This window comes from Eucyclogobius newberryi, unplaced genomic scaffold (genome assembly GCF_026437365.1).
Source record: "Eucyclogobius newberryi isolate DKJ021-1_F unplaced genomic scaffold, fEucNew1.0.hap1 SCAF_2, whole genome shotgun sequence".
In the NCBI taxonomy this organism is placed as follows: Eukaryota; Metazoa; Chordata; class Actinopteri; order Gobiiformes; family Gobiidae; genus Eucyclogobius; species Eucyclogobius newberryi.
In genome coordinates, this window is record NW_027315834.1 from 20,431,132 (window position 1) to 20,485,023 (window position 53,892).

The 53,892-nt window shown below is 39.9% G+C and overlaps 7 protein-coding genes across 14 annotated transcripts in view; 2 read left to right on the top strand and 5 right to left on the bottom strand.

Annotated features, from left to right (window-relative positions):
• Positions 1 to 1,013: 1,013 nt before the first annotated feature.
• aebp1a (AE binding protein 1a) lies at positions 1,014 to 9,640 on the top strand. Its single transcript, XM_072454243.1, has 20 exons — positions 1,014 to 1,566; positions 2,905 to 3,132; positions 3,225 to 3,284; positions 4,011 to 4,067; positions 4,137 to 4,196; positions 4,275 to 4,334; positions 4,909 to 4,986; positions 5,255 to 5,364; positions 5,436 to 5,575; positions 5,687 to 5,771; positions 5,855 to 5,999; positions 6,085 to 6,164; positions 6,224 to 6,347; positions 6,421 to 6,617; positions 7,093 to 7,266; positions 7,342 to 7,467; positions 7,541 to 7,787; positions 8,479 to 8,618; positions 8,800 to 8,899; positions 8,981 to 9,640. The coding sequence occupies exons 1-20, from the start codon at positions 1,353 to 1,355 to the stop codon at positions 9,514 to 9,516; spliced, it is 2,961 nt and encodes a 986-aa protein (XP_072310344.1). The 5' UTR covers positions 1,014 to 1,352; the 3' UTR covers positions 9,517 to 9,640.
• Positions 9,641 to 9,934: 294 nt separating this feature from the next.
• On the bottom strand, positions 9,935 to 13,922 carry ddx56 (DEAD (Asp-Glu-Ala-Asp) box helicase 56). The gene is made up of 14 exons (XM_072454245.1): positions 13,829 to 13,922; positions 13,462 to 13,623; positions 13,236 to 13,390; positions 13,004 to 13,174; positions 12,833 to 12,923; positions 12,502 to 12,743; positions 12,279 to 12,419; positions 12,038 to 12,151; positions 11,870 to 11,964; positions 11,686 to 11,759; positions 11,504 to 11,593; positions 11,318 to 11,423; positions 11,134 to 11,231; positions 9,935 to 10,023 (listed from the first exon to the last, which is right to left on the bottom strand). Exons 1-14 carry the CDS (start codon positions 13,883 to 13,885, stop codon positions 9,958 to 9,960), a joined length of 1,662 nt encoding a protein of 553 aa, XP_072310346.1. The 5' UTR covers positions 13,886 to 13,922; the 3' UTR covers positions 9,935 to 9,957.
• A 428-nt stretch (positions 13,923 to 14,350) lies between these two features.
• Positions 14,351 to 15,810, top strand: dusp26 (dual specificity phosphatase 26). 2 transcript variants are annotated; one of them, XM_072454246.1, is made up of 4 exons: positions 14,351 to 14,607; positions 14,841 to 15,050; positions 15,129 to 15,340; positions 15,524 to 15,810. In XM_072454246.1, the coding sequence occupies exons 2-4, from the start codon at positions 14,872 to 14,874 to the stop codon at positions 15,733 to 15,735; spliced, it is 603 nt and encodes a 200-aa protein (XP_072310347.1). In that variant the 5' UTR covers positions 14,351 to 14,607; positions 14,841 to 14,871; the 3' UTR covers positions 15,736 to 15,810. The 2 variants fall into 2 exon arrangements, with proteins under 2 accessions (XP_072310347.1, XP_072310348.1); XM_072454247.1 differs by lacking the exon at positions 14,351 to 14,607 and having other exon boundaries at positions 14,786 to 15,050.
• A 1,543-nt stretch (positions 15,811 to 17,353) lies between these two features.
• Positions 17,354 to 19,050, bottom strand: ppiab (peptidylprolyl isomerase Ab (cyclophilin A)). The gene is made up of 5 exons (XM_072454251.1): positions 18,847 to 19,050; positions 18,524 to 18,554; positions 18,036 to 18,124; positions 17,789 to 17,961; positions 17,354 to 17,700 (listed from the first exon to the last, which is right to left on the bottom strand). Exons 1-5 carry the CDS (start codon positions 18,913 to 18,915, stop codon positions 17,565 to 17,567), a joined length of 498 nt encoding a protein of 165 aa, XP_072310352.1. The 5' UTR covers positions 18,916 to 19,050; the 3' UTR covers positions 17,354 to 17,564.
• Positions 19,051 to 20,291: 1,241 nt separating this feature from the next.
• Positions 20,292 to 29,039, bottom strand: zmiz2 (zinc finger, MIZ-type containing 2). Of its 3 annotated transcripts, none has more exons than XM_072454250.1 (19): positions 28,766 to 29,039; positions 27,589 to 27,706; positions 27,242 to 27,447; positions 26,985 to 27,153; positions 26,408 to 26,617; positions 26,086 to 26,295; positions 25,923 to 26,006; positions 25,654 to 25,831; positions 25,442 to 25,583; positions 25,227 to 25,305; positions 25,004 to 25,135; positions 24,796 to 24,901; positions 23,429 to 23,586; positions 23,271 to 23,338; positions 23,118 to 23,186; positions 22,523 to 22,764; positions 22,078 to 22,199; positions 21,328 to 21,531; positions 20,292 to 21,227 (listed from the first exon to the last, which is right to left on the bottom strand). In XM_072454250.1, the coding sequence occupies exons 1-19, from the start codon at positions 28,813 to 28,815 to the stop codon at positions 21,222 to 21,224; spliced, it is 2,553 nt and encodes an 850-aa protein (XP_072310351.1). In that variant the 5' UTR covers positions 28,816 to 29,039; the 3' UTR covers positions 20,292 to 21,221. The 3 variants fall into 3 exon arrangements, with proteins under 3 accessions (XP_072310351.1, XP_072310349.1, XP_072310350.1); XM_072454248.1 differs by having other exon boundaries at positions 20,292 to 21,237; positions 28,766 to 29,037; XM_072454249.1 differs by having other exon boundaries at positions 20,292 to 21,237; positions 22,078 to 22,163; positions 28,766 to 29,036.
• Positions 29,040 to 34,042: 5,003 nt separating this feature from the next.
• ogdhb (oxoglutarate dehydrogenase b) lies at positions 34,043 to 41,021 on the bottom strand. Its single transcript, XM_072454317.1, has 22 exons — positions 40,793 to 41,021; positions 40,235 to 40,423; positions 40,074 to 40,167; positions 38,751 to 38,866; positions 38,514 to 38,668; positions 38,254 to 38,400; positions 38,093 to 38,183; positions 37,813 to 37,992; positions 37,601 to 37,729; positions 37,339 to 37,518; positions 37,027 to 37,179; positions 36,810 to 36,912; positions 36,595 to 36,723; positions 36,374 to 36,524; positions 36,171 to 36,298; positions 35,394 to 35,572; positions 35,249 to 35,320; positions 35,017 to 35,142; positions 34,874 to 34,946; positions 34,604 to 34,767; positions 34,375 to 34,529; positions 34,043 to 34,285 (listed from the first exon to the last, which is right to left on the bottom strand). The coding sequence occupies exons 1-22, from the start codon at positions 41,018 to 41,020 to the stop codon at positions 34,186 to 34,188; spliced, it is 3,042 nt and encodes a 1,013-aa protein (XP_072310418.1). The 5' UTR covers position 41,021; the 3' UTR covers positions 34,043 to 34,185.
• Positions 41,022 to 45,340: 4,319 nt separating this feature from the next.
• The window catches only part of camk2b2 (calcium/calmodulin-dependent protein kinase (CaM kinase) II beta 2), an 18,734-nt gene continuing 10,182 nt past the window's right edge, over positions 45,341 to 53,892 (bottom strand). For 3 of the 5 annotated variants that reach the window (XM_072454253.1, XM_072454252.1, XM_072454255.1), the window contains 12 exons: positions 53,855 to 53,892; positions 53,679 to 53,773; positions 53,390 to 53,512; positions 53,030 to 53,113; positions 52,906 to 52,948; positions 52,601 to 52,672; positions 51,629 to 51,666; positions 48,708 to 48,756; positions 47,354 to 47,429; positions 46,771 to 46,865; positions 46,462 to 46,698; positions 45,341 to 46,153 (listed from right to left, as the gene is read on the bottom strand). The exon at positions 53,855 to 53,892 is cut by the window's right edge and continues 46 nt beyond it. In XM_072454253.1, the coding sequence (XP_072310354.1) occupies positions 46,463 to 46,698; positions 46,771 to 46,865; positions 47,354 to 47,429; positions 48,708 to 48,756; positions 51,629 to 51,666; positions 52,601 to 52,672; positions 52,906 to 52,948; positions 53,030 to 53,113; positions 53,390 to 53,512; positions 53,679 to 53,773; positions 53,855 to 53,892 (949 nt within the window). In that variant the 3' untranslated portion in view covers positions 45,341 to 46,153; position 46,462. Of the gene's footprint in view, positions 46,154 to 46,461; positions 46,699 to 46,770; positions 46,866 to 47,353; positions 47,430 to 48,707; positions 48,757 to 49,246; positions 49,292 to 50,228; positions 50,292 to 51,628; positions 51,667 to 52,600; positions 52,673 to 52,905; positions 52,949 to 53,029; positions 53,114 to 53,389; positions 53,513 to 53,678; positions 53,774 to 53,854 lie in introns of all 5 variants that reach the window. The other 2 variants (XM_072454256.1, XM_072454254.1) reach the window with 2 other exon arrangements.

Genomic DNA, 53,892 nt, shown 5'->3' on the forward strand with positions numbered 1-53,892 from the left:
TAATCAGACACATAGACTCTTGGACCACTGCTGGTGTGTCCTTAGGCAAGACATTTAACCCAACATGTTAATGAATGTGATGTTAGTGTGTGGTTTGTGGTGGCAGGGAACGACTGAGCTGATTGACAGTCTTCCATTAGTGTGCCCCAGGGCAGCTGTGGCTGTGTAGTTTCTCACCACCACCAGGTGTGGAGTGAATGAATAGTGTAACGCTTTAAGGAGTGTTGTAAAGGGAAATACAAGTCATTATCATTACTTTTTATTATTGGAAACACAATTTCGTTTTTTGATGAAAGAGAAAATTAAACACACAACAGTAAAACATTTTAAAACCTTTGTACTCACAAATGCAAATATTCATAAACTTTTAATATTCAAACTATTGCCCCCAGTTAAAAAGATACAGCAAAATGTACAGATAGGGATGAAGCACAGATGGATCACGTATGTCTAAAACAAAGAATTGAAGATACTGAAAATAGAATTAAGAATAGAAGGTTGAAGGGGATGAGTGTTTTTAAAATCACATCTGAAACACATCTTTAACCACCTCCACACACAGTATTGGAAACAGATGGAAAGAAAGAAAACAGTACTGACTGAACCGCCTCCACACAGTCATCAGGCTCAGCTTCACTCCAAAGTGAGTGCTCGTAAATACACAAATACCCCAAGGTTAATTACAATAAATTAATAAATACAATCCATTTTGATGCAAATGCGAAACTGACACACATCGAAGTAATGATCACAGCATTATCAAGGTCATTACAAAAAAGGCCAGTAAATGGTCAGAAGCCTGAACATTTGAAAAAAGCTGTGTCCATGGACAAAATGTGCTATTAAAAAATGAATAATAGTAGACAATAATTGTATATTGTAAATAAATCCCACTTTTCTTGTCTGAGCAGACCGTCTATGGTAGCAGTCCATTGGGGTGAGTGTTTCCCCCTCCTCCTCTTTCCATGGAATGTTTCTGTTAGATGCTCCACCCCTCGGTGCAAACCAGGGAGAGGGGAAGGGGGTGCAGGGCCATGAGGGGGAGATGCAAGCCCAGACTGGGACGAGGCTGGGAGTTGTGAGCGGTACTCATGCATTTCCCTCCCTTCAACAGTGCCAAAAGTGTATTGAAGACTCCAGCTCTCAGCCTTATGTTCCCTCGTCCATGCATCAGTGAGGAAGGAGCTCTGTGGTGCCCATCTTTTCTTCTTTGAGGATTTTGAAGACTTCCTCTGCAGCTTGGTGACCGGAGCGTTCATCTGCAGGTCAGATGTTGTAACACTAGACAGCTGGTGCCACTTTAAGGGTCCGTTTCCAGTCTCGTCTTCAAGTTCAGCTTTACGACTGGGGAAATGAGGGCGCATGTACTGGTTCTTCTGGTGCTGGCACTAGCCCTGATCTGTGCCACTGAAGAAGATACACAATCTACCAACATCAGAGATCAGCTTCAGGTGAGAGAAGCCCGGAGTCTGACCGAGGAGCACACGTCTGATGAACCAACTGAAGCGAACAAGTCGGAGAGCACGAAACCAAAGAGGAAGAAAACCCCTGAGGAGATAGAGGCAGGTAAGTGTCAGCTTGATCCCATAACGTGGCCTGTCAGTGCAGTCACAAGTTATTTTTGGAATGGGTATTATTGACAACAAGTGTTATTATTATTCATTCATTTTCTATCACTTGTTCCCTTTCGGGGTCGTGGGTGACTGGAGCCTATCCCAGTGACTTTGGGCCTTAGGCGGGGTACACCCTGGACAGTGGCCAACTCGAGCCAGTTATTATTCTTATTGTTAATATTATTTAAATTACTTGACTACAACTAAACATTCACTTGGAAGTAATTGCCATTTCTCATAAACAACTAAAACATGTCCTTTTGGTCTGTCCAAATGTGGAGCATTGGGTTTACAAGGAGCCCTTGTTTTTTTGTTTCTGGTAGTGGTTAATGGTACTGATGTTCTTACTCCAGACTTTCCACTGTACAAAGCAAAACCACAAAGACAGTCCAGCCACTTATAGGCAATTTAAGCTGCTCAAAAACCCATGATTAACACAACTCTCTGAGGACCACACACTTTAAAGAGTTGTTTACATCTCAGATTTTGCTAAACAAGTTAACTTATTATACTTGCCCAATTACTGGTTGTAATATATAATGTTGAGTAATGAATTGCTTTATGCAGTAGTCTGAGCTCCTTGTAGGTGTTGCTCATCTAGTTTATTATGCTGATATTTAATTGTGATGGTACAATACACTGCTAAATTATTATTACTTTTGTGTGTTAGATTGTACATGTTAGCACGGAGCACTTTAATTAGAGTGAACGTTCATGAAAGGGGCTGTACCTGGACGGCGTGTGGCGTTAAAAGTAGGTCAGCCACGCCTATTCATTGGTGTTGAGTGTGGCCCAGGTGTGTTGTGGGTGTTGTACCCTGCGTGCCTCAAATGTGTTATTCTGAACCGTGGACTTAATAAAAGTTGCAAAACGGAATGTATCGGCGTATCATTCAAGGGTGCAACATAGGCAACTAGGATAGAATATATTTAAAGAATAATAGCAATACAGTATTATACATGTATTTTCTCCTGAAACTGTAATTAAAGCCGTAATCAAAATGTGTTATTTACCAACAACCTAACAAGACCGCTAAGAATTAACTAATAAATAGAAGTGAAGCTTTACCACTGCAGTACATTGTGAAAACACATTTAAACTCATGGAAAGTTTGTACAATGCATTACTTTTATGGGTCTTGGCTTATGTTCTTGTACTGCTTCCTTTGGTCCAGATCCAAAGTGACAAATGATGTGGCTGAGTCAGAAAATCCCGACAACTTCTCTGTCTAGTTCAGCTTTACATAACAAGGTGACTGAGCTGTATAACATTCCACTACTTTTTCCTACAGCCAGGGCACAAAAGGCAGCAGAGAAGGAGGCCAAGGCCAAGAAGCAGAGAGGTCCAAAGCCCACCAAAAAGCCAAAAGCTCCCAAACCAACCAAGAAACCCAAAGCTCCCAAACCCACAAGAAAACCCAAGAAACTGAGCCCCACGACAGTGCCCACGACAGCACACACGGAGGCTCATCTGAAAACAGACGGGCTACAGCAGCTCACCACCGGCCACAGCCAAACATGTATGACCATCATTCAATTACTAATGAAGTGATTAAGTGTTGATGGCAATTAAGATAGAAAGCACAACTGAAACACAACTTGTATTTTACAGTTATTACTACTGTGACCACAAAGGCACCAATATGGGAAGAGCCAGAAGAGCCAGATCTTGGTAAAACTTCTTTAATATTCACATTACATATCTGTGATATTTATAACATGAAACACATTCTATGCCATGGCTATAATAAAGCCAGAACATCATAGCCTACGTAATAATGTTTGTGGATCGAGCGAAACTTTACCATAAGTATATTTCTGTTCATATCATATTTTTTTTCTTGAAATGTGTCTCTGTGTGTTTGGAGTCAGGTTTTGGAACTTGATCAATTATGATGCCAAATGTTACGTGTTTTTAAAAAAATGAAAACATGTACAAGGCCTTAATGATGGTCTGTGTAAAATATAAGTAATGAGTCAGTGAAATATAAACAATAAGATAAGCGATTGTTCAGCTCTCAATCAACCAAAGCTCAGAGGAGTCAAGGGGAGGAAACCATGGAGGAAACATGACCAAGTGTTCAAACAGATAAAAACTAGATAAACAATAATAGTAATAATTGTCTCATAGCGAGGAGTTTGTATTCTTGCAACATCAAGAACAGGATCAGGGAGGGTGAACAAGTTGCGTAATCTTAGTTGAATGTGACTTTAGTCCAAGAGTATAAATAATTCACTAGGGTAATTTTGGTTGAGGAAAGGCCAAAAGAAAAACATGAGAATGCAACGAAAGGTTGTTGTTTTTGTGCAATAGAATCATATCAATGAAAAGTTGAAAATGTTTTCCACTTTCACTTTGTCAGTTTGATTATCAAAATAATTTCCTTTACATAATTAGTGCTTCGTAAAGACAAGAAGCAGACCACCACAGCAGAGACCATCATGTACATACCAGGTACTATTATGTAATCCAGAAATCTACCAAATCTGTTCAAGACGCTCACTAACCCCCGGCTTGTTTTAGACGAAACGACTGCTGGTCCATTTTTAGGCCCGTGGTATGAAGAATATGACTATGCTGACTGTAAGTTGTATCTCTATATTTTGTGCATTGGTTCAACGTCCTCTCGTGAAGAATACAAATACCTTAATATTTTTACAGTGGCTGCCAAAAAGCAAGAAGAGGAGGAAGAGAGAGCTCGAAAGGAAAAGGCCAAAAAAGGTACGACAAAACCATCTTTACTTGAGATGGTTCATTTACGCGACCGGTTCAGTCAAATCTGACACTGATGGGGCACAGTAGTGGTGCACTGGGTAAGCAGTCACCCACAAACGGGAAGGTAGTCAGTTCAATGCTGTGGCGAACCCTAGTGCAAAAGGGGAAGCAGAATGAGAGACAGAGGTGCACGCACTGAGGAGGAATGTTATACTGAAAGGGATCTGGAATTTAAGCCCCCAAAATATTGTGTTTATGTTGGCACATCACTGTAAATCTTGGACAGCACTTTTTCAGAAATGTAAGGGCTTTTACACAGCATTCATTATTCAGTGTTAAGTATTTGATTATATTCCATAAGAGATTCTACATTATATTGTTCTAATCTAGATCATATTTTATCAGGAGCAAATTTGACTTTTATTTGACTATATGGACCGGTTTATAAGCAGGTATGGTTTAGGTTCACTCTCTCTGGGTTGGCCCAAATTGTCTTTTTGAAACAAGGTCAATATCTGCTTTTGCAGGGCAACATTCAGGTTTTCTTAACACTTATTAATTTTCCATATGTGTCTTTCAGCTGAGCAACAACGGAAGCAGTGGGAGGAGGAAGAGGAGGAGAGACTCCGGCAGGCTGCAGTCCCAGTGGAACCCAAAAGTGAGTTGCATTTCATAAACTAATACAATAACATTGTAAGACTGACTCAGTTTAGAAAAAGCTTTTCGTTTCGACTCTCATCCAAGAGTCATTGTCAATAAGCTTATTGACAAGAGTTATTGACAATGGCTCTTGGATGAGAGTCAAAACGTCTAGCTTTTTCTAAACTGAGTCCAGATGACTATAACTGAACCTTTTTCTACAATGGAACACTCCTGGATGAATAAGGGATTACACCGACAGCTGTGGTTGTGTGTTTTCCTGGCAGAGTGCCCCCCTTTGGGTCTGGAGTCTCACCGTGTGGATGACGATCAGTTACTGGCTTCATCACAGTCGCATCACGGCTTTGCTGCACAGAGGGGACGCCTCAACATACAGGTATCCAAGTCTTCGTTCACTTGGCAACATTAACCTCCTGACACAATGGATTAACAGGCAGCTTTGAGTAGGGATCTGAAAGTGAAGATGACATGTATGGAGGTGCGTGGTGTGCTGAAGCTGAAGAGAAAAATCACTGGTTTGAGGTCGATGCTCGAAAAGAAGTGGAGTTCACTGGTATGATCACACAGGGCAGGAACTCAGAGCTAAAGTGAGTAGGCTATGTCAGATAATAATACTTATTAACCAAGGCCTTGCAATTAAATGCCAAACCCATTTCTGGTGATAATAACTGTATTTTGTTTGCTTCTTCAATTTCCAGTGAGGACTTTGTGTCTTCTTACTTTGTGGCTTTCAGTAATGATAGTCGTGACTGGACTGTGCTCGATGATGGTTATGCCGAATGGGTGAGAAACATGCACAATGTTGTTAAGTCACCTGCGGATCTGACCTGTTCTTATGTATGTATGTCTGTGCTCATTCCCTTTAGTTGTTTTATGGAAATGTGGATAAGGACACCCCTGTGATGAGTCAGTTTACGACACCTGTCGTGGCTCGATACATTCGCATCCTTCCTCAGAGCTGGAATGGCAGTCTGTGTCTTCGAGCGGAGATACTGGCCTGTCAGCTTCCAAGTCAGTGCCACGAACAATTATATTACTAATATATATGTGAGGCAAAAGAGAGTGACAGAAGATGCTATGTGCCATATGGATTTAGGCAGCTACCAAAGTGAGAATGAAGTCAATTCATCGGATGACCTGGACTTCAGACATCACAACTACAAAGAGATGAGACAGGTAAGTGTTTAAAGCCCTTTAACAATGTGCCGAATCAAAAACACTGCTTTATCTTCCAGATGATGAAAGTTGTAAATGAAGAGTGTCCAAATATCACAAGAATCTACAACATTGGTAAAAGCTCGCAGGGACTTAAGATATATGCCATGGAAATTTCAGACAATCCAGGAGAGCATGAGACGGGTAACATGATTTAATTCACATTACTTGGCCAAAGGAGACGGCTTTTAACTGGACTTAACACTGTCCTTCTTAGGGGAACCAGAGTTTCGGTACACCGCTGGTCTCCATGGCAACGAGGCCCTTGGAAGAGAATTAGTTCTTTTGCTGATGCAGTTTTTGTGCAAAGAGTACAAGGATGACAACCCCAGAGTGCGCCGCCTGGTGGATGGAGTGAGAATGCACCTTGTGCCTTCACTGAATCCAGATGCATACGAACTTGCTTTTGAAATGGTACGACTAATGCAGCACATGAGGGAACACGTGTAGAGTTTTAACCTCAAAACACATTCAAAGTGGTATTTTGGTTCATTCATGCATGTTTGAGTAATCCTGGATTGTCCGGAAACTGAGGCTGGAGTGCTCAGAACAGTCCTGTTTTCATCTACCCCCTATCCCCGCCCACATTCCTGTACTTGATTGTATTTATTTGAAAAAATGAAGACTCCAAGTGACACACATGGAAGTTTAAAATGTGACACAGATACTTTTCAAAATTACAAACAAAAGTCTGCTGCTTGTTCCTGTGAAATTTCACCATGAAGAGGTTTTTGAACAGGAAGTCAACGGATCGGTTTCTATTTTTAAGCCGCTTTTAGATCAATATTGTGGTTTACAAAGAAGAAAATGTAAAATGATGATCTACTTTTATTAATTTTTTTATTATTGTTCAATACTATGTGAATTAAAGGCTACATTTTTGCTCTAGGGATCGGAGATGGGCAACTGGGCTCTTGGTCATTGGACTGAAGAAGGCTATGACCTCTTCCAGAACTTTCCAGATCTTAACAGCGTCCTTTGGGGGGCAGAGGACAGAGGATGGGTCCCTCGTATTGTCCCCTATAACCACATTCCAATCCCTGAAAACTTCCTCAATGGCTCTGTAGGAATAATGACAATATTGTGGATAGTAATATGTAATACAATACAAATACAGTCCTTTTAACCCATCTTTTAGGTTGCTGTAGAGACAAAGGCTATTATTTCCTGGATGGAGCGTAATCCATTTGTGTTAGGAGCAAATTTACAAGGAGGAGAAAAAATGGTTGTGTATCCATTTGATATGCAAAGGCCACCCATTTCTGTGAGTTGTGTGTACATATATTTCCTTGGATAGTTTTGCCTATTGATGACTTTTCATGTCAACACCGTTGCAGTTGACAGACAATCGTCGCTGGAGAATCAATGCCGAGATGAACGAGGAGACTTGGGCTCGTATCCAGCGTCAGAATCAGGGCGGCCTGCGAGAAACACCAGATGATGCAATGTTTCGCTGGTTGGCCATGTCTTATGCCCACAGCCATCTGACCATGACAGAGACCTACAGAGGCTCATGTCATGGAGACGACATCACAGCCGGACAAGGCATCAGCAACAGGGCCAGCTGGAAACCAGTAGTGGGCAGTAAGCATGCACACACACACACACACACACACAGGCACGCACACACGCACGCACACACACACACACACACACACACACACACAGGCACACACAGGCACGCACACACGCACGCACACACACACACACACAGGCACGCACACACGCACGCACACACACACACACAGGCACACACAGGCACGCACACACGCACGCACACACACACACACACATACGCACGCACACACGCAGACAGAGACAGACAGAGACAGACACTTTATATGGAAATAATATATTTGATGAACGTCGTATTAAACCCCTTATTTGCCTTCCAAAACATAAACTATTTGAAGAATTGACATATTCAAGTTAAAAATGAAATCTTATTTAGTATTACACAAATTATGCATTTATGGTTAGAACTTTCAAATCAAATTAAAAAGGTCTCTAGGACATGTAAACATAGAAATCTGTTGACAAAAATTAATGAGACTTGAAACTTGATTTAACATCAGGACTACAATGGCCTTCTACGTTTCCAGGATTACAGGCCAATGGCTTTATGCCCCAAAAGCAAACTTAAAAATATATATCATTCATAGATTTTATATGTACATTTCTCTCAAAGGGACAACTATATTACAATATATAATAATGATACAGGTGTTGTGCATAGATAAGACACTTTTTTTTTCCCCTGTCCTTTTATTTACAGGCATGAATGACTTCAGCTACCTTCATACAAACTGCTTTGAGCTGTCCATCTTCCTTGGTTGTGACAAGTTTCCTCACGAGAGTGAACTTCCTCTGGAGTGGGAGAACAACCGGGAAAGTCTGCTCTCGTTTATAGAACAGGTATGACTGCTTTTTATCCCTTCATCAACAAAATCTTTTATGGTTTAAATGGTAAAATAATTTAGGATAGAGTAAATATCATAGCCCATTCTATTGAAATTAAAAACAATATAAATATACTTCATGATATCAAATGGAAAGAATCAATTAATTTGCATTTTACATTTATCTTTTGTTCCAGGTTCACAGAGGTATAAAAGGTATGGTGAAAGATACAGAAGGCAACCCTCTGCCCAACGCTACGATCACAGTGGAGGGCATTAGGCATGATGTCAGAACAGGTATTATTCAGAATTGAATGTATAATGTAATAAAAAAGCACTTCCATTCATCATTTTGTTTGATTTGAACTTTTATTTTAGCGGCAGGTGGTGATTACTGGCGCCTGTTAAACCCTGGTGAGTACAAGGTAACGGCAAAAGCAGATGGCTACACTCCTCAGACCAGACTCTGCATGGTTGGCTACGATTCTGGGGCGACCCATTGCAGCTTCACTTTACCAAAATCTAACTGGGATCGGATCAAGAAAATAATGGCACTTAACGGCAACAGACCAATTAGGCTGGTCACAAAAAAAGTGACCACCACAGCAGCTCCGATTATGCCCACCACAGACGCCCATATTGACCCTGAGAGAGCAACGAGATTGAGACGCCTTCGTCAGCTGCGCTCACGGCGACTGCACTTGCAAAGACTAAGAGGCAAACTGAGCACTACTCCTGCCACCACCACCACCACCACAGCAGCTCCTACAACCACACCAGACGGTGAAAGCACTACATCCTGGTATGACCCCTGGTTTTCAGTCGACAACTGGTTAACCGAGAACCCTTTTGATGGCTTTAATTTAGAGTCTGCACCAACACAGGACTACCCCTTTGAATTTTCCATTGATTAAGAACTATATAACACAACAGCAGCAATTTCTCTATTAAACAATCACAACAGTTAAGTCAAAGTTGAGAGGCACAATTCAAAGAGATACATATTTTTGTAAGTTTGAGAGAATATTTCTGTAAAAAGCTATCTGCTGAGCAGACTGTATTTGATTTTTTTAAAAATATGTACAAAATAAACACATTTGCAAATAACATTTTACATGTGTATGAAATCAAATTGTGTGATATTTATGTAGTTCTTCTGTTTGACGATCCAATAAAAAAATACAACATTTAATATAAATGCATTGTTTATTTCTTTTGAACATGGTCCAACATTGAAAAAGGCAGAGGAGACTCCTGAGTGAGTTAACAAAGTTTTGAGAGAGAAATGTAGCGTACATCCTTTTCGAAGCCAGGTATATGTTTTAACAGCAGCAGCTGCAGAAGCATCAACTGGTTCACTTTTTGTCTCTTCTTCCAACAGTGCGGAAACTCTTCAGTGGGTTTTTCCCTCGAATGTTTTTCTAAATTAAAAAAAAAAGTTATGACTTTAATTCAGTTTACCAACCCTTAAAAAAGTTAGTCAATTACATCTACATTCTTTCTACTTAAAAAAGTGACAATTTGTTAAGGTACTATTATGCAAAATCAACTTTTATGAGCTTTTAACAAATTGCTTTCCCCCCCATCAGTGTATTATCAGTGATTCATGCAAGTTTGAGTAATCCTGTATAGTGCTGCACTTGAGCATCGAGTGCCCCAAAAACAACAACATTATTTCACCTATCTACTCCCCACCCACTGCTATGGACTTGCATGCAATGATTTATATAATTTTGATTCTGGCTGATACACTTAAAACAACAAGCAACAGGAGGTCAATCTCTTACATTTAGCTGGTTTAGATCAATATTGCAGTTACAATGAACATTTAAAATAAAGATGTAGGCATGTCATTACGGTAAGTTCCATTAAAAAAAGCATAATATGCCTTCATTACATTTCTATTTGTCTGACGTGCTGATTCCACTACATGCAGCTGTTCTGCTGCGCCACAAGCTCCGCAGCCTTGTGCAGCCTTTAAAGTGAGTGAAGGCAGATCGAGGTCAGCGCTGCTGCTCTGACGACTGGCTTAAGCTCCCCAGACCAGAGTGCAGCAAACAGGAAAGAGCGTGAACGTCTGGATTTTAAAAGTAAATACATTCCAGACTGACTTTACTGACTTTTAGTCTAGTTCATGGTTTTACACATTGTTGCTTTGGTATTTGGACACAGTAGACTATTAACTTTCCCTGTCACTGACACAGCAACAGGAGAAAACTTTGTTCACGTAAACGTTTAATACTAAATAACCTTTGTGATAGCAAAACATGTAAAATCCTGTGTGAGCTAAAGAGCGATCTAATGAAGCACATGAGTTATCTGCACTTCTGCTGTAGAATAAAAAGCTACGGTATTTGGTTTGAAATGAGGGCTTATATTTCACAAACTTATATTCTCCGCAGCGGACAGACAAAACCCAAACCCAGAGAGGTTTCCAGCATCTTTCGGAGGAGTTTCAGTGCAGCTGCATGTAGTGGAAGAAGTGCATGACAAACAAATTAAAGTATATTAATTATATACATTTTACTCACTTTAAAACTTGCTTGCAGAAGACCAATGGTCCTAGGTTTGTTCCTCCTCTTTCTCCTTCCAGACAAAGGATTGACGATTCCTTTCAATGTTTCAGGAACTGGCAAAGAGCATTTCAAAATGATTAGAACCACAAGTATTTGATCCCAATGTCATTTTTATTAATTGAGCTGGCTGTGTTCTTACCGAGATAATCTGGTACATTTTTCATGTGTGGTTGGATGACAGCAGGATGGAGATCCTTGTCATGTCGTAGTAGCTGCAAGTCTCTTGGGTTATCTTCAAAGTAAGTCTGAGGTAACGATAACACGGTTCAGTAAGAGATTATGAAATGTTTGTACCCCTACAATCCACAAAAAGAACATAAACTACCTTTAGTTTTTCAGAATTTAGAAGTTCTTGTTTGATTTCTTTAAGTCTTGCCTCCTTTACTGCTTGCTTTGTCACCGAGCGCATGGCATCCTAACACAAGACATAGTTTTAGAGACAACTGTGAATCTACTATTTAGCATTGGAGTAAATGCATGAGAAATAAATAAAACAAATTCTCTCACCCGACATCTGTAGCGAAAACTTTCTATTTCCTCCATCTTGAATTCATACGGTTTTAAAACACAATCTGCATTGTCTAAACAAACAAAAAACCACTCTTATTAGTGTCTATGTAAAAAAAAAAAATGTGTTTCAAATAATGTATTAGTTTCTTTGTAAATACATTTAGTTCTTCAAAAATGTTACCTCCTTTTAGAACCTCTTCTACTTCTGCAAGTAGATGCATCTCGGTGCAGGAAATAAAGGAGAGAGCAGTTCCAGGATTGTCTGCTCGGGCCGTCCTAGATAAAACCAGACAGTTTCAATACAAACAAGGCAGTGATTAAGAGGATTGCGAATTCAAAACATACATACCTTCCTACTCTGTGAATGTAAGACTCTACTGTTGTTGGAAAGTCAAAGTTGATGACGTTGGCAATGTTTTGGAAGTCAACACCTCTGGACACTCCATATTCCTTGTCTTTAGTTCTTTAAAAGTAAAAAAAAAAGAAAAAAACATTGCATACAGTTTGAAAGGTGGTGGTTTATGTGTGATATGCCAGAAATAATGAAAGACTCAATAAAAAGTCAAAATTGAAATCAAGTTTCTACTCACTTTGACCCTTTCTCTGTGGACGACTTCTTTCCTTTGCCCGTCGTCAGTTGTGATGCATTGAAGGGTTCAGACAAACTCTCTTCATCCGTGGCAATTATGTAATCATAAAAACCCTGGTTGAATTGTGAAATAATGTGGCACCTGGACAAAAAAATAAAATAAAAAGTAGTTAGGCTGCTGCATGTCAGGAATTACCATGCGTTTTCAGTTTTTTTGTTCAGACCTGGACTGCACAGGAAGCTCAGAGTTTAACACACATGCAGGAATACCAAATTGTTCAAGAAACAGTTTGACTCTGTAGCATCTGTCCACTTCTCCCACAAACAGAAGGGTCTTGCCCTGAACGAGGCGGAGCTTCAACAGTGTGTAGATTAGAAGAAATTTGTCCTCTTCTTCACATCTGACACTGTACTGCTGAAGTTGGCTGCTATCTGGGAGTTGAGAGCCTTGCAGCTTCAGGATCACCTGCAAGTTCACCCAAAAGGTATATTTTAAACAGACACATAAATGGCTCAAAGACTGAAAATAATGACAACACGTGAAACTGGCAGTACCGGGTTGTGCAACAGCAGCTCCTTCAAGGCTTGCACATCTTCAGTGAATGTGGCCGACATCAGAAATGACTGGTAGATCTTTGGCAAATGGCTGGTGTACCAAATAATAGTAAGCGTTTAGCCTGGTATGTGATATAATCGGACAAAGGAAAGAAAAGACGAGATACTCACCAAAGTAAATGTTTCAGGTCTGTTTCAAAACCAAATGAAAAAAGCAGGTCAGCCTCATCTACAACCACCATCTCAAGGGATGAATGCAGGACAAGGTTTTGCGCGTTCAAATGTGCAAGAACACGTGATGGAGTGCTCACAACCACATCAGGTTTCTCCATCAGAATCGGCCTGGAAAAGCAAAGATAGTCAGGTCAATGCATTCATTTTATATGAAAGTGGATGCTCAGACCTCTGAGTGGACAGGTCTGTTGTGCCAGAGATGTCAGCCACTCTCACGTCTCTGGAGCAGAAGGCCGTTAACTGTCGGATCATGGTCTGGACCTGTTGACCCAGCTCCTTGGTTGGCACAAGAATCAGGGCTCTTACATCCTGCTCCCGGACACTCTAAAACAGAAGACACGAGTGACCCAAACAATACTACACCTAAACATTACATGCAGCTACTTTTTTCATACTTGTTTGGAGTCTAGGAGGCGTTGTATGACAGGTATAGCATAAGCAGCTGTTTTTCCAGAGCCAGTTCGAGCACGAGCCAAAAGGTCCTTTCCTTCCAGTGCCAGAGGAATAGCCTTCTCCTGGATTAAAGTGGGCTGCGACCAACCAAGGTCTGCGACCGCCTGCATCAGATGATAACAGAGGTTCAGTTACCATCATTATTCATAATTGAATTAGAATACAGGATAAAAACAAGTAATAGTATACAGTAAAGATCGACTTGACCGGGACTTGACAGAATTAGTTTCACAAGACAAGTGGCTCCCAACATATCAATGCTCCCAATGCACATGTGTTTTAATAATATAACGCGTGTACAATCGTTACCTTCAAGAGGCGGTCATCTAATCCCATTTCATGAAACTGTAACTTCTCTTCTGCCATGTCTGTATCAGAGCCGTAAACACGTGCGTCGCATATTATTGACGTCAGTTGTGAGCCTGTAGGCCGCATCCAAGTTCCATACAATGTGTGTTTTCTTTCTCTTCAAAACCTCAACACGTAGATTTATCGGCTGTAAATCCCACACTTTGTAAATAACTTATAAGAAATCATCAGCTTCTACTCTCTTTGTTTGTATCTCATCTGTGGGCTGGACAACAAAGGAACCGAGGAAACGAGGAGGAAGCGAAGAGAAATTTGACGCGCCAAGTGGCGTTTTATTCTTTGTTTTCTTCTAACAGCCAGTAGATGGCGACAAATCCAATGTTATGTGCGTAAAGTATTTTCGTTAAATGATGTAATGTTCTACAGACACGACGCTAGGCCTAAAGTTAACCCAACATTATTCATATCCGTTTGTCTTCCGTTGTCTTTGTCGGAATTAGACTTGTACTTACAGTCTCCAAATATCAATTTGTTGGGTGCACTTTAAGGTATTTACACGTGTTTCCTTCTACAAACTATCAGGCTGTTTGTATTATTTAAAACCATTTTTGTTCCCCACTTGTAGAGAAGATGGCGGGCCGCTGGAGGCAGATGTCTGGTTGCTAGGCGTCTGCCTCTTCATCCTCCTCATCCTCCCACAACGAGTTGGCATCATGGCTGCGACGCAACTCAGCTTTTAACTAGTGTCAAAACAAAGACAGGACATTGAAATACACAAGGTAAGTGGAATTTTGAATATCTAGTTTGACATATTTAGCTCAGCCACTGATTTGCATTAGCATTTCCAGACCTACAGGTGCAAAGATCGATATTCAATCGAGCGAGTAGGCTGCATCTTTAGTAAGATAAATTACGTGTTTGTGTTTGCTTGTGTTTGTTTGTTTGTTTGTTTGTTTGTGTGCGTTTAGTTTTCTTTTTTTTACAACCTTCCAATCTGTTGTGCTTTTTACAGTAACGTGGGTGGCAGTATTTATTCAGTATAAATGGCGTTCATGTCCCGGTTTTCCCGGTCAAGGAGCAGCTCCAGATCCCCCAACAGGAAAGACCCAGAGCGCGCGTCCCCGGTACTGTCCGTGTCTGAGCTGGAGAGACTGTTGTACACAGGCAAAACCGCGTGTAACCACGCGGATGAAGTGTGGCCACGACTCTTCATTGGAGACCAGTAGGCGCTCTTGTCATTTGAATTATTATTCTGTCTCCTACACTTTTAGAATGCTTATGGTTCACTGTGGCTCTCCAGAGACATCGCCTCAGACCGCAGAGAGCTGGCCAAACTTGGTATTACACATATTCTCAACTGTGCTCAGAGCAAATGGCGCGGAGGGGCAGAGTATTATGCCGGGATGTACATCACCTACCACGGGATTGAGGCTCACGACTCCCCCACTTTTGACATGAGTGTCAACTTCTATCCAGCTGCAGAATTTATTCACAAAGCCCTCATCAGTGGAGGTGAGTTTTCTGCACTGGGACACATAGGCAAAGCCTGGGCCTGTTATAAAGTCATATAAAGATGTGGAATTAGGTGGGACACCGCTGATGGCAAAGGGAACACACACACACACACCACACTTAAATATAAAACATGATTTAATCTTTTTACATGTATGTGGCCTTTATTGTGTGTTCATTTAGGCAAGGTGCTGGTGCACTGCACTGTGGGAGTCAGCCGCTCTGCCACGCTGGTGTTAGCCTACTTGATGATCAGACAGAACCTGACTCTGGTGGAGGCCATAAAAACTGTAAAGGACCACAGAGGTGTCATCCCAAACAGAGGGTTCCTCCGTCAGCTCAATGGGCTGGACAGCATCTTGAGAGAGAGCAGAAAGACATCCACACAGAGCTGAGAGTCAACTACTAGTTAGCAGCCAAAATCTCTTCAAGTTATCAGAAAAGTTAGATTCATACCATATCATCTTCTCTTGATTTACTGCGCCAGGACTTCTGAGAAAACTAGATTACGGTAACAAGATCTCTTTCAGAACTATAGTCCATTAAGCTAAGTAACTAAAACACATAAACCCCTTGTTCTGAAACAGGATTGATTTGTTCATAGAACTGCATACATTATTCTCAACTTGGTGGTTTGGAATTTTCAAATCTATTTAAAATCCTCAACGTGGCAATAGTGCACCAATGAGCTGCAGAGATGTTTTAACAACAATCTCACTATTTTGATATTTCAATTCCATTATTGTCACCACACTTAAACCCACGACCAGCACTGTTTTGTAGCCTTTTTGAAAAGCGTGTTAACATTATTATAATTATGATGAAACAGGGACTCAGATGTGCTGTGATGTGTACGCTACATTATACACGCAATTTTGTATTTTCATGTGTGTATTTTAAGGTGTTTTTTTTTTACTTTGTATCAGATTATTTATCAACTCACTTCAGAGTCAAACATTCTGGTGAACCTTAAATCACTGCAATTATTAATATTCAGTACTAACAATCGAAAATCAATTTTATTTTGACTGTGCAAGAGAAATCTCCAAGTAAGTGTTGAGCAGCTTATATCACAAAGGTGCCATGCCAATAGCTACTAACTGCCTTTATGTATTCTGCAGACTTTGTGCAAATGAGACTTTCACTACACTATTAGACCAATTTGTACAAGCCTTTAAATCAAAATGTGTGTTGAATCTTATTTAAGGTAAGATAAGATAATATATTCCTTTATTGTCCACACATGGGGAAATTTCGTTGTCGCAACGCAGGTAGATACAGAGGAAAAGGACAGATAACTTAGGAAGTTATATGTTACAGGTGTTGCAATGGAATACAATGGCAATTCTCTACACACATCGACACAAATGGTCTTGTGTTCCTATTTCCCAGTGTTGTTACTTATTATATTGTGCACCATTTACATCAGGAACTCCATAGTCCTGGACTTTGTTATGGCCTCTCACATACTGTATGTTATTCCCTGTACAAACTGCATCATATGTAGCCCCTTGTACTGGTGAGTCATCTGCTGTAGGCCAGGTGTTTGTTTTATATTGTACCTTCAATTTGTTATGAATATTTATATCTTTCAGACATTTCTATGGTAAGGATTATATGCATTCTTTTATTTTTCTAATCTCTTTCATTGTGAAATAAACTGGCAAGAGATTTCAATGCCTTAAACTACTGTATGTAATTAAAGATTACATTACAAAAAAATTGTATGTCATTAAATATTTAATTTCTAATGCCTTGAATGTTTTAATAAAAATGTCAGTTTTTATTCAAACGTTTTCTTTCTTGAGGGACTGCCTTGATTGTTAGCTCACACTCTCACTGGATATTTTTAGCACACGCTGGAAGATATTTTAAAAATGGGGATTTTCATCTTGGTGCAAACCTCACCACTAGAGGGCAGGAAACCTTACGTAATCTTTGCAGGAAAAAAACACTAAATACACAGTTCCATCTAATTTTTATTAACAGGATACTCAGTTATTAATAGGATACTCAGTTAACAAATATAACATTTGTTGGACAAATAAAAATACAATATGTTACACAATTAACATCGACACTAACATAATTTAAGGAAGGACAAAGTTGGAAGTTGATTGGGTGTTTCTACTGCAAATACCGGTACTCCTGAACCTCACAGGTTTATTTCACTTTTGATCAGAGTACTTCAGAAGATACAGTAAAGTGATGTAGCTTTGTCAACCTATTTAAGTTCACCAGAGTCAGCAATAGCAACTTTAGCTTTAGGAGTGCCACTTTTTGTCCCATGCTTCTCCATTGCCTTGACAACATCAATTCCCTCTACAACACTGCCAAAAACCACATGCTTTCCATTCAGCCTGCAAAACAGATCCAGACTTTAGTACGGTACAGGGTAAAGCAAAGCTTTTGAATGACAAGTTGTCAAAATTAAATAAATGAGCGTACCAGTCAGTGGAGGCAGTGCAGATGAAGAATTGTGATCCATTGGTGTTGGGCCCTGCGTTGGCCATGGACAAGCAGCCCATGCCTGTGTGCTTTAGCTGGAAATTCTCATCAGCAAACTTCTCTCCATAAATGGACTTGCCTCCAGTACCGTTATGGTTGGTGAAGTCTCCACCCTGAAAACAACTTGGTGTAAGAAGCAGGGAAATATGTGTTGAATAAGTGATATGCATAGAAACAGCTGACATACCTGGCACATAAATTTAGGGATGATGCGGTGGAATGAGGAGCCCTTAAAGCCAAATCCTTTTTCACCAGTGCAAAGCGCACGGAAATTTTCTGTAAAGTAAATAATTAATAGTCAAAACCCAGACGAGAATTTATTTTGGTCAACAAGTAAACTATACTGAAGAGAGCAAGAGGAAGAGCTTGTGTTGAATGCTGTGCAGAGACATGTAGGCCATAATGCACTCTGAATAAATGAGGTCAGAGCTAACAAAGGCAATGTAGGACAAAACCACTCTCATCAGAGCAATGCTGGACCCTGTCTTTTTCACCTTAATTTAATGTAAGCCTAAAGTGAATATTGGCTTGATCACTGTCCAGCACTGTCAATAAGGGATACACGTACAATACTTGCAGGGTGGGTATGGTTTTGCAGTTGGGGAGTTTCTTTTTGGATTTTTCATGTAAAAATCGACATTTTATTTGATTATAAATGTTCTTTTTGTGTCTTACCTGCAGTCTTAGGAACTACATCAGCTCGCAGCTGAAATACAAAACATTCATGAGAATAGTCCAGTAGCCTGGTTGATCATACCACATTCAGCATCAACACAAACATAATTTCTGCTCATCAAAAGCCTCTCCCTGATGAACGCATGGCAGAGGCCCTACTTCAGCTGCCATGGGCGTTCCCGGTAAAGCAATAACACACCTACTGAATCTTTTAGATTAAGATATTTAATCCTACCCCACTCAAATAGCTCCTTTAACCTCAGTAAAACAAACCATAGGGATTCATATCGTTTTAGCTATGAAGGTGAGCATATTTCTCTTACCTCCATTACAATCCTGCCCGCGTTGGAGCCATCAATTGTAATGTCAAAATAAACTCGAGGAGTTCCCATTTTTACAGATATGTTTGAGATTAAAAGAGATTGTTATATCTCCGACAACGCGAGGAGTCCGCTCCAGCCAAGTCTTTATAAATGTGTCCCTTTGGGCCCGTGAAGCCAGTGATTCAAACCACCAATGAACGTGTGCGCAGCCTCACAACCTCCTGTCTGGACCACAGTTTGGACCAATAGGAAACAAACCGGGGCGGGTCTTAACCAGCTCCGCTTGACAAGATGCTTAGAGCTGTGAGAGGCTTGAATCCAGACCATAGACTCTGTACCATCCAGACCATAGATTCTGTACCATCCAGACCATAGATTTTGTACCATCCAGACCATAGACTCTGTACCATCCAGACCATAGACTCTGTACCATCCAGACCATAGACTCTGTACCATCCAGACCATAGATTCTGTACCATCCAGACCATAGATTTTGTACCATCCAGACCATAGACTCTGTACCATCCAGACCATAGACTCTGTACCATCCAGACCATAGACTCTGTACCATCCAGACCATAGACTCTGTACCATCCAGACCATAGACTCTGTACCATCCAGACCATAGATTCTGTACCATCCAGACCATAGATTTTGTACCATCCAGACCATAGACTCTGTACCATCCAGACCATAGACTCTGTACCATCCAGACCATAGACTCTGTACCATCCAGACCATAGACTCTGTATCATCCAGACCATAGACTCTGTATCATCCAGACCATAGACTCTGTATCATCCAGACCATAGACTCTGTACCATCCAGACCATAGACTCTGTACCATCCAGACCATAGACTCTGTATCATCCACACCATAGACTCTGTATCATCCAGACCATAGACTCTGTACCATCCACACCATAGACTCTGTACCATCCAGACCATCGACTCTGTATCATCCAGACCATAGACTCTGTATCATCCAGACCATCGACTCTGTATCATCCAGACCATAGACTCTGTACCATCCAGACCATAGACTCTGTACCATCCAGACCATAGACTCTGTACCATCCAGACCATAGACTCTGTACCATCCAGACCATAGACTCTGTACCATCCAGACCATAGACTCTGTATCATCCAGACCAAAGACTGTGTGTGATCCAGACCATAGAGTAAGTCTAATTATAAATCAATCTAGAGAAATGAGAAATCAAACACATTGTTTTATTTTAAATATTATGAGATAAAGGTAAGAAAAGAATATGAGGGTGGAGGAAATATTATTTAACATTCAAATAAATTGGTTTATTTTATTTTTTTTAGGAAAGATAAATAAAAGTACAATGACAAATATTATTTTAGAATATTAAAATTATGTAAATAAAAAAAATCATATTAAAAGATATTTCAGAAAATTTGTAATCAAATATGACCAATTCCCAACACAACCAATTCTTGCTTTATTGTCAAAAGACATTTATTGCTGCCTTCTCAAGGCAATCTTGGACCCCATGGGGTTCAGTCCAAATGTTGTTTGTAGAAAAAATCAAATGCATTAAATATTGTCAGATGATCATTTGCATGACATACAATTTGTATGAAGTCAGATGTCTACCAATACTTTACAGTGCAAATAATAATTCATTATCAAATGAATTGAGATTTTCAATGAATATAATCTTTTGTTGCACACGTTCTCTAATGAAAACATTTGATATACATAACATAAACCCGTGCCATGAGGGGTTATACATGTGAAATCTAATAACAAATAGAACACAGCTTCCAATGGCAGAAAATGCCACAACACAACAGCTGTACCAAATGTTACATTAAGCTTGAAGCTTGAAACAGAAAGTCTTTTACAGTGCAGATGGATGCTGTAAACTACCTCCGTGAGGTTAGAAAAATATGGTCATACAAACACATTTAAGCACTTATGTTCTCAGATGGCATTCAACCATATTCAACACATTTGGGAATTTTGTGTAGGTTTTCTTATTAATAATATTCTAAGGTTTCACACTCAAATAAAAGGTAAAAACACAATTCCTCCTGCATGTGCTATAGTTTATTCTGCTGGTTTGAATTGTCAGTGCTTACTGCATCATTGACTGTAAAAATGACACAAGATTCTCAATGAAAATGAACGAAACAGTCAATGGATATAAAACACCAAACATATGTACAAACAGTGCATGCTCATAAATCTACACTGCACACACAGAGTCTCAGGTAGTGTGTGTGCTCTGGGGCCAGCTGTGGGTTGTGCAGTCAGTTGTTCTCAAACAGAGACAGAAGGTCATCACTGCTGTTGTTTGGAAGGTCCGGAGGGCCCAAGTAGGACAGCAGTTCATCTGGGTTAGTCAGTTCTGGAAGAAACTTTATTTGAGAGACATAAAACTGTTTACTATTGTCTCGAAGTCAAAGTTGAGTTAATTTGTTATACATACAAATTATTTATGCACTCACATCAAGAGTATGGTCTGCTGCATCTCCAGCAGGTGTGACTGGGCCTCCCAGCCCGAAAGAGCCCTCATTCTGTAGTCGCGTGTTCTGGGTATTAGTGGTCCGCTGGGGCAGAGGGCTGCCTGTGTCAGCATGGCCCTGGTTACCATGGGGACCAGAGCTGTGCAGGATGTTGTGAGAGAGTTCAATACGACCAGCATGAGGACCCTGACAAGGTGAAAGGATAAGTCCTTATAAAAAGAGAACTCATACAAATATATATTTTTTTTAAATCTTGGGTTGTAAAATGTAATAACTTAGTTGTATGTGTTTTATTTTGTTAAGAGGCCACACACCAGACGTGCATGACATAAGATAGACACTTTGAAGCATCTGCATGTGACGGGAGCTTTTAACTGCGCATGACTGTCAAATAATACATTTCAGTCAATTCTGTCTCCTTCAGCTTCAGTTAAAGACTCTCCAGAGGCCTTTTGAAGCAGAAGGACTCGACAGTGAGCGCTATACACAGTTCTACAAACTGTTCATAAATGTACCTGAACACAAGCTCTGGTAAAATATAAGACATTATTTGATGTCTGTCTTCTATATTTAGGCAACAGCCTCATAAAACAGGAATGTTTAATAAGTTGCATATTAGGGTACCTCTAGTTGCTTTGCTGTCGTGACCATTGGTTTATGCTTATTGCATGAACAATATAAATTAGAAGCGTGCATGGTGTGTCTCAGTGTGGTGGACAAAACTCTTCTTACTGGTTCAGATTGATAAGAGAGCGATGATGGTGGTCCTGAACTTGAATATTCTCCTAGAGTTGGGGTTCCAGGTGTGTTGGGGAAGTCTGTGAATCCAAATTGGTTGGTAAATCCATGGCTCGCTGAAGCATCAAAACAATACAAATAACTCCAAGCTAACAGAAACAACATTATTATGTAACAGTTTTCAGTGCACTTTGAAGTAAATGTGAATCCAGCTGTGTGATAATGTCAAGCATTAATAGAGCTTACACTTTATACAGAAATACTTAATCTGAAAAAGAGGGCCAATATGGAAACTAAATATTTGAATTGCGTGTATTATTTAAATCAAGTTCATGTATATAAATATGCAGATTATACACAATGGAAAATACATTACAAAACACCTACACCACAGGCTGTGCATTTATGCAGAATCATCTAATACATTTGCAGTTCTTACCTGGCCTGCTGAAGTCAGGAGTGGTCCTGCCCCCTGCTGTGAGTATCTGGTATGGAGAGGAAGCAGGTCCTAGAGCAGCGATCATTTCCATCACATTAGGCAGAACCATGTGGCTGGGGCTGACTGTGCGGCAGCGCTTCAGCACAGGCCCATCAGGCTCCTCTTTTATGTGGAGGTCTGGTTTTACAGGAACAGGTCTCCAACCACACACCGGGTCTATGGTGATCTCCTCATAGTCCGAACTGAGCAAAAAGTAAGAGCAAGAGAAACAATTATTGCATTATATAGTAGTTTAAAGATGCAACATAGGATTTAAACAGCTTACAAAAGTTTACAGTTTGTTATAATTAAACTGCACATGCACTCACCACTAGAGCTGCATTTTCTAATTTTCTCACTAATTCCATGCAGTTTGAAGCTTTAAGTGTCATCTAGAGCCACAGTGTAAATTATTTGATTTTCCTAAAGTAACTGTATTCTCAAAACCACCAAATGCTCAAAATGAGTATTCTGTATACATATTTTTGGTAAATGGATTTAGTTACTTTCCAACACTGAAGATATCAAATAAGAAAATGTTTCTCTCAACACTCACTTTTGGATGTACACAAGTATTCCAAGCATGTATTGGTCCACCTCAAGTCCTTCCAGCAACGCTGTTTTACTGTCATCACAAAGCAAAATTGGATGTATGTACAATAAACAGCAAATGTAATGTAAATTGCTATATATTTGTTCATGTACATACTTGCATACAGGACATCTCCAAGTCCCTCTTTCACAATTTAATTGCAAATATGATTCTAAGTCAAAACACTAGATTAAAAAAAATAAAAATAATAATAAATAAATTGTTTAAGAAAAAATAATAAGAACACATAGATGTTTTTATAAATTGCAGGTTACCTGTATGTGCCTGCAGTCATGGCCTCTTGCTGGAAGCTGGATTCTTCTGAATGTAATTGGACATTTCAAAGACACTTTAATAGCTGTTTGCTCAACTCCATCTTCCCCATTCAGACCGGGAGTACCAGGAATAGTCCCAGAAGTGAAATTTCTTTTGACTGGAAAAACAAATTACCAGTAAATAGAACTTAGAAATCATAGTCAAAGAAGTAAATAGTTTGGCTTCACATGGTGCCATTTATACTGCTAATTGTTTAAGTTGAGGGAAAGTGAGAACTTTATGATCATATTGTCATATTATTTCTGTAATAATAATAATAATAATAATAATAATAATAATAATAATAATGTAACACTCGGCCTATCCACTTGAAAGTTAAGGTATGCTTTTTTGTTCCTGTAAAGTTTGTCAAGTCAAAATGTAGTGGTTTTGTTCAATCATAAAATTATCATTTGAAAGGACTTTTGGCCACAATATTGATATGGCAAGTTTGTCAAGTTTCAAAGAATAACCTGGTTCAACATTTGTGGATTTTTTTTTTTTTTTTGGGGGGGGGGGATAATTTATTCACCTTATTGCTTCAGTAGAATCTACAGATTGTGTTCATGACCTTGTAGAATGTCATAATTTCAGTAGGTCAGACACAAGCTTATATAACCCAGTGCTTCTCAAGCTATGACAACAGTCATTAGCATGGCAATTATCAATTATCTATTTTATTCTTTTATCGGGGAAACGCTCTCAAAGGACCTGCAATTAAGGAAGTAGTGAGGCAACTGAAACCCATGAACATGAAGCATTTCCTATTCCTGAAAGAAATAACAAATATTGAACCACAGTATCGTTATTTCAGGAGAATTGGGTCCACAAACTGTAATCTTGTAAGTAATGTTCTTTCAACTGACAACAGTCAATTGCTTTTGAATGAATGAGGCTGCAATCACATCCTAGAATTTAATGTTGTCATAATCACAGATGGAAGGCTACGAATATAACTCAAATTCCACTGTTTTTGAAAGAAATATAAAAATGTATCATCATTATTTCCATTTTGACTTAAAGTCCTCTCAACTGACAACAAACGTGTCTTTGGGGTGGAATAATGGCACCACTTTGTTTATTTATACTGACATAGGTGTTGAAATGTGTGTTTTTGTTAGGATACGCCCAGTAAATATCAGTTAGTTAATTAGATACAAACCAAGACAGAAAATCTGTATTTCATTATCAATATTATTGTTATTATTTGTTTAACGGCAAATCTCTAATTCTAACCTGACAAAAAGCTCAGTTTGAAACTATAGGCATTAGTTATTATGTCACGTGAACCCAACCTATTAAAGATTCAGAGAAACCATGAGCTTACTTTTAGCAATGCAGTGCTCAGCTGGCAAAAGCCTCTTTTTCATCAGACCTTGTAGGACAGATCTGACGGACGGCCGGTGGACAAGTTGTAGCACAAACAAATGGGACTAAAATTCAAAAGAAGAATATAATAACATTAACAAAAATAATAATAATAATATGCATTAATATGAATGCCAAATATTGCATAGTGGTTGAGAGATACTTACACAGCAACAGGCTGTAACAGTGATCTGTACGGTGTTGCGTCCAGGCTGGCACACCTGTTTAAGGTACAAGGGCTTGTGGGAGGTTTTATTGTCCCCTCTTTCAATGGATAAAGGTGTGGCATTCACACTGACCTTAAGTAAGGGCAAAACAATAATATTGTATTCAAAACATGAGATGCAAAACGCATTTCTGTAAGATTTAAGACGAGGCTTCAATACATACTTGAACAGATGCTGGCCAATTAGTGTTCATTTGTCTGTCCTCATGATGATAGCATTTAAACTGTAACTCCAAGTCTGGTCTGAGGGGGGCAATAGAACACAACTTCGTGAAACCAAGAGTGGTTAGGAAACCTTACAATTTATACTGTTTACATTTACATCATACATTACATTATTATGTCGCAAATATGTTCTGAAAACACATGCACTCATTACCTCAGCATGAGTGTTTTGTAGACAGAGTCTCGAAGCTGAAAAGCATGATTACTGACAGCAAGGTTGTGCTCCAGTCTGAAAGGATCCAACACTATACCATCTCGAACAGGAAAGGTCAAACGGAGGTCATCACTGGGGTTACCTAAAAATAATCTTTTGTCATGGGATCCTTCTTGATAGTCACATTGGTTCAATACAACAGTATTCTTTACCTGTAGAGAGCTGTTGTGGTGTGATGTTGGGTTTAGTGTCTTGGGGTAGGTAAGGGGGTTTTGTATCCTGGCCTGGAGAAAGATATGATGGCATTGTGGTCCCTGGTGTCATTGGTGGAGTAGGATTCCCACCCATAGGTGAATTGGGATACCCTGGCATCACTCCACCCCGACTTGGCTATGATATGTCAATGGACTGTTTTAACGTTCAACTTTTATAAATTCAAATGCTTTAGACATATAGTAGTTAAATAAAACAAATGATTTACCCCGTTTACTGCAGCCTGTGTGAAAGCATTATATGCTCCTGTTCCTCCCTGTGGATGGCTTCCTTGGCCATTGAGAGGCTCAGGCTGCAAAATGCCAACAAATCAATAAGCTCAATTTTAAGCCTGAAAGGATAATAACTCATATTTGAATAAATGTGTAAACCTTGTAATACTGCTGAGGATTTGGTTGGACAGCTCCTGGGGGAAACTGTCCTGGGTTTAGCGATGCAGGGTTATACTGTCCTAGATGGGGTAAGCGACTGGATGGATAAGACGGGGAGGGGGCACGTCGCTGCTGAGGCCCAGACGGATACTGTAAAGGCTGGTTAGGGTACGACATTCCCCCAGAACCATACTGCTGCACTGTAAAACCCTGAAAAAGAAGGGCTTGAGATTGATTTGTGTCACAGGTAAAATTCCATACAGAAATAGGAAATGGAGTAGTTGCTTGAAAAGAACAATACTTAGAAGTGAAGGATACAGACCTCTGAAAAAGGCCTTTTGAGCCCTTGCTGTGAATAGTTTCCATGTGGGGGCATTTTCTGCATCTGTGCATGATGGGAGGGGTATAAACCCCCAATGGATGGAGAGTGACCATGTCTGTTTGGACCCATCCCACCAGGATTCATCCCAGGAGGACCACGGGGCCCGGAATGAGATAGGAACTGGGTGCTGTAAGAGGATGCTCCACCCATCTGAAAAGAAAAAAATATGAGCGTAGGGGCAACAGCAAAATTCTACAAGGTATTTTATTCAACAGCAGAGCGCCGAGTTTAAATAATTAGATATGTTTTGTCTTATAAATTTTTTTTTTTTTTTTTAAATCCTAAATCATTTAAAAAACAAAAAAATATATAAACTCTGCTCCCCTGGTACTTTCACAACAAGCTCATAATCCAAATTCTTTGCAGTTAATTGGAAGCGTGTGTCATGAAGCTGTGTCAACAACAGAAAAGCAGCATTCCGCACCTCCCACAATGGTTGTTACATGTTCCAAGGGAGATATAAAATGAAGCCAATGGGGACATCTCTTGATATAATTTGACTTTAACCAGACTGTACCTGGCCATAGCTCAGCTCTTGATTCTGTTTTTCTTGAATGGCTGCAACAGTGGCTGTAGCAGTGGCAGTTGCAGTGGCAGCAGCAGCCGCTACTGCTGCTGCAGCCGCCTGCGTGAAGTCTGAAGGAGGACGTGCTCCTAATCCAGGTCCTCCGCCGTTTCCAGAATAACTGTGTGGATGGCAAGATTGAAAATGAGCAGAAGATGAGCCTGATGAGGCTTTTTGTATGAAAGCTTTACTCACAAACTAAAGCATACCTTCCGGCGTAGGCTGGAGGGTTGTATGTTGAACTTGGGCGCCCGTACATAATCGGTTGGCCGTAGCCTTTAGAGATGGCATCGTTGTAGGACGGCTGACCCATAAACTGTGAGCTCATGCCACCACCCATACCCGGGCTACCACCAGGCATCATGTGACCGTGACCACTGGAGTTTTCACCTGGACCCATATGTGCACCAAGTACCTAAAGAATGAAACCATGACAGTTTTCAGCGCACGTGTCGAGCCTAATTAATTTATGGAAAAACATTACCAGTAATTATTTTAGGATTGTCAACTAACACATTTGCAACAAAAAAATCCCAAGCTACGGGTCATGTGTTACCTGGCCGCGTGTGGGATTGGTCACGCCCCACACTGTAGTTACTACAGAGAGAGATCCTGGGTGCTGATTGGTGCTTGGTTGCCAGGACACTGGGTCATGCAGGAATTGGCTGTCACTGCTGCAAATTATGATAAAGCCAAGTTATTGTAATGTTTCAGGAGCTGTATGAGAAGATGCTAGCACATTCTATCCTCAGACCATTGTTAACAGTAGGAACGTGATGTTTAGTCCTATTTCTTGATGCTTTAAGCTAATATTTAATCTTATGACAAGTGGAATTGTTGTTGAGAGTCACAAGAAATCACAGAATTTATATTTTCGATATTTTTCATTGCAAAACATTTGTTTATTATTGATACCCCTTGAATAATTATATATTAAGGTATGTATATTAAGGTTTCGGCACTACATCTGTAAATTTAACTGTACATTTTGTGTATAAACTAGTCTATTTTTATCTTATTAGTAAACTGTTTCATTTTTTTTTATTTTTAATGCATGCCTAATTTGATCTGATATATCTTGCTTTTATTATTGTTGATTTTTGTATGTTGCACCGAATCACCAAAGAAAGTTCGTAGCCTGTGAATTTTGTTCAATGACAATGGCAATAAACCTTTTCTGATTCTGAATCTGGATACAAACAGTTTTTGTCATTTCTGTGTTTTTGTTTACCATAAATAATATGACAACAAGTGCAATTATAGTTGATATATTGTCAGAACCAAACAGTGGACAGTTGTTAAATTATTTATATTGTTAAAAATCAAATAGGTATAAAAATGGGTGTGTTCTGTGAGTCCACAGTCACTTCAGAACAAGAAGATCCTGGGTTCAACTCCTGGGCAGCATGGGCCTTTCTGTGTGGAGTCTGTGTCTATGTAGGTTTCCTGGCTTCCACTACCACTTAAAAATGTACAATGGTGTGCTAGTGTATGAATGAATGAAAGTGTGTTGTGAGAGTGAATGCAGGACAAGGCCCATAGCCAATAATCCAGCGTGTTTACAGCATGTGTATCATGTATGTTCATTAACATGCACTGACTGGGCCAAAAATAAATGAGTAATAAGCATATTTGTTATGTCAGACTTCAGGCACATAGGTCATCTATAGCGCAAATGGTTCACCTGAGGACAGCCAGTAATAAAACATGTGCAAAAACATGTGTGAGCATACCTTTGTAGAGTGGGAGGCAGGGTGGGTTTCATGGAGTTGAGGTGGTTCATCTGATGAATGGTGGGATCATCAGATGGCCCCTTGTGCGTTAAGAAGCAGCCCTGAGAATAAGAGCAAAGGTAGACACACAAAAGTGGTTAAAGCCAATTACCTGCACTGCACATTTTGTCATCCGCAGATCCCACATGCTTGCATGTACACCGTCTGTACAGCACCCTCCCACTCAGTGCCACTAACTTTAATCTGTGTGTGTGTGTGTGTGTGTGTGTGTGCCTGTGTGGACTGCGCACATCAAAATGTTAGCCTATCAGTGACTGCTGTAGCTCTGATACCTCTCAAAAGAGGGGGAGGGGTGCTGTAATCTAAATTTAGCTCTGATTTCAAAAGGAATTTAAGAGAACAGAGATGTGAAGAGAAAGACTCTTCTCCCAGCTGATGACTAACAGTCAAAGCATCAGTTTGGCTTTCAAACAATTTATAATGTGATTTTAGACTAACACTAACCCTGTTTTTTGTTTTCAAATCGGTTTTATTATGTTTATGCATGTGCAATTTGTACAACTTATTTCATCCCATGTTTACCAGTTTTTATCTAAAGATCTTGCACAATAAAGGATGGATGTAATGTCAGGTATTGCACCTGTTTTCAGTCCCAACAAAATCCTTTGCCACATGCCAGGGCATCCAGACATTGCAATGTCCAGTCCAATAACAAATTAAGAGTACATAGCAAATGAAACATGTCTCATCAAAGAGTTATGCACACTCTGGTGCTAAAGTTGAGTGATTTCTGTGTGACTGCTGCAATATGTTTCCTAGGGCTCCAGCTCTCAGACCTGTTAGACACATCTGACACACTGTCACTTTACTCTTCTCATTCCTTGGCTGCATTTACATTAGCCTACATCAGCAAATGCCATGACACCCAAAACATCAGACTTGTCTATAAGAACCAAAGGGAAGTTTTATCATTCATGTTTTCTCTTTTCAAAATAAACATATGTTGTAAAATAATAACATAACAGTTGTGAGTAAAACAATAAACACAAGTAACATTTAAGGATTTTCTTCACAGTGTGCTTTAGATACAAATATAATGTATGCAGGACAGGAGTACACTCATAAACAAAGAGCATCAACATCTATAGCCTTTATAAATGAGGTCGATTATTAGTCTCACGTGTGCATATGAAGACATGTTCTCAAAAGCGTGTGTTATAAACAAATACAATTAATGAAACAACATGCCATAGGTCTTAGTCAAAATCTAAAGCCTCAAAAGATCTTTCATATTCTACCTCCACACCTTACGTATTTCCGTTACTTCAAAACAACAACAAACTAAACATGCAGCAGCAGCAGCAGCAGCAGAACAAAGCAGCTGGGCGCAAAGACGGAGTGAAAGACTTTAAATGCAAGTGTGGCCAATTCATGAAAACACAGCACACTCACCATCAGGGTCCAGGGCATGAACGCATGAGGTGTGTCTCAATAATGTGCACACTGCATTGTGGCGGAGGATAGCATTTGAACCCTGCAAACATGTAAAATGGTGTATGATACCACCTGGTTCCACATCTGAGTTGCATTGTGATGCAGCGGTGGTCGTGCTGTGGAGCGGCTTTTGACGTGCTGCTGCGCCGCTGGCACCAGTGGCCACAGCTCCATGCGTCTTTACGCCGCTGACTTAAACAACGCTCGCCTCTTAACAGTTTGTAGCCTAATGAGTTGTACGCTTCTATCGCCAGCCCTGATGCAGGTAAATGTGACCTTACCTCAGGCTCGTGCTGACAGACGACGTGCCCACTTGACGATGAAACCCCTTCAGCTCCACGACATCAGCCGCTTGCGTCGTATCCGCGCCGCCGCCGGGACACAACAGAGCTGCTTCACCGAGAGTCCAGAGACAGCTGGTCGCATTGCCCTATAACGCTCACCTGCACACTGGGCTGATCAGTCAGGTCTATTCAGCTAAGTAGTCTCTAATAGTCTAACATTTAGCAGCACAAGATAATCGACGTTCTGCCAGGGCTTATAAAATTGGGCTAAATAAATGACTTTTCAAGTCTGTGGTCTAAAAGCAGGGCAGCAGTTCATTGGCAGCTCGTAACCTGACAGCCCAATGTACCTTCCTGATTGCACAATGCCGCTATAATATATTCATGAGATCACAGGGCTAATGTCTCCCAAAGAGAAAGGAATTTTCCTGTCCCTCCTCCAAGTCAAGCGCGGACAGAGAGGACCAGCATTTAGCGGGAGACTGACGTCACTTGTAGGCTAATTGATTAAAGCTATCTGTGATCAATGGTTTCATGCTGTGTTTTGCACTTCAGGACCAACGCGCTTGACAGTGAGTGCGCACCCTTAACATCTCCATCCTGTCAAATGCTGCATGCCCTGCCAAACACGTGCCTTTAAATCCAGAGGGCGTCTGTCACGGAGAACATGCAGTGTTTTAACAGTCATTAAAGGTGTCTGAAATATGCTGCCAGAGGGCAGTGCAGCTCTCAGAATAAAAAGTCCAACCTGCCTGTGTTTTTCAGACCTCTGTTGCCCTGGAAACAGGTACTGAGATTTCCCATTTCTTCCTTTTTCTCTACACTATCACTGCTCACCCCTCCCACCCCTCTCCTGCTGCTTCCTCCCCCACGACCTGCCGCATAGTAACACGCACGCACACACACGCACGCACACACACGCACGCACGCACGCACACACACAGAGCGCGCGTGTGCACACACACACACACACACACACACACACACATCACACATCACACATCACACATCACACACAATTCAGTCGACTGCAGTCATTTTACAATGTCACAGGACAACCACAGCTCTGTTCTGCTCACCACCATAGTACTCATCTGAGATTACACTTAACTGTGCATTCTCCATATTAGCACCAGCAGAGTGCAACAATCTGACCTCATCTCTGCTGGAAAAAAGAGTGAGGATGGGTAGGGCCAAGAAGACAAAGAGGAAACCACAGACTAGTGGAAATAAAAGCAATAACTGCTGAGCACTCTTTGTAATAACACATGCGAGTCATATGTGTTCAGTTGACTGATTCAATTAAAACTCGTGTACAACAGACCCATTACATTATTAAACATATGGATGAACATAGTGCACACTTCATTTTGTGAATGCTACTCAGAATCAAAATCAGAAAGGGTTTGTTGCCATTGTCAATGAACATATTTCACAAACATAGGAGCTTGTCTTGGTGATTCGTTGCTGCCTGACACCTGAGTCTACACAAACATCTCATCTTCAGGCCTTTTAAAGTCATTTTATTTAGTTTCAGCTGCATTCTCTGCGCGTTCCTTTGTAGTGACTCTTTGGCAGGAGCAGAGCATTCCTGGGAAATGGCTGACCCAGAATAACACAGAGAGATGCAGGGTGGCTGAGTGAGGTCCTCCACCCTGTTCTTGCTCCTGCACACACAAAGCCCTGTTTCTAACACCACGCTGCTACGGACTGTCATGCTGATGCAGATACAAACTGTAATCATGTCACTCTACATTCGTGTCTTTATCTCTGAATTTGGGCTCATCTGTTAAATGCAAATGAAAACGACCTGTCTAATGTTAAGCAGCCACCTAGAGCGTCAACAACTTACTGTGTGAATGTGTCTGACAGATGTAAGCAACAGGAGGCGGTGGAGAAAGACTTTTTTACAGATAGATCTACATCGTATTTATCGATTACTAACTGATGGAAGGATTTCTTTTATGCACTGGATCTTTGTGGAGGACAAAATTACAGGACAATTCAAATATTGGTGGCTATCAGATTGTAGAAGATGCAGATAACATCATATTTTGCCCTGAACAATCCCAAAGGTAAATTCACAAACGCTGAACCTGATCAGTTCTTTTAGTGAGCCAAGAAGCAAGTTCACCAAAGCAAGTTCCTATGTTTGTGAATTTGTTTAATTAACAATGACAATACACTTTTTCTGATTCTGAGAACTCACTCGATTTCCACAACAATCCAGTTTTAACGATCTTAATTTTAGCATGCCCTGTATATAAATATAAATAAATATGTTACTATTCAGATATAGCTTGTTTTCATCTGAAATAGCAAATAAATAGAAGGCAATTCAAAGGTGATATCAAATCCTTTTCTATGATGAAACAAATTTCCCATTTGCCTGATTGTTATGAATTTGAAGAGCACTGCTGCCCCCATGCGTTACATCCCAGTATTGACTGTACCTGAGCATGGGAATCTCTCACGTTAGTGACATTATTAAGACTTTTTAAAAATAGGTCAAAGCTGCACTATTATATTAGTTAGACACTGTGCTGAGCATGGTTCTGCTACTTTGTTTGTTGTAATTTTATTGTGAATTAAATTTGCGTCATCCTGTACAACATGTTGGCAACCCCGGTTGTTTTAAATAGCGCCAATCATCCTTTAAATAATCAGGAATTGATAATTATTTTATTGAAACTTTCCTACCTATACTTGCACCAGGATTTGTCATTATTGTGGTCTTAATGACGATTAAAGTGCCTCTGTTAAGATAAATATATTTAGAATTTTGCTAAAAAATACCAGAATAACAGAATAGCACATTTTTTAGGTTTATGATTTCACTGTTTGTAATTGATGACACCGCACTAATTACCCAGCAAACACACTGTGCAAAAATCTGATATCACAATTATCATTTTCTACAGATTTTACGACATTTTCTCCTCAAACACCTGCTTGATTGGTGTAAAATTAGAATCTATCCCTACAACAGGTATAAATACACCAAATATAGTCAACATTTTTAAAATTGTAAAAACCTGTCACACGCCAATATTACAAGACAATATTGACACCGACCACAAGGACCCGACAAAGTACCATTTTGATGTGCCACGGCTGCTGCTGATGCTGCTGACTGAGGAGTTTTAAACAAACTAGTTTTTAACCAGTTTTAACACAGTCCTTCAGCTACAACAGTTATACTTCGAAAGGAATGGGTTCAAACAGTTGACAATAGTTTTATTAGTTTAAAAATCAATAATGCCTTTCAAAACATGCGCTGTACATACCGGTAATCTCCTATCACTTAATTAACCCTACATAGTTAGACTAATGTAATATGATGGTAAACTCACATTTACAACAATGCGATATTACAAATAATCTATGAAAAACTTGCTTAACTCAGTGGATTCTACAGAAACTTACTGAAAGTCTCTCCACGCTCACACTTTTTCACATTCAACTGTTTAATAAAGCTCACAGAAAATTCCCGAAGATGTAAATCTCAAAACAAGAATGTAATTTACATTCATGCGTAATTATGCTACTACATTCAAGTAACAAGTGATTGTGCGGATGAAAAGAATCACAGTAGCTTATGTTGATAAATATTCAGAACTTTGGTCACTGTACGTGGTGAAGTTACAGCTCGAAGGCTGTGTCCAGGAGACGCTGCAGCTCCATGAGGTGAGTCTTTTTGTTTCCTGTCGCCGGTGCAGCCGCAGACTCACGGCCAGCATACCTGTACCACAGAAACAAATACAGATATTTCCATTCACCCACTACCTGCTCTTAACTGTGTCTTTGAGGTAAAAAAAAAGCACAACAAACCAAACAGGACGGCTCCTGTTGATGGTGGTGCGGATGCGCGGTTTGACATAATCGTAGAAGCCCTGGTTCTTGTGTTCCTCTTGGCACCACATTAGGTCTGCGTTTGGAAACCGCTCCGTCTCATTTTTCACCAGGTCAAAAGGAAATGGTGACAACTATAATCCACAAAAAATAATTATTATTATTATATGTAATGATTGAACTATATCCGTCAGAGAGAAGGATTTACCTGTTCAATGCGGACAACTGCTACATCACTATCCAAGCCTCTGTTTGTACGCTCACGGGTCAATTCATAGTAAACTTTTCCCGTGCAAAAAATGACTCTTCTGACATGTTTAGGATTGGCTGATGCAGGGCCATTGTCTGGGATTAGTCGCTTGAAGCCGGTGCCTTTAAACACAAATTACAGTTTAAATGACCAAAAAGAAAAACACATTTGTATCAAAAGGATGCAGGTGATTTATCTTAATCACTGTTTATTATTCTCAGAACTTGCCTGGAAGCATGTCATCAAAACTAGACTTAGCCTCTAGGTGGCGCAACAGAGACTTGGGAGTAAACACAATGAGCTAGAAAAAAGGGCAAGTTTAGTTTCTTGTATGTATCACGTGAAAAGAGTGACATTTCTGAGTTTCTCACAGGCTTCCTGAAAGGCAGCAGGATCTGACGGCGGAGAACATGAAAGTAGTTCGCCGGGTTGGAGCAGTAAACAACAATCCAATTACAGTCATACAACTGACGCATTGAGAAATCCTCGGTCAGTTTCTGCAAAAAGGATATATTGTTAGTGTTGTTAGTGGAAATTCTTCAGTTCTTCTGTTAATATGAATTAAAAACAACACTAATGCTTTCTAAAATGTTACTGACTTACAGGAAATACGTCACGATCATCATTGCACATCTGCAAAAATCTCTCTGGGCGAGCAGAAGAGTGCTCAGGGCCCTGAAAGAAACGCACACATGACTGAAGAAAGCCAAAGATCTGACACATAGTTACGTTGTTTCCTGATACGCACCATTCCTTCCATTCCATGAGGCAGGAGCAGTACAATGCCATTCTGCCGGACCCACTTGGCCTGTCCTGAGCTGATAAACTGGTCGATAATGCACTGTGCAGTGTTGTTGAAGTCACCAAACTGGGCTTCCCACAGAATCAGAGCATTGGGACTGGCCATTGCAAATCCTAATTCAAAGCCTGTCCAGGGTAATTTGATTCAGGGTGAGTTCACACCAAACAGACCACCAGAGAGTGACAGATGATGCAAGTGTGTCCACATCATTTTCAATCAGTCAGTAGAGGTGGGCAATACAACAAAGTGTAGACAATATGGGGAATGTTATTTTAAACATATACAAAATCTAAATATTTGTAGTAAAAAAGCTGATGGCGAACACTGAAAACAAATTAAAAAAGGTATGTCGCAAACTTTCACATACAATTTTAGGGTGATATTTCTGAACTTTTGTGATTGTCTCTAGGACATTTCACATTTCTCTGATAATGAATCTTTAACTAAAAATATGTTTAAAGACATGTTTTAACACGTTTCTTTTGGATTGCCAGAATATTGTTATCGAGATATAACCCTTACTAAGCTCAAAGCCAGTTCTGCACCACATCTGTCGTCGATGTTATGACTGCAAAGCTTTATTAAACTTGCTATAAAAAGTACAACTAAGTCATTTGGGACACAACAAAAATTGGTCTCACAGCTGCACTGGGCACCTGGGGTTTGGTTGTAAGTACCTGAATTATGTAACATGTGAATTTAGTTTTATGTGATTATATTTACCTAATACGCCATATTCGGACAAGGAGCTGTTGCAGACCGTGTAGGGTGCTTGATTGGCCGAGATGTAGTTCATTGGGATACAGATCCTTTTATCCACATTCTGATCATGAAGAACATGATGCCGATGACTAGGGATGAGACCCAAACTTATCACATTTCTGCCAAAAATCTGTACGTTAAAACATCTGGCATTTTTGTTTTACCTGAAAGTTCCCCTTTCCGCATCTTGTCCACTAAGACGTACATGAATGCCGTCTTTGAGCAGAGAACCAAAGGCCATATATTCCCCTAGAGCCCAGTCACAGAGTCGTTGGTTCACCATATTGGCACGGCCCTTTAAGATGCGAGAGAGCCCTAAAAGAAACGCCAAACTAGTTTAGTGAGTCTGGGTGACCTAGATAAACAAGCAGGTGTAAACTTCTACCTCCATGTATAGTAAAGTCTTTCTCTGGGACAGAAGCTGCAATGTTTCCAATGTGCTGCAGTTCCTCTTCAGTAATGCCTGTGTGTGGACGGCTCATGTTCTTGGGCTGACCATCAAGAGTGAAAAAATCTGCAATTAGATCAAAACATCACTACACAATACAAACACGTGAGGGATGCTTTCTGAGCTACGAGCTAATGGTGGCATAAGATTACCAGGCCACGGTGAGTCTAACCAGTGTTTAGGGTGGAGGATTTTCTCATCTTTGGCGCGGGCATATGCATCTTCACAGATTTTATCATATTTGGCCACTTCCTCCTAGATAGGCAAAAAAGAATACATTATTTGTGCATTGGTTTTTAGTGAAGTAAATTAATATGAAATAAATTAAATATTTTTCATGAAAATAAGCCATACACACATGTTGCATACCTCATATTTTTGTGCAGACACAACTCCTTGTCCAATGAGTTTTTGTGCAAACTTCTGGAGGACGCCTTTCTGATTTTTGATGCGTTTGTACATTAGTGGTTGGGTAAACATAGGCTCATCGATTTCATTATGTCCATTGCGCCTGTAACACACCTGATTGCACACAGTTTTCGACATGACTTACAGAAGATATTTGGTTTCCTGATAATAGTAAAACTGTTCACAATGAGATGGTCTATATTTAGAAATGTGTACTGAATAAAAAGTCTGAGCTGCTTTGTGGAAACAGTTACGAGAGGAGCGGTAACGCACCAGGTCCACGACCACGTCTTTATGGAAAGTGTTTCTCCACTCAGCTGCCACTTTACACACATAAATCACGGCTTCAGGGTCGTCTGCGTTCACATGGAAGATGGGAGCATTGACCACTCGGGCCACGTCTGTCGGGTAAGGAGAGGATCGAGCCATTCGGGGGTCTGTGGTGAAGCCGATCTGCAGAGAACAGAAAATCACTCTTAAATAAGTTTGAATTAAAAAGCTACTGTTGTTAGGTATTGTAACGTGCAAGCTGTACCTGGTTGTTGACGACCACATGAATTGTCCCATGAGTGGTGTATGAGGGCAGGTCCGACAAATGAAATGTCTCATAAACAATACCTTGGCCAGCAAATGCGGCATCTCCATGAAGAAGTAAAGACATCACCTGCGATGGTTGAACACATAGTTCACCCTTAAGAACTAGTCTGCACCTGCATACGATTTGTTAAGAGGACGTGACGTGCCTACCCTTTTGCCCTCTGTGTCCCCACTATAGAACTGCTCAGCCTTGGTCTTCCCCTGCACCACTGGATCCACTGCCTCCAGGTGAGAGGGGTTTGCCACCAGAGACAGAGTAATATACTTATCACTGACCCGGTTCATCCGTTTGTGATACATGCCTAAGTGGTATTTTACGTCACCAGAACCCTGAAGGTAAAAACAGGAAACAAATGTGTTTGGTCATTCTTACATCTTTGTGTTTAGGCCTGTTTGTAATATGCAAAACCCTTTAAATCCAGTTTCAAACCTCATCTGCTGCCTCTAATTTGGAGTCAAACTGGCAGAAGATTTGCTCCAACTCCTTCCTAATAACGTTAGCCAATACATTTAATCTTCCTCTAAAACATAACACAAAAAAGCATTGTTTACAAGACAAGAGACAAAATCCCCCCTGAACATGTTGAGTACCTGTGCGGCATTCCCATAATCACACTCTCCACGCCTCTCTGACTTGACATATCGATAATTGTTTTCAGAGCTGGGATTAGAGACTCACAACCTTCTAAACCAAAACGTTTCTCTGAAGACCATTTCCTCTGAGAGAACTCTTCAAATCTGTGACCATTGCAACAACATTGCAGTTTTAGAGGTAATGGTTTTAGCTCCGAAAATATATTTAAAAATATAATTGACCTCTAATGTAACTAATGTACAACATAAGGAAGCACCTGGTGGATCGGATCATCCTTCCCAGGAGGGTCCTCTTTTCTGCATCACTGAACCGCATGATGTCTGGTGTTTCAAACTTTTGTCGGATCCATTGGCACTGCTCCACATCATTGATGAACATAAACTCAACCCCTATGTGCTGACAATATGCCAACTGAAAAGAGAAACAAAGGTGTGTCAGTGTGTGTTTGAACAAACACACACTTCTACAAGCTCAAAGTTTCTGTTTAACCCACCTCTAAGCGTCGTATGATCTCTCTAAGAGGAAGAGCACTTTCACCTCCTCCAATGAAAGTAGTGGTAGGAAGACGAAACACTTTGTCCAAGTCTGACTCAGCAAGCCCATAAAAGCCTGTTCAATATAATACAGCATACATAGTATTATAAAAGAAAAAACGGATACATTTCATGTTTGCAAACACAATGGAGGTTTCCTATTAGTACGGTTTGGTACACAGACCACATTAATGTTGGGACTAAACTGGGACTTAAAAAGGACTTAATGTAAACGTAACAGCGATAAGCCAGACCACAGGTCGGATAACGACATCACTTTGTCAGCAAATTACTGGACAGAGGCTGCTCGGTCTAAGAAATCTTTAGACTTTGCTCCAAACCCCTGTACTGCGATACACATAAAAACACATTGTTGTTTTCTTTGATGAGTCAGCATAAAAGCGTGATCCAGTGAAGTAATCAAAGAGTATCTGCTATCTAATCATTGCAGAACTAAAACAAAGATACCAGTAAGCCCTGTTCGACCCCAGTGGCCGACAGGCAAAGGTTGGTTCTTCCGGAATCACAAGCACCTAACATACAGCAAGTAGAGCAGACCATTCATTCCAGCACAGTAATATGTCGAATTACAATCAAAGGCGGCTTGCTTCAAAGCATTGTGTCCTAACACTGCATCGAGAGAGAACTACACGTGCTCACATTGGAGGGGGTTGAGCTGGTCGTCAGCACTGGCCTGTTCTGAAGCAGGTTCATCAAAAGCATTTGTGACAGTAAAAACAATGATGATTTTGGCTAAAAGAAACCCCGTCAAGTACAGAAGAACCTGCCGTTTTCTACTTCTACTACTTTGCAGTAAAACTCGGTCCCATCCCTCATTAGGTGACAGTAAATCGACACGAACTGAAAATAGTGACATGCTCTAAATGAAAGTCCTTGCTCCTCGTTTTCAAGTTCACTTTTGATTGCCTTTCCAGTTAAGTTAGGTAAATAATTTGTAATATCAATTGAATTGTTTGAATATCAAATGAATAATATGCATAAAAAGTAGTGTTAGTTTAGTGTATTTTGATTGAGTATTTGTTCTATCACAGCAGTTGACATCTTAGATAATATCAACAAGAGTTAAGACAATGGCTAGTATTGACAGGTAATTTAAAAGCATCATTAACACACTATTTACTTCTACTTAGCCCTGAAAGTCTTTTATATAAGAGTCTGGAGGTAAGGCAAATAAAGTGGCTTACACCAGAACACAAGTTTAATGGTTATAGGCATTGTGTGACAGCTGAGGAGATGAAGTAACTGAGTGCTTTTTTTCTTACCAACATTTTGGAAACCCACAGCACACGGGGCATCATCAAAATCTACACAACTGATCCCCAGTGGATCCAGTTTGGCAATGTGGTGACCCCGCACCTGAAAGAAACCATGAATACTACGCAAAAACGCTACTTTGCATTATACTTTGGGTTGATGCTTTTACCTGATAGGCTCGAATTAGCGTATGAACAGCTAAATGATCTGCAACAAGTTTCTTTGTATTGGCCTGAGCCTCCAACAGAGAAGGGGCACTTCCTGCACCCTGGGACATTCCATTAAGATGCAGAGGACTCTGGTAGGCCAGACCGGGTGGCACCCCAGCATTAGCATTACGGAAAAATACATCCCAGGACTGCAGAGGGGAAAAGGGGTTAGGACGATCACATTAAAATATTTACAACAGTGTAACTAGAATGAGTGTATCAGGCATTACACAACACATTTAATTGATTTGAAATTCCACTGGATGTTAATCTTTACCCAATCCCTAAATATGATAGGACAGATGTATTGTATGTTTGCAGTATTCCATAATAACTATAAAATATAGAACTATTATGCACATTATTTTTAATCACAGAAAATATGGTAACTTCCTTGTCATGAAGGTGCTGCAATATTTGCATGCATATGTACATAACCTTTAGCCTATATTTGGAATGTGTACCTTCAGAAGAGGTCTCTTCACACAAAACAAAAAAGAAAGTGAGATAAGCTGTACCTTGTGCACGTTCTTTGGATTCTCCAGCCATGCATAGTACATCTCTTCCACATAGTTGGAGCTTGTTGCATTGAGAAAGGGTTCAGAAGAGACAGAGCCAAATAAACGTCTCATAGGCTCAAACGTTCTGGGAGCCCCCCTGACCCGCAGAGGTCTGGAGTGGGTAATGCTCTGCACTGCCTGTGCAGTGGACCCAAGGCGGGCCACAGTAGTCCTTAAGCCGTACATGGGGGCAATCAGAGCGTGGCCCCTCGCATCTTCTGCTTAGGCTCTTGAGTATAGTCTAAACAAAGCTTCACCAGGTCAGACACACTCACAAGTTTGACATTGGACACAAATGGCAGCAAAACGTGCAGAGGACTTTGTTTAAAACTTTCCGTCCTGTATATCCTGTCCGTCCACCTCTGCACCAAATGCAACAGTCGCTTCACGTGCCGCAGGAAAGAGCCCACTCCTACACCTTTGACAAACTTTAACTACCAGTCTAGAAAATAACAGTAGAAAAGTACCTTTGAGGTCTCATTCGCGCCCCGCGTTTAACAAGAGCTGTTTCTTGTTGCTGTCTGTTCCACGCACAATGAGACAGAGAACAGAGGTGCGCTCTAATCACCGGGCACCACGACGTCACGGTGACGTCAGGGACCAGAGTGGGCTTCGAGAGGACAAAAACCTAATTATAATAATAGTATATAATGATAATACAAATAATAACAATCATAATCATAAATTAAAAAGCTTGAAACTAAAATAAAATTTTAATTGCTCACTACAAATTTGAACAACCAGTCTACAATAAAGTTTTATACACCCTGTTCAGGTGTAATTTATGTTTATGTAGGCCTATATAAAGATGGAAGAAGGCTGCTGTAGATATGTCCACATAAGGAGAATGTTTTTCATTTTTATCCTATAGTGGATTTAAATGAATACCATTTTGTATTTTATGTATGGCTAAATTCACATCTATGCTGGACCATGAGTGTCGCCCCCTGCAGGACACTCTGTCCGCTCTGGAGAGCAGCTTCAGTGAGAGACTGATCCACCCTCGCTGTGGGAGGGAGAGGTTTCACAGGTCTTTCCTTCCTGCTGCTGTCAGACTCTACAACAAACACTGTTAGTCCTGAACACGTGCAATACTTAACTGACTTAATCATGTGCAATACCGTCATATTCATGTGCAATTACTGTCGTACTCACAAGCAATTAAGGCCATATTCATGTGCAAGTAACTGATGTAAATAAGAGTGTTTACTTGCCATTAGTATTAGTATTATTTAGTCTTATGCTAGCTATTTTTACTTTACTTTATTTTATTATTATTTACTTTATTTTATTATTATTTTATTTTATGTTTTATCTTTCTTTCTTTTTATTTTTTCCCCCTCCATTCCCTATTAAGATATGAGAGGAGTTTTGTTAATAAGATTTTTTGGTTTTGTTTATAAGAGTTCTTCTATTAAGAGTGGTTTTTTTTTTTTCAAACTTCCTATAAGTTATCTGTCCTTTCCCCCTGTATCTATTGCGTTGTAACACCGAAATTTCCCCATGTGTGGACAATAAAGGATTATCTTATCTTATCTTATATGTTGCTTTATTATTGTTCATTGTTTTATGTTTCACCGAATCACCAAAGCAAGTTCCTATGTTTGTGAATTTTGTTAATTGGCAATGGCAATAAATCTTTTCTGATTCTGATTCTAATTATATATGTGGTGCTGCTAAACAGTTGGCAGGAACAATATGCAACAATTAAAAAGGGACGTAGAACTAATCTTCAGTTCCCATATAGTCTTTTTGACACTGCTGGCCCCAATTATCAGTTAGGATGTCCATCATCATAAAGACCGTCAGGAGCACTGTCATCTTCTTCAGTCAGCTGAGGAAGATGACAGTGATCTACACCTGTCCAATGCTCAGGCATCGGACAGGTGTAGATCATCTCTCTCACCTTCACAGCCGCCGTTCTTACCCAACCATCTGTGTCACGATGCCAACGGGGCAGGATGCTCTTGGGAAGTGAGGATCTACTATGAGAAACACCTCCACAGACGATCTTGTAGACCTGGTAGGTACTGGCTGACGAAGGATAGCTCTGTGGCTCAGAGAATAGACTTTAAAGAAGCCTCCCTTTTCCACGTCCCTCCGAAGTGGGGAGCGGCTGGAGAATTGAACCAGAACTTGATTCTATGCTCTGCAAAGTGTTTTTGGAGTTGAGGGTTCATGGCTTGGAAGGCCTCTTGAAGCGATGTAGACAGAGCAGGAAAGCATCAGAGTCCAGTTTTCGAGGATATCTAAAATATCTAACGTTGTTGTCATAAACTTGAATAGAAAACCCCATCTCCTTTCTTGGCAGCGACCAGTCTTCACAAGGAGTGGGCAGAAGCGGTCCACTCCCAGAGTAGAATGGTGGTTTGTAGAGCCGCAGTCTTGCAGGTGGAAGATCTTCCATTCTGGGACATTGGGTCTGGCACGCCAAAACTGGCACTCGCAGCCGTCCTGGTGTTTGCGGATAGCCTCGCGTCCTCTTAGGATCCAGTATTGGCGTCGCAACTCAGCAAGGATACATTGTGCACCCTGATGGTGAAGCCTTTTGTCGCAGTCCTTAATAAGAAACTTGGTGATAGGGTACCCAGGGTCTAAAACAATTGAATGCATGGTTTCAGTTTCAAGGTCAGCTGCTCGTCAAAGCCTGCCACAAACACACGGATGAGACCCGATGCTTGCTTGTACTCTGGAGCGAGGGAACCGAGCCTGCTGTCTGAAGAAACTGAACAAAGGGCCTTGAGTGCTTTAACTTCTGCCCGGAGTCAACTTGGGCTTGAACAAGCAGGGTTCTTTCAGCGACAATGAAGTCTGAAGCTTCAACATTGACTTCAGGTGTAGCCGCCCCCTGATGGGACTGCACAGTGGCTTGAACGAATTCTGTCCAGGTGTGAAACTTACTGGAGTCAGGTAGCTGGGAGCTAGGTGGCACAACAACAGTGGTGATCAGGTTCAGCAGCAGTGCTTGGCATAGTTGGCCATAGATTTTAATCCCACACGTCCAGCAAAAATGATTTGCGGCCGTTGGCACAATAACCGCACAAGTTCTCTGTGTTTTTCTTTAGTACCACAGTCAAGAACAGAGCCATCTCTAGACACTGACAGAGCCCTTGGTAAGAAGAGAGGCCCCACGTCAGGATGATTTTAACAGTCGAGCATTTAAATGTTTTCATGTTTTTACAAGTATATTTGTAAGTAAAAACTTAAACTTTTCAAAGTCTGATTGTTAATTCAGTCATGGCATCATGGACAGGGGTCCAAGCTATGAACCGGGTGCCAAATGCAGCCGTGGCCCTCCGGATTTGTAGTGAATCAGCTCAAATTACAGCAATTTTAAGGTAAAGTAAATAAGGTACACTTTATTGTCCCTGTTGGAAAATTGGTCCATCCCACAATGCCGCTGTGGCCTCTCCTCTGGAGCAGTGAGCAGTGGTCGGGGACCTGTCTACAGAGGCTTTTACCTACTGTCCATGTTTTGGGTTGATGGGAGACTCAATAACAAACAATGTTGTAAGAGATTTAACACATATTACGGTAACAAGGTGAAAAAAAGTTGTAGTGACACCTGATAGAGGCACACCACAGAATTATATTAGATTCAAAAGAAAGGTGGAATCGAACAGTAATTTAATATAAAATGTTCTTTGTAGTACATTTTACATCTTTAAAATGTTTCTGTAGAATATCACAAATATAATTAAAACAAGGAAATATAATTATAGTTAGCATTATACAGTAGTTAATTGATTCATACATATTGAACAATATGCTCTGCCAATATTTTGATTAATTTTTTAAGTTAATTGGTTCTCAGAGTCTGAAACAACGCTTAAGTGGTACTTAAAATGAAAAATATTGGGACCACTGGTCTAGGGCGATCTTTAGTTTGGGGTCCTATAATAATAATAAATAATGAATCTGACCTGCATTTAGTGAGCGATAAATGTGGACAGAAACAGCTAAGGCATTGCACAGAAGTTTGTAATGAATTGTTCAGTTTTGTCTTCTCAAAGCCCTATATTAGTCCACACCACCGGTACAATGTTTAGTAAAAATTTAAATAAAATATATTGATATATTTTATCCAGATATTTATCCAGAATGCATGTGATGTCGAGTCTAAAGTCAAGTTTTTCGGACCATCTTGGCAGATGGAAAAGGACGCTCAGATGAAAGTTGATTTTTAGAATAATGTCCTGTCTACCTTTTTCTACAATGCGTATGATGCATAGATGTACAATCAAAACATAGGTTTAAAACTACTGCCATTGGATATTGACAAGAAACTAGGCCTTTAGTGTAGTTAAATCATGTCAAATGTTTTCCTCAAGTATTAGAAAAAAAGAAAGAAAGAAAAGTTGTATATTTTGTATTCAGGTGTTGATTGATTGATTAAATAACTTACATAATACTAATAATAATTGTACTAGTTGTATGTCATTTCAGAGCCCAGTGCACAAAGCACTTTACACAGCAGAAGAAAAACAAATCAAACACACAGAAACATCCAATTATCCAATGTATTAACATAAACTTCCATGCGTATTGAGAAGGTCACCACAATAAAAAATTACAGAACAGTGGTATACTTAACTTGTTATTCATAGTTACATTAGTTCAGTAGTTACTTGCAATGTTCAGGACGTTATTAGCTCAAGTACTGTTTTAGCATGCTGCATGTTTTCACTGCATTTGTGCAACATCTCACAGAGGGGCCATTGGACACTGCAAAACACACAATCTGTTCTCAGTCAAACACACACAAGAGAAAGGATAAAAACACAACTAAATACATCAACTGGTTTGTGTAAGACTTTCGTACCAAATGTTCATTGTCCACAGGCAAGACGTGCATAATAGTCACTGCTCTTAATGTTACAGATACAGAAGAATCATGCTTGTTATAAAAAAGAATTGATTGTATTATATCATTGAAAATGAAATAGAATGACTGTTAATATACTGTAAAATATAGAGTACAACAACAGACCAAATCCACCAAGAAGTTTTACCATGACTGTAGTGGAAGGTAAAGGGGGTTTGGAGATAGACACACACGCCCAGGTCGTCATACTTTAAACGTCCACCCTGTTTCCAGGCAATCGGCAGAAGGTTTGATGATCAGAGCATAGGGTTGATTTGATGGTTTAGTCCAATGATGTTACTCAGAGAGAGAGCTGGTGTGCAGAGGACAAGCAATAATCCAACACTAGACACTTGTGACCTCAGAACCATCTACACCCAGATGTTCCTCTCTCTCCGTCATAACATGCTGATCTTCCCATATTCTTTGTTTCCTCACAGCACCAGTTCAGGCTCCTAAAAGTAGAAAGTAGTTGCATGAAGCTGAAAACACCAAAGGCCAATTTTCTTCCTCTGCAATTTGTTATTGTATCAATAATTTTAAACAACCAAAGTTAATCCTAGTTCATTTGTTTGTAGACATTCAAATCCACATTTCAGCACAAATATTCTCAAAAAATCTCAATATATATATATATATATATATATATATATATATATATATATATATATATATATATATATATATATATATATATATATTTTAATGACACCACATCAGAATGTGAAGACATTCTTCGGTATGAACATGAAGATGTTCATACCTCATACCTGCATTGGGGCAGCAGGCGCTCCTGAGCAGTGGAAGTGGACGTTTTGCCACCGGCTGTCCCTGCGGTGCCATACTCGAGTCTCCTCTGATTGGCTGGACCGCGGGCGTCCCTGTCCGTCGACAAACTGTGTCAAGCGGATGTAAGCGATGCAGGCAGCCTCATCTCCGATGATATGAACGTGAGGGTTGAGGATGGTGGTGTGAATGGGCTTGTTGTTCTTTGAGAGGACTATAAAATGAAAAGTGGGCAAAATATAAGACGAATAAATGTATATCAAATAAGTGACAATAAGGAACTTACGATTGTCAAAATAAAATCTGTGAAAGTCCATTCCTTCCACAAGATTACCCAAACCCTCAGGCTCAAACGAGGTGAGGCCAGGGTCACAAATCTTTCTGTGAAAACATGCAGACAAAAATGACAACTTTGTCATAACCTTCGGTGCAATATGGATGAAATTAATCTAAACAAAAACACATTTGTGAATCTGAAGCGCTGTTAGAATGCAACTCTCCTGGATGAGTGATTACTTCTACATTCATGCAATAATGTAAAATGTATCATGAAATCAAAAGTGTTATATCTATAGTATAGTGTGCATGTCCAAAATATGGTATTTTATTTTAAAAGCAACATTGCATCAACAATGTTCAGAACAGCCTGCCCCTCCCTTACTCAATCTGTCAAGCATTTGTCTAAAGTGTTTGGTATTAAGAGGATAAAACAAGTAATTACTCTTTAATCTTTTAATACAAAGATCAAACACATTTGTATGCAGTCAGATTAAAAAAAAATTCCAGGTCGATAGAGAGCGTTAGTGGTTACTTCACATCAAGATACACAAAAACACAAAAAAATGTACAAAACCATATAAAGAACTCACGCATAGGCCTCAAAGTCTCCGTTGTTGACAGCTTCAATAAGCTGCTCGGTGATCTTTATGATCTCCTGTTTCCGAGCTGCAGGGAAATGAGCACACTGTGATACCGTCCCATGTGACACCTCATCACATCAAAATGGTTATACGATGCACCAAAGCGTATAATAATGTTGCTGAAATTAATTGCACAACATGATTGTTAAAACAAACACTGTGGACTTCCAACTCACTGACAGCATTGCAAATCTTATCTTCCGTGTCCCTCAAATGTGTCAACCTGAATAAAGTCTCCACTACGCTTCAGCGCACACTTTAAACTACTTCCTTAAGTTGTTTGTTTCCTCTCCCTCTGAAGACATATATTATTCTTTACCTATTAAGAAGAGTATATAATTGTCCTCTCTCACCTCCATCCATCTTTCTTCACTTCTTCATTTTGCATGTCAGGCTGCTGTAGCTCATCACTCTATCCTTGTCCCAGCACTGGATGAGATTTAGTGTGTCCTGTTCGACTGCTTCCTCCCGACTCTGAGAGGACGGCTTAGTGCTCCCCTGTGTCTCCCTTGTGCCCTCCCTCTCCCCCTCTCTATTTCAGTTGCTTATTTCCCTACATCTCTCCTACTCCGTCAGAAACCACTCCTAGAACATGCACATTTTTCATTTTATTTACAAATATGCAAAATCACAAGCTTCATACAAATAGGTCCTCACATGAGTATGTTTAACTTCATCTGTTTTGAAAGAATTACATAAGTCAATACTTGGTTTATGTTAATGTCCAATATTTGTTAAGCCAAAGGTTAAACTGATGCATCATCGTGGGAACTATCTCAAACCATTTTTAGAAACCATCTGCCATTATGAAATCAAAAGCATAAATTATTTAGATGTTTCAGAATGTGTATGAATTATGAATACTAAAACATCTTCCTTAAATGGAGCTAACCATGAGCCCGCAAAATAAATTCATATTTGACTTCTTACAAGACAAGTAACGATATAAACACTGAGAGATGTCTTTTTTACGATGTGTTATTTAAAATAATCATGTTTATGTTAAATGAACAATTTAACTGGTACACTCTTATTATCAATCGTAAGCCAGCAAGACAGAGAGCTCCTTTCAACATAGTCAACAATGTATTCTGTTATTTTTGCAAATGCATTTTGCATTTACCAGATTTTAATGCATCTGCTTTCTACCGGTAAGTTTTTACAACACATGTTATCTATTTATTTCTCATATGAACACATTGATTCAGTAAGCAAGTGGTCAGAGCAGGGGTCAAGTCACCATAGTTTGTTTTTCATGATAACCTGTTTGTCTACTGTCATAATAGCCAAAGCTTAATTTTACCTTTCACGTCCTCATCCTCTATGGTGGTGTTACTGCTGTCCGATGATCCCTGCCGACAAATACATATAGATGTCAGTAGACATCAATGAGATTTTACTTGTGGACACCCCGTCACAAAATAAGGCATGCACACACTTTTAAAACAGATTTTGCAGTTGAACCTTTAACACAAAACACCACACTCTGGCCAGACTCAGTGACAGTGAATCTGTGAGCGAGTCAGCAGCTGCACAAAGGCACAGTGCCAATAAGGATTTGGAACATCACTGTTCCTACAGTTCAACAGTGGGACAGGCGCTACAATAGGCAAGGTCTGATTGAATTGTTCGACTTGAAGCATTATTGCAGAGCCTCCCATCTTTACATACAGGGGCACTATAACAGTACAACTGCACATCACTTTAGAGCTCATCATGCACAAAGTACATAAAAACACAAAGATATACTCAACAAAATACACCTGCAGAAACTGTTTTAGCGACAAGATCACAGGTGGGAAAATGGAGTACTGGTAAATGGAAAGAGTGAGTAAGATGTACCTTGATCCCATCTATCGGGTTATGAATAACAGTAGTCTGAGGCTCCTGGATAACAATTAGAAGTAAAGACAAGGGAGACGGATGTGAATGCAGCAAAGATATGCTAACATGGGTATTAAAAGGCTTATAGGAAACCTGTAAATGCAACACAACAAATGCAGGAAACATGGACAATGTAACATGAAAGAACACACTTGAAAAGTAGAAGATGAGGGCGACAGTGGGTCTCCGAAGATCTCATAGGTCATTAAACATTTTTTCTCCACTTTACCCAATAAAAAAAAACCATCAAGTTATTGGCCAATGATTTTCAGACAGTGTTTACACGGTGCATCAGGAATGAACTAAAATGTTTCTGTAAATTTCTTAGTCGAGTTTCAAGGTCTGCACAAAATGTTAATGGTTCAGGAAATTAACCAGAAAAGGGCAGAAATATCACTTTGGAGGATTACACTGGACATTTCTATCTCTTTTTTAGGTCTGTTTTAATAGCTTTAATGTTAAAGTATACACTTGATATTCTCATTTTTAATATCTCCAAAGTAACAATTGCAATATTATAATATTTTCGATAAATCTACCACCTCTACTTTGGGATTCGCATCATTAATGCTAGGAATGATCAGATATGGATTTGTCTTGTAGTTATTTCTCCATGTCATTTACAATATTTCAACATCTTTAGGAAGGCCCACATATTGTAGTTAAGATGAAGTATAGTTCACAAGACAGCGTTTCACTTGATGAAAAAGAGGAATAACTCCAAAAAATGTTTGACCCAAATGTGCTTATATATTGTAAGGTTTCATCATACAGTTTAGATTTGTGTTGAGTATGGCATTATCGTGAAAAATTCAATGTCAAAACTCTGATTTAATTGATTATAATTCCTAATGAGCACACATTTTCTGTTTGTTCCTTGTTCACCCTTCACACATGTGTGTTTTGTCACATAGAGACAAACAGAGACAGAGCTGCGTACCAGTGCAGCAGACGGGCCTTTGGGACTGGTGACTGTGCTGTTTCTGGTGCTGTTGGTCTGGGGCTGAGCACAAAACACAAAGAGCTCCATTAGTGCACAGTAACAACAAAAAGTGCCCTGGATGGATTCAAAGAGTGTTTATTGTTGTAAATGGGAGGTGCTAAGGAAAATCTATCTGCTGTAGAGGGTTTGTGTTTTCAAAAGCAGATTGAGTGGCCAATTACATTACATTTCACACAAATGTGGATAAAAATGTACAGATCAGTCAGTGACACCAAATTTAAATTTGACATTACATCACAGACAGATTTTAGGAACCGCCATGCCAGCATGCACACAAATGGATGTATTTGTTTAAAACCAGAACCTTGTAAATAATGCCCATTTAACGTTAGTTTATTATGTCAAAATGTGTGGCATAGCCTATAAGTGTTACACTATATTAAGTGATCATTATAATGTTTTATTACTTACCCATGTCCTGTTTTCATTTCTTTGATAATTCCGTTTGTTCTTTAATTATTAAAACATAAATTTCCAATGTATAATAATATAATTATTGAAATCCAAATGGTTTATTTGCCAGAGGCTGATTTCAAGTTTTAAATATGTACTTCTGTAGAAAACAGAGGTTTTCTGAGGCAGCTGAAGCCTCAGAATTGGGTGCACTAAAGGAGAAACTATGATTATGTAAAAACAGATTAATCATCTGTTGGAAAATAATCTGAGATTAGCATCAGAGCACCAAAAGAGAAGCGTGTGTGTGCAAATTAGAGATGCTTGTATGAAAAGGTTTAGTTATTTTTTATCAAGAGTAGAACTATTTAGGTTTAGAGTTGTCCAAAAATCTAGTTAAGAATCACAAAACTTTAATATCTTACTGAGCAGGATCTACTCACTTAATTTATTTAACAAAACCAAAATAAACCAGCAAATGTTTATTTTAATCACATTACACATATCCATGCATATTAACAGTGACAGAATGAACACAATATGAGGGGTACAACCTTTGTCTGAGTCTAAAACAAAAACACTACAGGCTCGACAATATCTTGCAGAACAAGGAGCCACTGCTTTAAAAACATCTCATTTGGGACAATAACTGCTACTTCGCTTGCTGCGCTAGTCATGAAGCAACCAATCCCAGAACTTTAGTAGAGCAGAAAACATGAATACGTAAATAATTAAATAACCCCATTAAATGTCTGTTAAAAGCTCCCACAAGTGTGCCTCAACTTGAAGTCATGAGTCACCGTGTTACTTCACTAAAGCACACGTGCATTTACAGATACACATAAAGATACACATGCGGGTTGTGATTCCATTCAGCAAGGCAGATACAAAAAAAAAAAAAAAAGAAGGAAAAGAGGCCGATCAAAACGGATCTCAAGACTCACCTTGACATCAGGCTTTTTATTGAGGAGACTCTTGGCTGCTGCAGAGAGGGAGAACGACACACCTTCAGATGGCAGAGTACACATTTTACCAGCTCAGATGCCCACACTTGTCTACATCGCTTAACCTGGAGGATATCTCGGAGTTATACAAATGACCATGTTTGCCCTTTAACACAACAAACCAAATGTGCCCCTCTCGAAAACTCCTCCAACAACACTAAAGAAAACCTCACATTATCAAACAGACACATTGCAAATCTCCATCAGCTGGCACCTAACACAGCATTGCATAAGCAGAGGGCAGCGGCATTGAAGCAAAGGTCTGTCATTTACCATTTAATCCCAATATTCTCCCCGGCGGACACACACACGCACTGGCCAGGATTAAGGGCAAAAGCATGAGGGAAATGGAGCTGCAGGTATATGATAATGGGGCTGTTAATCTCTCAAACCACAACTAGGTTTATTCATAGTTTCAAAGTGGAAACAACTCAGCCAGAGAAACGCCTAAAATGCAAACTGAAACATGACTTATTGCATTCAAGCTCTTTCCGTTTTAAAAAGCACTCAGCACATTTATACATTTTAATCCCTTCTAGTGCGTGAGAAATTTAAGACGCAACATAGAAACAGATTTGTGTGGTGATTCCTCTGAGGCGAAGGGACACACCAGAAAACGAGAAAAAGAAAAGCCGAGTCTAAACCAGGAAAAGAGTTCTGACGATTAAATACGCTGTGCTTCAGAGGAGCGATGAGCTTACCTTGGCGAACGTTTCCGAAGCATTAGGGAAAGATTTGGGAAGACAGATTAAAAAGAGCTAAACCATTGGAACCAGAATGTTTCAGAATTCAGCAATGTTATTTTTTATTTTTACATTTTAATTAAATCACGATGACATAATAGGATACAGGGGCCCAGACCCCACCAAAGCCAAAAATAACATCATCACTAGAGTCTTTAGATGTGATTACCTTGTTCAACAATGCCTGCAGCGGTCCCAGCAACTGCACTGACCGCAGCAGGGGCTGTAGTCTGACGTCCCACTTAAAAACAGACATAAAATTCTTGCAATTGTGCCTTTTGACTTAATCTAGCCACATGTGTATTTCTTTCTACATAGGACAGAAACATCACTAAGTACAATATATCCGGTGTTGGCTGGTAAATTTGCATTGCTTCCATCAAAATGAATGTAAGTGTTAAAAGTGTGTCTGAAACAGGTGGTGTTTTCCTCAGAAAGCTGAGATTCGCCCTTCATCCAGAGAACTGCACTTACCAGAGAAGTTTCTGGAGACTAGCATCGTGGTCAGAATCGCCCCCTTGACAAAAAGCAGAGGAAATCAGATTTCAAAAGGTGACAATGACTCTTAAACAAATAAATAAAATGTTTTCTTTAAAACCTTGAGTTTCCTTCTGGCGTTAAACTTCTTGAGACACTCGACAGTCTCCTGTCTGTGCATCATAGAGGCAACGGTTGAGCGTTGCTGAAAGTAGAAAAAGAAAGAGAAACTATAAATAAGGCATCAGGAACAGGCAATGACAGCTTAACATGGGAAAAGTGTGAGTTAGATTTGAGCCCAGATATAGCACTTAAGGTGACAACTATAGATCGATTCTTTAGGACCATACACTTTATTGTCCCCGCTGGGAAATGTGTCCTCTGCATACGACCCATCCTTCAAAGCCACTGGAGCAGTGGTTCTGTAGTGTGTAATGTGAATTAATTCATGTTAATTTATGATATAAACTTATAGACTTACGCAGACCCATGGGTGCTTCAGGGCCTCTTGTGCAGTGATTCTCTTGGCCGGGTTAATAGTCAGCATCTGGTTGATCAGGTTTTTAGCCTCAGGCGTCACTGTGTCCCATTCTGGAGAGGGAAACTGCACACACACACTACATTTTTTTTCTCAAAATTGTGTGACTTTGTACAAAGTATGTCTGTCCAACATTAAATCTAATTATACATTTGCAACATACAGAGTAGATGTTGAAACTTGGTTTGGTTTTAATTTGACAGTAATAATTCATTGTAAATGACAAACTTACATCGTAGGCTCCTGCTTTTATTTGCTGGTAGAGTTTGTGTTGGTCTTCGTCCCAAAATGGAGGGTATCCAACCAAAAGAATATAGAGAATCACACCTACTCAAAAGAATATATACTTAAAAATAAGGAACGGGCATCTGTTAGAATTCTAGAAATGAAATCTGGAAAAATCCATACCACATGCCCAGATGTCGACAGGTTTACCATACGCCTCT

Coding starts and splice junctions, on each gene's coding strand:
- aebp1a (XM_072454243.1), top strand. CDS start 1,353: ATGAGGGCGCATGTACTGGTTCTTCTGGTGCTGGCACTAGCCCTGATC. Junction 1,567..2,904: donor CCCTGAGGAGATAGAGGCAG/GTAAGTGTCAGC, acceptor TTTTTCCTACAG/CCAGGGCACAAAAGGCAGCA. Junction 6,165..6,223: donor ACTACAAAGAGATGAGACAG/GTAAGTGTTTAA, acceptor TTTATCTTCCAG/ATGATGAAAGTTGTAAATGA.
- ddx56 (XM_072454245.1), bottom strand. CDS start 13,885: ATGGCAGAAGAGAAGTTACAGTTTCATGAAATGGGATTAGATGACCGC. Junction 11,594..11,685: donor GTTTTCGCTACAGATGTCGG/GTGAGAGAATTT, acceptor GTCTTGTGTTAG/GATGCCATGCGCTCGGTGAC. Junction 11,424..11,503: donor TAAATTCTGAAAAACTAAAG/GTAGTTTATGTT, acceptor TCGTTACCTCAG/ACTTACTTTGAAGATAACCC.
- dusp26 (XM_072454246.1), top strand. CDS start 14,872: ATGGCGTTCATGTCCCGGTTTTCCCGGTCAAGGAGCAGCTCCAGATCC. Junction 15,051..15,128: donor CGACTCTTCATTGGAGACCA/GTAGGCGCTCTT, acceptor GTGGCTCTCCAG/AGACATCGCCTCAGACCGCA. Junction 15,341..15,523: donor CAAAGCCCTCATCAGTGGAG/GTGAGTTTTCTG, acceptor GTGTTCATTTAG/GCAAGGTGCTGGTGCACTGC.
- ppiab (XM_072454251.1), bottom strand. CDS start 18,915: ATGGGAACTCCTCGAGTTTATTTTGACATTACAATTGATGGCTCCAAC. Junction 18,125..18,523: donor TGTAGTTCCTAAGACTGCAG/GTAAGACACAAA, acceptor TTTACTTTACAG/AAAATTTCCGTGCGCTTTGC. Junction 17,962..18,035: donor TCCCTAAATTTATGTGCCAG/GTATGTCAGCTG, acceptor AGTTGTTTTCAG/GGTGGAGACTTCACCAACCA.
- zmiz2 (XM_072454248.1), bottom strand. CDS start 28,815: ATGAACCACCTCAACTCCATGAAACCCACCCTGCCTCCCACTCTACAA. Junction 27,707..28,765: donor CTGCCTCCCACTCTACAAAG/GTATGCTCACAC, acceptor CATAATTTGCAG/CAGTGACAGCCAATTCCTGC. Junction 25,832..25,922: donor CACAGGCTGCAGTAAACGGG/GTAAATCATTTG, acceptor GACATATCATAG/CCAAGTCGGGGTGGAGTGAT.
- ogdhb (XM_072454317.1), bottom strand. CDS start 41,020: ATGTACGGCTTAAGGACTACTGTGGCCCGCCTTGGGTCCACTGCACAG. Junction 36,724..36,809: donor GTTAGACTCACCGTGGCCTG/GTAATCTTATGC, acceptor ATCTAATTGCAG/ATTTTTTCACTCTTGATGGT. Junction 35,143..35,248: donor ATGATCGTGACGTATTTCCT/GTAAGTCAGTAA, acceptor TCCTTTTTGCAG/AAACTGACCGAGGATTTCTC.